The following is a 52,330-nucleotide window of genomic DNA, read 5'->3' on the forward strand; positions in this document are numbered from 1 at the left end:
GACGTAAAGCTGTAAGAGTCAGACAATTTTTTAAATTTCAATTATAAAATGGTTATTCTGTCAGGTTAAGTCTGCATAAAATAACAGAATTTTTTATTTTTTTACCATTTTTACCATTACAAGTTCAAGATGAAACTGGAATCCTTTGGCCTCATGGCGCATGAGCTTCTCGAAGAATCCTGAAATCCCGTTGTTCTTTACCACGTGTTAGGATGTTCAGGTCAAAGATCATGCCCCAGCCAACACTTTGAGCAAAGTTGTACGGAATGTACAGTTCTCATTCTGTATATAGTTATAACAGTAAAGTTATATATCGGGAAATAAATGGACGGCAGTTTACCTCTTCGAGGAATAATTTCGTCATGCAATAGGTTTATGCCGACCTTAGGCTATGCAAATACTATCTTCCAAGCGCAAAGATTTTTGTATTGTAAATGATGTGAAAGCCACCCTATGATTACATAGCCATGCACAAGACCGCTAAGAAAACTTTTCCACCGTGGAAAATACCTTCCCATTAAGAAGAATATACAATGTTTTTTTCAGTTCAAACTCTGTCATATTGTTAATTTTTTCCTAATTCACCTCACATACGTTTTCAATTCAAAGTTTTTCCAGTGGAAAAATTTTCAGAAAATACAAAGAAATACAAAATCAGACGGGAAAGCAAAATATGACGAATTTCACTTATGTATAGGCCTATTAAACGAGTAGTTTATTTAATGCTTGCCACCAAAAAGCTGACCGCCGTCATGTAAGTGAGTACGGCATAAAACACCAATCAAATAAACAAATATTTAACATTTCGTTTGCCCGGTTTCCTCCCACCATGTATGAAGGCCGCCATTGTATTAGTGAAATAGTCTGAGTACTGCGTAAAACACCAGTCAAATAAATAAATTTAACGTTCTGTTTGAAATTTTATAAGGATTCAGGATTTTGTCATAGCTATCATTTATTTATTTCATTGTTATCTATAATATAATTTTCGAATTATTTTTAACCTTTTCAAAACTTTCTGCATGACCAGATGAGATATGGAAAAAAAAAACATTTGGTCGTTTTAATAATGATATCAATTTCATGGAAAAATCTTTGAGGGTCGATCGGATATTAAGAGCAAAGTATATAGGTAACTTGTATAATTTATTCTCCCTAAATGCATTCAGAACGGCCTTAAAACCCTATTATCCTGCACCCCCCCCCCCCCCCCCCCCCCAAGCACACATATGTATATCCTGGCCTACACAGCCAAACTATACTGACATGGAAACATGTAGAGTATACTGGACATTGATGTCGTCTTGACAAATTCTAAAATTCCACTGACTATATGCATGGTGTTTACTGCGGTGTAATGTGAAGCATAGACAGAGAATTTCTAGATTCTCAAGTGTACGCTCTTAGTAAGCGATGACATTTACCTGTGAGGCCCTTGGCCCAGGTGTGCGTTCGTTGAAGAACCCATAGTTGCATTTCAGCATTATGATTTGCAAGTATCTGAGTCACATCAGATATAATGTTTGTTAGTAACTTGCCAAAGGTCGCTAGTTTATACCCCGAGAACACACGATTTCCTCTACCTATAATACAGATTACCATGGTGTAAGTATGTAAGTGATAAATTATAAACTTTACGATTGTCAGAGAGCGGCGACAACCAAACTCGCGGGACATAAAGACCCTCTGACAGAAACGAGCGAAAAGTATCAGATTGAAAGCTGGTCTGTAGCTGCTTAGTTAGACGAAATATAACATTTGTCAGGATGAGCGCAATACGACTCCTGAGTCACCGCACTTGATTTATTTTCTTTACACTATTGATCTGTTATGGCGCGTTTTTGACGATATGTATATTCAACCTTTGACGATAATTTTCTTTCATATGTTGATCACTCAGCTTTGTGTTATGTATAATTGACTGAATCAGCAAATGTCCCAGTAACAAGGACTTTACAACCCGCTCACGGGTTTATCAAGGCCTTCGAAACAGCCATGCGTACCTCGAACCAATTTGAGCATAACTGATTACATCACCCAATCTTGGGGTTGATGCACATTTTAGCCCTTATGTTTTCAATTCTTTAGTGTGCTTTTGCGAATGAAAGCTATTTGTACTCAAACCTGACGTAAGTTTGTTTTTGAGTACGGTATTCTATAACGCTTGACCGTTTTAGTATTACATATATTAGCCCAGACGTCCAAGGATCAAAGGTTTAGGTACTGGACTGATACACATATATTTTGACTCATTGATTTAAAAAATGATTGAAACAAAAATAAATAACAATTTCTTTATTCTATTTATAAATGACTAATTTTTTTATTGGGGGACCCACAAGATGACTCCTACACGCACGTACGGAAATACTCAACCGTCTATGCCTCAGTAATCAGGTCATGACTCAGAGTAAAAGAAGCTGTGACACATGCGCATTCCGGTTTCACCTGAGGGGCGCATGCGCATTTCAATATTTTCACCTGAGCTTTGAATATCCGGTCAAAAAGCTTCGATAGGTACGCTGAACACAGGTATGACATTTTTAGTAAAATTTAATTATTCTGATCTATCAATCGTCCAGGAGTTGGTTCGAGAGCTTCAATCATATGATAAAGTTGTAAATCGAACTACCTGTAGTGTTGAATAAATCGTTGAATATATAATTGAGGTAAACGTACAAGGAGATTATCCTGTTTTTCATTAATGGTCTTCGATGGATGGGTTTGTGTGGTAAATATTTGACTCCGTTATTTTTTTTATGTATTCTTTATTTTAGTCCAAAGCTAAGGGCGAGCTTTGGGTTCTAATTCCTTATCGTATTATGACGTAATATTTGGGACCTTTACATTTACACATATAACAATTGTACGTTGAAGTGTCACCGTCAATACACAAGCCCTTCGTCACATCAGTTGCATGGGAAGTAGGCCAAATAGACATCTTAATTTCATTGTTGATAACTAAATGTTAAAATAAGTAGATGTAGTCTTAGTGTGAGTACACTGACTATTGGTTGAGAAATATTTGGGTACGGCATATTCATGGCTGCTTAACCTACAGGTTATTTGGATGGCCCATATTCATGGCTGCTAAACCTACAGGTTATTTGGATACGGCATATTCATGGCTGCTTAACCTACAGGTTATTTGGATATGGCATATCCATGGCTGCTTAACCTACAGGATATTTGGATACGGCATATCCATGGCTGCTTAACCTACAGGTTATTTGGATACGGCATATTCATGGCTGCTTAACCTACAGGTTATTTGGATACGGCATATTCATGGCTGCTTAACCTACAGGTTATTTGGATACGGCATATTCATGGCTGCTTAACCTACAGGTTATTTGGATGGCCCATATTCATGGCTGCTAAACCTACAGGTTATTTGGATACGGCATATTCATGGCTGCTTAACCTACAGGTTATTTGGATATGGCATATCCATGGCTGCTTAACCTACAGGATATTTGGATACGGCATATCCATGGCTGCTTAACCTACAGGTTATTTGGATACGGCATATTCATGGCTGCTTAACCTACAGGTTATTTGGATACGGCATATTCATGGCTGCTTAACCTACAGGTTATTTGGATACGGCATATTCATGGCTGCTTAACCTACAGGTCATTTGGATGGCCCATATTCATGGCTGCTAAACCTACAGGTTATTTGAATACGACATGTTCATGGCTGCTTAACCTGCAGGTTATTTGGATGGCCCATATTCATGGCTGCTTAACCTACAGGTTATTTGGATACGACATATTCATGGCTGCTTAACCTGCAGGTTATTTGGATGGCCCATATTCATGGCTGCTAAACCTACAGGTTATTTGGATATGACATATCTATGGCTGCTTAACCTACAGGTTATTTGGATACGGCATATTCATGGCTGCTTAACCTACAGGTTATTTGGATGGCCCATATTCAGGGCTGCTAAACCTACAGGATATTTGGATACGGCATATTCATGGCTGCTCAACCTACAGGTCATTTGTTTATTTATTTATTTGATTGGTGTTTTACGCCATGCTCAAGAATATTTCACTTATACTACAACGGCCAGCATTATGGTGAGAGGAAAACAGGCAGAGCCCGGAGGAAATCCACGACCATCTGCAGGTTGCTGAAGACCTTGCCACTTATGGCCGCAGGTCTTTTGGATATGCCATATTCATGGCTGCTTAACCTACAGGTCATTTGGATATGCCATATTCATAGCTGCTTAACCTACAGGTCATTTGGATATGCAATATTCATGGCTGCTTAACCTACAGGTCATTTGGATATGCCATATTCATAGCTGCTTAACCTACAGGTCATTTGGATATGCCATATTCATGGCTGCTTAACCTACAAGTCATTTGGATATGCCATATCCATGGCTGCTTAACCTACAGGTCATTTGGATATGCCATATTCGTGGCTGCTTAACCTACAGGTCATTTGGATATGCCATATCCATGGCTGCTTAACCTACAAGTCATTTGGATATGCCATATTCATGGCTGCTTAACCTACAGGTCATTTGGATATGCCATATTCGTGGCTGCTAAACCCACAGGTTATATATGATATCCAAATATTTCTCAACCAATAGTCAGTGTACTTGGACTAGTGTAGCCTACTCCTCAATGAGTCTGAGGTTTATATTTATTACACCAGTATGTTATGGTGTTGGGAAGGGTATTTGCAGTAATGGTTAAACATTGATAGAGAGAAGTTGTTGACATACCAAAGTCCCACACAGTGAAAGATGCTCATAGCTGTGGAATGTTTTAAGTGACACAAGTACCCCATAGATACACGTATTTGTATATGTACAATGAGTTAGTAGACCGATCACTGGTAGTGTATTACGGTATCTGTGCATTCAATCTACTCCTTGATATCTGGATAATGATATAATCCTAAATCCCTCAAAACTGACAGTGATTCACTGTTCTTAGTTCTGATATAAGAGCACTCAGAAGCTGATATTTCACACATTGCTAGTTGCTAGTTTTGAGATGGGTATAGTGCGCTGATGACTTTAATAATGGGAGTAATTGTGTATGAAATCATGTGAGCACAGAGTAAGCTATGTATCATACATCGTTACATGGTTGCTTGATGTGTAACAGACATTTATGTTTATACGTTTAATTGGTTTTATGTGATAAATTTTAATTTCAGTTCAGAAGTTGACTCCTCAAGTTTGAAGACACGGTAAAAGCCATTCAAAATGACGACACCCAATAAGATTAAGTACGGGATGGACATGCCAAAAGAAGTCCTGGTGACAAGGGACCCCACATACACCCACCCAGCCATCGTCCAAGGGAACTACGTGGGGCCTAAACCACACAATTACTTACCACTGGCGATCATCTGTACCGTCATCAACCCCTTAGTTGGACCCATTGCTATCTTGTTTGCTGGTGAGTTTTCTGGCTATCATGATATGTTCTTTTAAGACACCTTTAGCAAATTGTGTATGCATGCTCACCTCTTTGTTATCAACTTGTATTTTAGTATAACATGGTGATATATAAGTGCTATCTACCTCTGGGCGGGAGAGCATTTCCCTTTAGTCTTGACTCTTGTGGTAGAAGTGTTGATTCCAAACCAAGAGATCATTGGTTCAGTAAGCCACATTACACTACCATATAAAAAGTGTTACTTTGAAATGGTGCCATTTTAGAAGAAGAATTACGTGCTAATTTGACCATGTCTGCTCTGTTGTGACAAAACTAGCAGCATGCAGCCTAAACTATGAGTGTCGCTTGTTTTGTGGGACCTGTTTGAACACATTGTGGCCAGACGAGCAAGCTTTTGTGTCTGGTGCCTTTGGCATGGGTATTTGCATGAGTGAGCACTGCAAATATATCTGGAGACTGACTGCATTAGACTGGCTTGCCATAAGGAGACACACTTGTGATGTCACTGAATTTTTCAACCTAGCAAAATGCATTTAAAACTTTGGACACTACTTCAACCATTTCTGACAATATTGGGACCAGTGATGTCACTTCAGCTTTTTGTCACTTGACACACAGATTGCTGCATTTCATCATTCATAATGCATCTTCGTTCAGAGTTATGAATACATTCCACAAATGGACCTTGAAACGAACTATTTCAAGCCAAATATCTTGCTTTGGCGTCACTGACACAGTCTGGGTCATAACAGACCACCATAGAATCCTATGTTTTAAATGCATTTCAGTCGGTTAGAACAATTCTAAAAAAATAAATCAAACTATTTTCCTGGACAGTGTTTAATGGTCTTTCATCTGATAAATACTTTAGTTTAGTCTTTTCTTTGCCCTTATAGTTATGCACATGTAACCCTAAAGCAAACAAACTGTCAGATGCAGGTGATGCTTTGCTCTAATTGCTATGTCTGTTTCTACTTACAGTGATGTCAGACCGATCCTATGCGAGTGGGGATTTGAGGTACGCCACAAAATGGAGCAGCTATGCCTTCTTCACTTGTATTGTGTCAATCATTGTGTCAACAGTTCTGGGCATTGCCATTGGCTTTTCTCTAAGCCGAATAGGTCAAAGAGGAGGTTACTATTGGTGATGTCAGCAAATAAAAGCTACCATACTAATATGCAACGAATAAGGGACAAGAAGATGGTAGATGTAAATTCAAAAACCATTCCATTGAACTTAATATCAGGAGTTTTATACACTTTCATGCACAAGTTTTAAGCATACTAATGCAGAAGTTGTTTTGTCATACAATTTTACAAACTTGTCTAGAACTGTGCTGTGACAAAGATGGAAGGTAAAATCTGAGCATTGTTTCTTTGGTATGACGAATATGCATACATTCACTTTTTCGCTTCTATGACATTTTATTAGATAATGGTTTACTGACATATCCCCTTTTGTTATATGCATGTACTACCATTTCAAACACTCATGATGGATTTACTTTATTTGATTTTTCCAATCAAAATGATTGTACATGACAATGCATGAAGAACTATTGTTGAAGTGAATTATTTTGAGATAAATTAATAGCTCATAGTTTTTAGTTTACATTGTATCTATCATTGGTTTAAATAGATTTGTTAAGTCAGACGAATGTTTTATCATAACCTGTAAATATATCCTATGTACAGAAGTCGTCAAAATTGTTATGAGATTTTAATACGTGTGAATCTTACATCACAGACCGAAGTTTCAGTATGTAACATAACCAAGTGTTCACATTAGTGTACAAACCTTACTAGAGTGCTTTTGTCCATAATCTGCATATCATGATTTTATAACACAAGATGTACCTAATTTTTTCATATGTACATATATATCTGGAATTATAATTTGACACATACGTTTACTGTGTAATAAACATAATTTTATATATCATCTAATTGTACATGTTTCTTGCATTTTTTTGATGTGAAGATTCCATTTTTGTACTGATTTGGTCCAAGAAATTGGCCTTGTCAAATCAGTGATTTACAGATTGTTTCATGTGCTATGCTGCCCACAATGGGATAGTTTGCTTGAGACGGAGGACACGTCAGGACGTCATCGCCTTTTGAGTACAAAATTACAATCCTTCAGTCCAATTGACGATAGGCCATACTGATGAACTTTCCTGTCTTGAACTAAGCCTGCTACCTTGGCAAGTTAAACCTCAATTCTGATTTGATTGATTGATGTTTTCATGCCATTCATTTTCACTGTATGTAATGGTGTAGTGAATCAGAACACATAGAGTAAACCACCCACCTTTGCCAGGCACTGCCAAAACAGTAAGAGCTGAATTCAAGCGCAGGACCTAATTGGCTAAGAGCATGATGGTCGCAGACAACCAGCACTTCACAATCTGCCTCAGTTCTGAGACTGGTATGAAGTATGTCTTTTATTGATTGTTTATGCCATATTCAAGATTTTTTCCCATATACGATGGTAGTCAGCTTGCTAAAATGCCAGGATTAAAAGCCGATTCCACAAAACCATTTCTGGCTTTGGTCAGAATTTGAAATATGATCTTAAGGCTTATTTTTTGGCGTTGGAAATTGATAATTTGTCCCACTCATCAATGTTATCTAAAAACTTATGTGTCTAAATTTCAACTTCCGGTATTAAAAACTAAGCAATGTAAGAAGTTTTTCAATTTTGACTTCAGTCAATCTTTGTGGAATCTTCGTGAATATCTTTGTATGCCTGACATACCTAACTTAATGTCACAGCCAAACCAGCAAATGCAGGATGCCAGTCTGCAACATCATCATTCAGGGGTTTATAGGAACAGAAGACTGCTTAAATCAAACAAAGCTAGCAAGGGCCTTACTCAAACCATCCCATAAGCCAGCAAGAGCCTTACTTGAGCCATAGTGGTCTAGCATTCTTATTGGAGAAGATCATAAACATGAATACTGTAGGTACTAAAGACAAATCGTAAGTCTTAAATTTATCAGTAAGTTAATTTTAATTATTGGTTTATTTTACAAAATGGTTTAAAGAAAAGGTATGTGGTATGAACAAGCATAAGCTCAAACTAAATATCATACAAATGATACATGTATGTGTTCTGTTTTGTTCCATTAACAAGGTTGTTTTTGTACAAAACTTACATAAAGTTATTTGCACCAAATATACTAGCAATGAAGAGCAAAAACATTTCAAAATCTAGCTAAATATTTGGATCTACCTGCACTGTTAACTATTGCACTGGCCAATGCCATAATAAAACACTTATACAATTAAATCAAGGTTCTTTACATAAAACAATTAAAAAAAAATGCAAATCTATGACAGAATAAAACATGGTAAGAAATTGGTCAAGAAAATGAATAACAAACATCATGACTTAAGACAGTAATTAAGTGAACAAAATGAGGAGCTTAAGAGACTGAAAACACTTACAGAGATATGACGTGACCATATTGTAGGACAAGTGAATAACAAAATGTGCTGGCGCAGCTATGTGGCGGTAGAGGATGTAGGCGTAGTATATATATATATATATAAAAGCTTCCAGCACAAGTGTTTGTTAATTTCCACTTTGCAAATCTTTGAGGTTTCAAATACATCAAGTCTTACTCAGTAATACTTTTCATGTTAGAGTTACAAAATGTTTACTTGGTAATGCAGATCAATGTCACAAATTTCTGGCATGACATGTACAGGCTATATTTACTATAGTTGGGTACACCCAGCTCAGCACAATATGTGAGTACATATATAAAGGCTATGATCTAATCTAGTGGTCAGACTGCTTGAAAACTGCATGGTAGGCATTTCTCAACAGAGCGTAAGGGAAACAAGACTCCAACAGATCCATGGTCAGGAAAGGAGACTCTTGCACAATCTGAAACATGAGATAGTTCACTGTAGACCCTTTTTGTCACAGACATTACCAGCAAAAAAAAAAAAAAAAACATCAATACTGACTACGCCTATAAAATAATCATTCATTGTGCATATTCGATTATTTCTTGCATGATCATACTCAAAATTGTTTAACTTATGGGTGTTGGAAACTGGAGTACCTGGGGTAAACTACAGACCTCTGGCAAGTTACTGACAAACTTTCCCATGTGTGATGTACAAGTATGTACATCATGTTGGTAGAGGACAAGTGGTCTTCCAGTACTCAAACGGCCCTGCAAGCATTAGAGACCTCTCATTGCCACTAAAATCAAAATTTCATTTCAAAGGACAGGTTTGAACCTGCATCTTGTGCTCTAGTGGCTGAAAGGCAAGCACCCTTAACCGCCAGATCATGGCCCTTTCCCTCAGAGGAATGCAGCAAGATTTGAACAGCAGACCAGGTACACTAAAAGGCTACAGTTGCTGAAACATTACCTGGTCCAGCAGTAAGTATATAGACTCTCTGTTCTTGATCATGTCTTTGTCTGTCTCCTGTCCAAGACGCAACAAACTGGAAGATGATAGCTGTAACACAAAAAAGTAGTACACTTAAACCTACCATAACATATACCACTGCTTTCAGTGTGAGAAAAGCTAGACAACAATACTGCATCATAACAAAGCGACATCAAAATCCATAACTTATACTTTACCATTCCTCATGCTAACCGTAATGCATCATATTGTGCACACATGCTCAGAGCCATACTGTATCGCATTACGTAGGAACTCAGAGCAATACTGTATCACATTATTTAAGAACTCAGAGCAATATTGTATCACATTATTTAAGAATTCAGAGCAATGCTGTATCGCATTATTTAAGAACTCAGAGCAATACTGCATCGCATTATTTGAAAACTAAGAGCAATACTGTATCGCATTATTTAAGAACTCAGAGCAATGCTGTATTACATTATTTAAGAACAAAGAGCAATACTGTGTCACCATATTTAAGAACTGATAACAATACTGTATCCCATTATTTAAGAACTGAGAGCAATACTGTATCCCATTATTTAAGAACAAAGAGCAATACTGTGTCACCTTATTTAAGAACTCAGAGCAATACTGTATCACATTATTTAGGAACTGAGAGTAATACTGTATCCCATTATTTAAGTACTCAGACCAATACCTTATCCCATTATTTAAGAACTCAGAGAAATACAATATCACATTATTTAAGTACTGTATTGCATTATTTAAGCACTCAGAGCAATACTGAATCACATTATCTAAGAACTCAGAGCCATACTGTATCACATTACTTAAAAACTCAGAGGAATACTGTGTCACGTTATTTAAGAGCTCAGAGCAATATTGTATCACATTATTTAAGAATTCAGAGCAATGCTGTATCGCATTATTTAAGAACTCAGAGCAATACTGCATCGCATTATTTGAAAACTAAGAGCAATACTGTATCGCATTATCTAAGAACTCAAAGCAATACTGTATTCCATTATTAAAGAACTCAGAGGAATACTGTGTTACATTATTTAAGAACTCAGAGCTATACCGTATCCCATTATTTAAGAACTGTATCCCATTATTCAAGAACTGAGAGCAATACTGTATCCCATTATTTAAGTACTCAGCGCAATACTGTATCCCATTATTTAAGAACTGAGAGCAATACTGTATCCCATTATTTAAGTACTCAGAGCAATACTGTATCACATTATTTAAGAACAATACTATCTCACATTATTTAAGAACTCAGAGAAATACTCTATCAAATTATTCAAGTACTCACAGCCAGGAATTCTTTTAACCTTTCCTCCACATCTCCTTTTCCATGGATACTGAATAGTGCTCCAGCTAGTCCGTTGATTGCTTTAGCCAGACAATGAATGTTGTTCACATGACCTGTTTATGAACAAAAGACATGGATACAGGTTATTTAGATTTACACTGTCTCACAGTATGAGCCTACCAAAAACATGTTCTGCTGATATGTGAAAACAGGTGTCAGAATCTTTTCCGTTTTTATAATTCAGATTATAACCTTGCCTCCATATCATGACTGAAACACTGCCAAGTTGGCGTTAAACTCAAGCATTCATTCAACTTTAAAAGACCAAAAGTTCTCTTTTCATGTAAGATGTGTACATGTACATCTTCTCTTTATAATGTCACAACAATTGGTGATCTCAAAATCCTCATGTCTACAAGAAAACTTTGATCTTCAAAAGTTCTTCAGCTCTCAAGCACTGGTCAGACTTATATCAAAAACTAGTCCTGGTACTGCAGACTATGACTGACTTACCTTCCAGCTGTGCCCTATACACAGAACTCTCACTCCTGGCTAGTTTGGGAATGGACACAGCCACAAACACCATCAGGAGACAGGCAATGATGTACTCATCCTCACCGTGCTCTACAAAAATATAATACCATAATTCTTTGATCTTTTCACATATTCGCAAGGTATTTATTCAACCATATTCTGAAGGTAATATTAGGTGATGACTGAGAAAATTATACTTTATCTGAAGCCCTGAAATTGGCTAATCCAACCAATGTTTGTTTCCAAAATCAAAATTAAAAAGAAGTATAAACTGCACTGAAAGTTGCTCCTTCATATGTGACATGGTAGGCAAATTAAAGTAGAACATTTATCATAGTAAAAATCCATTCATTTTAAGAAGTGAGAAAGTATGTGCAATGAAGGTATGGCATCTACCACTTTTTCATATAGATTACTGACAGCACATAATCATGTCCTAATCATCAATACAACAACACTGACACAATCAACCATTCTAACCCAAACAACATGAATTATTATAAACACTACACATGTACATACTTTAAGGTTATAACTTATTATCCTGGTGAATGCCTACTGTACATTTTCTACCTTTTCAAGCACTAAATCACTTTTTTTCAGTGCAATTTATGCATACAATTATTTTGACAATGATTCTAAAATGATTTGTTTGTGTCATTAATGATGCAAGATTCATAAAACTGTGGAAATTATTTCTCTACACACCATAGTCCTCTCAAAATGTTTCAAAATGTTGGTTGCCAAGGTGATTGAAACAGTTGAAGAATTAGGGTAGTTTAAAATGTTAAAGGATCATTCCACAAAGCCATATTTGGTGTAAGTTAAAATATGATTCTCGAAAGTTTTTTTGGGCTCTATAAATTATAAAATTCACAACATCATAGAGGTTATCTTAAGGTAACTGTGTAAAAATTTCAACTCCTAATGTCAAAAAATCAGCCCTGTGATTATGTGTATAAATTCTGACTTAAGTCAGAAATAACTTTGTGCAATAGGCCCTTGAGCACTTGTCTTCCACATCTCACACAACAGTCACAAGACTTACGTGGTTTCTGAGAACGCAAAGCATTACAGAGGATAGGGTCCACGTTACAGGCCAGTCCAGCTGAGGAGGCCATCTCACTCACTACCTGCAAACACATATTACAGTTAATGCATACAATGTCACTCAAAACTGACAAAATGGAAAAAAATGACACATACACATACTGTTGTGGTTTGCTTCTATTTAAACCCAACTATATGTAGCTTTGTGGTCAGTAACAGGTCAACCACGTAAATAATGAATACCTGGATGCTAAATGCTTAACGTAAAGGGATAAAGGTGTTAGATATTTTGTAAAAAAAAAAACAACTGAATTATTGTTTCTAAAATCTTAATAAGATTTCCCTGACTTTTTTTTTTTTATCTATTATGTACCTTAACTATAGCATGACTTTGACAAGAAAAACAATAAAGCAAAAGATAATTTTTTTTGGTGTCTGAAGGATCCCTTATCGTGGTGCCTGAGTGCATGTGAAGATATTATTAATGCAACTGAATGGCTGAAGTCAAAGAAATCCCACATCTGAAGTATGAAAAAAACATAATGAAAAACAGAAACAGAAATCAGGTACTGCATATCTTTTCATCATACCCAGAAACTGAAATAAGAACATGCTTTTACCCTTAAATAAGGATTATTCAAAGCTACATGTATACCAACATGCTGTGAGAGAATTTCAGAAAAGACAAAAAGTACATGTGCTATATACCATCATAAGGGTGTACAATATTCATGATGGACAAGGTCAATGAAGTTAGTCTTGAACAACAGATAAAAAACAACATTTAAACATAAACACTAAGTCCATCCAGTCAGCTGAGGGATGAGTGATCCTGTCTCACACCAAAGTGCAGTTTCTGTTTGCAAAAACACAAATACTGAGTACATTAACTCTGAGAGTAAAGTCCACTTGTAACTGTTTCTTTTTTTTTTAACAAACAGCTCTGATATACATTATATACGAATAGTTTACCATTACCGAACGTAATAAGGGAGTAGATGCTTTGTCACTGTATCTTAATTACATGTATGTACATTTTAATTGTATCTTTATCCATAACTGGGTAGTTTTAAAACACTAAAATCAATCCTCTTCGCATACATGGCATAATATTACCTTCCTTGAATATTTTATACCATAATTGAGGCATGGTAATACTGTGCCAACTTAAGATGGATGACAAAAATAAACGACATTAAAAGTCACATACATGTAGTTCTTGTATTAGTGAACAATTGACGAATACATAAAATAATCAGAAAAGAACAAAAGTGAAGTGAAATAAAAATGAAAACTAAAGACAGTAATAAAGACATAATGAACATAAACTAACATGTACAATAAACAAGAATAAAGTAAAACTGAAATAATAATGGGGGACAAGGGGAGAATATAACCTATGGACAACATGAATCATGCTGCAGCAGCAGATAAATCTACCTGAGTCCTAATAGAGGTCTGTGGGTAGGGAGAGAGTGGGGACCGATACTACAATGTAAGAACATCATTACACATCAGAGGTACACCTGGTTCAGCACTGCGTACAACTAGGTCATTGGAAGTGATGGCTGGACCCCAATGCATATTCATATTCCTACAAGGTTAGCTGCAAGTCTTTCAATTTTAGCAAAAACTGTTGTTAACTGGCTTCTCTAGTTATTATATAAAATTGTGGAAGTGTGGAATTGTTTTCTTTCTGAAAATCAGTAATTCATCAGATCTTTTTAACATAAATCTCTACAACTGTCCCATGTAGTAGTTTTTGTGACAGCAAGGGAGATCATCAGGTAAGTGCACCCAGGCCACTTTGACCTCACAACCTTCCAAAATCCAACTGGAAAACAACTTCTTTTTTCTTTTAGCAAACTACAAAAGGTCCAGATTTGTGAGGCTTACTTCTGGCCAAACAAAAGATGAAGATTGTACACATGTGTATAAAATTTAGTTTCAGATCACAAATATGAAGCTATTTCCTTGCACGAAACTGGAAACTTTAGCTTCCGAAGACCAGAAACAGAAAACATGACAGATATCTGAAATTCGATCTACATCAATATGAGACACTGCTGAACAAGAAATTTAATGCAGCACAATTTTGCTCCTCGTTGTCCCCTGCACCAATATATACAGATTCAACCATTGATGCAACAGACAACATTTGAAATTGATACAAATCCATCTGTTTTCAAGTTGTTGAACTACCAGGAAAACTTTACAAGGAAACATAACTCTTACTGGCACAACACAGCCAACGCTTTGGCCGACTAAAATGACTTGATTCACAAACAGGACTAGGGTTTCCGTATTTCACCTAAAGTTTACCTTTTTGCTTGATTCTACTCAAGCAACACATTTTGCTGGATTTGTTTTGTTAGTAAAGTGTGATTAATTTCTTGCCAGAAAAACTTAAGTATCATTTTAGGACGATCCTTATGTGCATAGGGCAGTGTATTTTGACATCCCAAACTTTAGATCAAATTCAGTATCTAGGATTTTTTCTACCTGACATACTGTATTTGGTACTTCAACCCGAAGCACTTCATATTATCATCAAACAAAAACTGATGGTCAACAATGCCGGCACATGTCACTACAACTTAATGAGGGGAATCATTTTCATGATATGCTGATGAATTAAGGTCAATTTATCGGTGATTATTTAGGAAAGCTGGCTGGATGACAGCTCTTATCAACACATATACACATACCAGAGAATCTTTGCTGGAGGTAGGAACAGAGTGCTGTAGGTCCTTCACACTTCCCATCAGGAAAGGAATTCGAACTTCTAACACCTACAGTAAAACAACACAGGATTCATATATTCAGGCCATTACAACTAAATTCAACATAATAATTTACATTTTCTATCAATTTAATATCATTATTACTATTTCTGTTTTTTTTTTGTTTTTTTTTTTGGCATTTGCATCTATTTTACTGATATCATAATCCTGAGAGGGTACAATGAATGAATGATTATGGCTTTATGGCATATCGACAATATTTCAGCCATATTGTGGTGATGAGAGGCTACAAATCAAAACTCACAATATCATTCATTCAAATAAGACAGGTAAAGCTCAAAGGTCTGCAATCAATATATTCATTCATATATGCTAAGTGGAGATGAGCAGCAGTCATTCATGATATGGACAAATTATATAGCAAAAACTTTACAACAGCCGTGGCATCTAGCAAAGAGCCAAGGTCATCTTGCATCTCGGCCTCACTAAGTGAATGGCCTAAAATAAAAGACGGGATATTGAAAATTTGATTGACGGAGCAGCTTACAACAAACATCTCCTGGTATTTTAACCCAAGGTGTACATGTTATAAAAGTCTTAAAAGTATGTATAAGATTAACATTTAATATATTAAAATGTAATTCGGGGTCAAGTGTTGATGGGGCGAGTACAGCAATACTTACATCTAACAAGGCCTCCTGGGCCAGATCTCTGAAGGAGAGCAGTACACCAATAATGGTCATCCTCTGTAAGACACTGTCTACACCTGCAGCAAAGATAGAGGATACAGGTGAGTCTAATGGCAAGTTGTGATTTGTGATGAGAGGATGGTCAGTGATGGGAATCAGCGACATGGTTTTATAGTCTGAATATAACAGGGTGTGAATGATGGAAAAACATTAAAGATATTTCATGCCTGCTACACATAAAATGGCACACCTCTACTACATATGGTATTCATTCTACCGCTGAGTAAAGTATGTATGATATTATCACTGCTTAATTTGCATATGCAAGTTTTCAAATACTCAACCCTGAACTTCCTCGGACCGTCAATAATACCCCCAGCAAGGGTAAAGTTGGTTTGGGAGAAAGATGAACGACAGACTTACATACATGTACAAACAGACTTTCCTTCCTTTATAGTTATATAGGGTGGAATGATCACTTACCACAGACATGTCACAAGCTAATGAATCAAATGAAAGGCAAAAGGGTAGGACAGTGTTGGCTTTGAACATAGAGTAGAAAGTCTAGGTTTTACATCAGGAGTGAAAAGTCCACCAGGTGCCCACGCCATGGGTAGAATGCCCAAAGGTTTACACATGGAGCAGAAGGTCCAGGTGTTTACACCTCAAGTAGAAAGTCCAGGTGTTTACATCATGGGTAGAAAGACCAGGTACTTACTGAGAAGAAAGTCTAACTGTTTACACCATGAGTGGAAAGTTCAGGTGTTTATGCCTATAATAAAAGGTCCAGGTGTTTGCACATGGAATGGAAAGTCCAGGTGTTTGCACAAGGAATAGAAAGTCCAGGTATTTACACATGCAGTAGAAGGTAAGTTGAAAGAGTAGGCCTATAAGACAAAAATGCTCCTCCTGTAATACAGGTCAAATTTGTGACAGAATAAAAGATAAACATCTTGAGAATTAGAAACATTTTAGAGATAGTTAGTAAAGAACACAGATCATAAAGGACTGTGTCAAGTATAATACAGTGTATTGAATGGGCGGAGTATAAAACGGGGCAGTTAAGGGGAGATAATCAAAATGACCTCCTCAGGTACAGTGGAAGACACACATGGATGTTTTAAACCTACAAATAAAACGATTACAAGGCAATGAGTGCTGTACGTAAACCTGTAGCACTATTAACCATGATGATGTATGACAATGTGTACGCGTAAGCACAACAAATGTTGAATAAATCTTGTGATTTACTGAGTGTTACTATGCTGCATGATCCAGCTACCACTCAGAACAGAATTTAGTAAATAGAACAGAACTGAGACCTTGACAATAGTTTGCCTTGGGATACATATAGGAATGAATCAAATAACACATTATTGTCAGTATAAGACAGTATAAGTTATTTCAAACAATCAGAAAGACATACTAAGCTTTGCTAACATATAACTTACAAAACAGATCTTTCACTGAGACAATTTTCTGAAAAATGTTGTTTAGTTTACATACCCTACATGTACATAAAGACCCACAACAGCACAGATGTACTTGACAACAACAGTGGAAATTTGACTTTAGCTAAATCATAGTGTATTTACAACATGTACCTAAAACTCTCCCACACAAACATGTATCTTCACAACAGAGACACCAGAAACTAATTTGTGCTTTTATATCACATGAGTAATAACAGTTTACAAACAAATCAGCTTTACAACAAATATTGGCAAAGCACACCCATGTATGATAACTTATGTATTTGTTTGGGCTTCACAATCCAAAACCAATCTCAATACAATCAGATCTAGTAGCCATTCCCTATAATGACTTGTCAATTGTCACGAATAACAAATTACACCGGAAGCAAAAACCTACTCTAAGCCCATCCATTGTTGCTCCAATCAAATTCAAGAAGCAAACTTGGTTCTCACATTCATATGTATTAGTAAAAAATGACTGAAAAAGAAAACACAAAAGATCACTGGTTGTGCTGGGCATATATGTTACTTCTGATCTATTTAATGACTAATCTGTATAGTGAAAGAGGCTACCAGATTGGACTTTATTCAGATTGAACATAAAACAGAATGTAGCACTCAATTCATCCACTTCAAATAACAATTGAGGTCAAAGAATTAGCAGCTGAAACAGTGAAGCTCAGGGGAGGTAATAACATGAGATGAACAGTTAGCAATTAGAGCTCTGGTTCTCGTACCTATATATAACAGTCATAAATAACTGTTACAATTATCTCCTTCCACAAAACAGAGTTCCCATCCCAGAGTTTTCAAGGGCCTAATACCCTATGTTTTTCTGCACTTTCAAGGTTTGTGGCATTCAGTTTAAGTACAAACCTTGGTGTGGAGATAAATGGATATTATTTAGGTAGCTTATTTAACAATTCATTTCATCATAGTGCAGCAAGATATTCAACATTGAAAAAATCAAATCCTTTCAGTATTTATACCGAAATAAATTCTTTTCTGAGGACTTCCAAATTACTGAAAATTTTGCCAACAGATTCAAATACTTTCAAGGATTTCATAAAGCAGTGGGAACCCTGATAAAAACCAACAATTTTGTCACATCACTTGTAGTGTAATGAATGGCTAGTCAGCAGCAGAACGAGGGGAAATATATTCACTACAGAGGACCCTTCATATTTAATAATCATACCAAATGTTAAAAGCCATGGAAAAAAACGCCCATTCAACACAGCAATGAAACAGAATGCTTGCATCTAATAGGCCTAACTGTATCCGAAGTGTTAGATGTATATGTATTTATAAGAGAGCACCATCAGGTTGTTGACAAACTTCAAACTGATTGGAATTTGAAACTGTTTAGTAAATTTAGTCCAGTTGCTGGTTTGCACAGAAAATTATTAGCGTCACAATCACACTCAAAAGATTACAGGCATTTTGTTTTATATTTTTTCAGAATATAACACCACACTATACAAATTGTGAAGATGTGCAGCCTTTTCGCCATAAATATTTGGTGTCTGAGTTGTGGTCCCAGAAGTAATGATATTTACACAGTAGTGTGTTATAACTTACAGTAGATATTACATCAATGGGGAAGCTCTCCAGACTGAAGTAATGATATTTACACAGTAGTGTGTTATAACTTACAGTAGATATTACATTAATGGGGAAGCTCTCCAGACTGAAGTAATTTGGGCCTATTACTTATGTAGTCCATCGTTTACTCATTTGTGATGAAGGTAATTAAATGTTTTACTCATTCATGGCAAGAGATCAATGATCAAGTCAGCTTGTACTTTAATCAGCAATGCATGGGATAAGGTACCCCTCTACACATACATAAAAATATCCATAAAACAGAGGGAAACAGATTTAGTCCATCAGAAATAATAACTAATATAACATACATGTACTGCCATTTATGGTTTAATATACACATTAAATGGTCTGGGACATCTAGTGACTCCGTGCACCAATGCTGTACTAAGAAACAAACAAAGTAAATACATGTATGCCCTTAAACAAAAAATACTGCCGCCAGGAATGGCCAAGTTAATATGTCCTTATTCACACTCAACAATCTGACTTAAATAAATACACAGTAACTTCTAACTACATAACAGAAGCTTGAATCAACGAAATAAATATAACAAATAATTATATACACAAAGGTTTAAACAGGTAAAGTAATCAGCAGTGTTAAAGTGAACCTGTTAAAAGCAAACTGAGAACAATCAACTGAGCATAAGTCATGCATGGAGTACAGAGTTTGGCAGAAGCAGGTCTCTGGGTAGCAGAATACACAGGTGACAAAACAAATATTCATTTGGTCATAGCTTACTTGGAGCAACCTTTGGTTCTGTGTTAGACAGTAGCCAGAGTAGAAAAAAGAATGGTCAGTTGAAATGCGCAAAAAGTTAAAACAAAAAAAAACAATATTTGTTTAAGAAAAATTTACAACTGTTCTCCACATTTCTTTTGTTCATTATGAAATGCTGTACAAGTACATAAAAGTTGGTGTAACTGCACATAATATTACCACATATCTGAATATTTACAAGACATTAAAAATTCCAGACATCCACAACATGGTGAAATAGTAGCCTATTCTTTGATGTATTGCTAGGATATCTCTGAACTCAAGCTTTACATTACCTAATCTGACTCCACAGTGAAGTTGTCAGAATAAACATGTTCCAAAATCATCCATGCAAAGTGAGGTAAAATAGAGTAATAATAAATATTGTGGTAGGTTTTTTTCCTCTATTTCTTGAAGTTTAGTGTTTGTATTTATTCTGCACAATACATGTATGCCATTGTCAGCGGACATCGCAAACATCTGACTTCCCTCAACAGTATTACTCAACCGTTCTCACTAGCTAGCTGCGTCATGCCATTAGATAGACATAGCGGTTACAAACATGACACATATGCACTTTTGTAAGATGCAGAAAAATGTCTCCTTTAACCACGTCTGCTATATCTCTCTTGTTTTTACAATATCCCACATCTTCTCTACTTAGTACAAACTTATACATGTACAGCCACATGTGCACACAATTCTTTGGTTAGTTCTAAACTGACCTGAGCCTAACTATTTATTCGAAATTAAGTAATCATGGATCGGAAAAAGCACCTTCATTTTCACCATCCTCTACTTAGGCTTCTACCACAGTCAAAGATGGAGACTTAATTTATACTGAGTTCCCTGTGTAAGATCTCACTCTGTTGGAGGTCATTTAAACACACAAGTTTATTTGGTAGACCAGACTTGTATTTTCTACTTCATATTCACCATTTAAGAAAAATCTATTCAGCTGAAGGTTTAATGGGCCTGTGGTAATGCAATGGAGGTTATATAATTTTACAACCAGCCTGTCAGACAGTCCCACATACAGACAGAGATACATGTAAGTTAGCAGGAGAACTAAAACAGACCACCTTCTATTAAGGGAACAAAGTTCGCTTTGGTAATCTGTCTTTGTCTGTTAGTTATACGTAAGGTTTTATATATTTATTTATTTGATTGGTGTTTTACGCCGTACTCAAGAATATTTCACTTATACGACGGCGGCCAGCATTATGGTGGGTGGAAACCGGGCATAGCCTGGGGGAAACCCACGACCATCCGCAGGTTGCTGACAGACCTTCTCACTTAAGGCCGGAGAGGAAGCCAGAATGAGCTGGACTTGAGGTTTTATATAGGGTATGAGGACATTTATATATAACATACATACATGTATTTAGAATTGCGAAAATCATACTCACTCTGTAACTTTTTGAAGAGTTCCTTCATGACTTCGGGCTTATCAAAGCTTGACCGCAGCTGAATAAGCAACTCTTTGTTCTGAATCACCAAGCCCTACAGAAACACATGGTTCATTAATGTTGAACGTACGCTACTACATTCAAAGGTATTAAGGGTTAACCATGGTCTTACCTCCAGTCTAAACTGAACTTTATGTCTTATGATGAGACCAGCACAAATATACATAAGTCCAAGATGACAAAGGGCAAAGTCTACAAGCAATTTCCACATTTGAAGTAAAAATTAAGCCCCTTTAATAGGGATGTCCCGTAAAGTGTTGAAAAATTTATCAAACTATGAAAATCAATGTGACACACAAAGTACACAATACTTACCTTCAATTCCTCCACTTGACTAGCCACATGTATCATTAGTCTCTCACCCATATACTTCATACCATAGGGTCCAATGAGCTCTGCTAAGGCCCTTAACTCTGTCCAAAAAAAAGATTACTTATTTCAGTAAATAAATAGAAACTCTCAGGAAATAATTTTAAAATATCCAGCTTAAAATTCCATTCTATTTTGGAATTTTTAGCAAATTCTTTGTCTTTAGTACGGTAAAACACAGAGATACAATGTAGGGTGTACGGCAAAACAATATAAACATTAAAAGCACCAACCCATCAGATCTGCATACTCCTCAGCACTTGGGAACTGTGGGTCTGCCACTAAGCTGACAAATGCCTTTTGGTTTGGAGAGTACACTATGTTACCAGCACTGACTCTTCTCATCAACACTTCCAAATACCTAAGAAGCAGACACACATGGAATCAATGATAATCCACAGAGAAATTGAGAAATAGATCACGTTTAAACAATATATTAAAAACAACTTTAAATTCAACTAAAAATAAATATGATACATGAATTATGACTTCAGGAAAATTTCAAATAGTTAACAGCATTATGTATCTGAAAACTGTTTAAGGTGAACAATGAAGGTTTACGATCTATTAGTAAAAGTTATCAGGGTAAATACATGGTGACCAATGTTATATATTTCTGGTACTTTGTATACACAAGTCAATAACTTGTTCAAAACGCTGTGGCTTGTTCTTAGGACTTCGAAATGTGACATCCAAATGGCCCTGGTTCATTGAACTGACATTTAATGTCACACTGTTACAATTTTTTAAGAACAACATCATAAAACAACAGAAGACTGTTGGCAGCAACTTCTGTGAAATTGGAAACCTATAGCATACTCTCAATGTTTCTCTAGAACAATATTTTTTTATTTCCATTGTTTCTTTCAAAATATTTGTCTGTGTTTAAAGAGCTGGTTGCTGATGTTTATCCTTGTACGGACAAGAGAAAATGTCGTACCAGTTACTATATTTGGCTGTGATGGTTTTCTCCCCTGACAGGCTGTCTGTTGGCTGAGTCTGCTGGGGTAGGATGTTGTTGAACACTCGGGCCACATCAATGTGAACTGAGGACAAGTACAGAAACAAGGTATCATAATGGCCAAAACAGGAGATACGTGAACATCAGCATGGAATGTATGAGCAAATTATTCTACATAGAGGAACAAGCTCTAAGCAACTTGATAAATCATTATAACAAGTTTTTTGAATTTGATGAAATTAAATTCAGAGATTGTTAAGTATTAGTCTAAATTTATAGAGTACATATGTTGTTCACTAGGGCTATATAATAGAGGAGGATTATACCAAAATGTTCATCACATCTAGCAAATGTAATTAACAGCTCATTCCATGATTTAATAGAGATTACATGTATAGGCCTACATAGACTCACCAGCACAGAGATTCTTGTGGTTACATACAGGACTACAAGTATATGTATGTACATGTTGATATGTAGGCCTACATGTAGGCTAAATGGGTTTATTCCTATAACTCACTCAATGACAACTTTACCTTTTCATTTTGTTTTGATAGCAGGGGTTGTAGTATTATTTCATTCTATGGTAACTTGCCTAATGCGTTTTGAGATCAAAACATGATACGCTTGTTATGCTAAATCCAAATGCAGGCCTACATTAGAAGGCAAAAATTTATTATTTGTGCTTTATTTATTGACAGTTTATAGTACAAATCTAAAGTGTTTCTGAACAATAGCTGTTCTTGTGATTGTTGTATTTCATTGCATTAGCTTCTCGCACTGATCACTGATACATGTACATGTTGAAAACTGGACCCTCAATGACACTTTAACATAGCACAAATAACTGAAGATCTGTACAGAATTAAAACCATAAATTGGGAGCGATATTAAGGCTATTTACTGCAGTACAGCAGCAGAACTTGCTGTTTGGTAACCCAAATGACCATTTTTTTCAGCCCTTCCTACATCCTCTTCATGGCAATCACCAGAGAATGCCACAAATATAAATATCACAACCCATGACAGCGGGTAGTGGTGGATGTGCGTTTGCTGTAACCACCAGTTTCTGAAAACTAACATGTCATGGACAGCGTCCCGCACATAAACTACTTTGGAGATCTACTTTTGACTTTGACAGGACTGTTCGCTCAAATCTTGCATGTACGATATAGATTCAGGAATTTAGGCCTACACACAAATCGTCACAAGTATTCAGTACCTTCTGTTTTAATTTTACAAGCGTATTAGTTTTAAGCCCATTACGCCTGAACGCCCCTTATCTGTATACTGGGGTCACGGTCAAATGGCATACCCGCTGTCTGACAACTTCCACATTCTTTATTTTTACCATTTTGGTGACTAACAAAGCGTTTGATTGTTGTCAGTTTGGTCTAAATATTACTAGGGGCTGTTGAATACATGAACACAGGCCCCTTTACAGAGTGTAAATCTTTTTGCGACATATGCTATGACAGGCAATCAAGGTACCGGCTGGTAGGTGACATCTACTGTCATTATTCTCAAAATAGCGCAAGCGCATACAATAACCTTTCGTGACACAAAACTAAACGAATAATAAATGAAATCACGACTCCATGTATAATTAAAAATATTCTTCAATGCATAATCATAACATATAAATCCCAAAACAATCAAGAAAACAAAATGAAAGGAAGTTAATATTTGACCATAACACACAGTCTAGGTCGTTAAGCGCACTGACATGTCGTACTTGGGTGAAAATACTTTCGGCAATTTTTTCAAGCCTCTATACTGGGCCTCTGGCAATTCTCACCAACAGACCCATAAAAACGCATTACAATTAATAAAACTGATTGAGATTTCCTCTAAACCAGAAAATGTAGAGTTGAAGAGATTGTTATAAGCTGTACTATACCATAGTTTTCAATGCCTTGCAGGACCCCCATCACTGCATTGACTGAGGTCAGCATCTCTGAGGGCTTGGCTATCTCATTTGTGTCTGGGTTGTGCATCATCATGCCAACTAGCGCTCTGAATGAAGAACAAACACGCTGTGTTAACTCAGCTTTAAAAGATAACCAAAATGATGTATGAGCAGTGCTGATCTCAGAAAAAAACTATTTTCCAAAAATCTTGTTCACAGTGTGATCACTTCAGAAGTTTGAAAGTAGCTGGCTACATGAGACTGAGTGATTTGCAAATAATTATGGCAGCAGTTCACAGGTATGAAAATCCTGATGAAGCTCTAAATTAACAACAAAAACAAGTGGTCTCAAGAAAGATTTTTTGAATATTTTGGAGACATGAGGCTATCAATGATATTAATTCTATAATGAATGGAGTTATTAAGAGAAATACGATAATGACTTACTTGTTGAACCTAGTTTCGAGGTGCTGCAGGAAGAATTCTCTGGGCACAAACCCATGTTCCCACACTTGTATGACATTGCAGTAGTTAATAGCATAGCAAAGCTCTGTCAGGGCCATGTGCAACTTGTCCATTCTGTAAAGATGCATGCATTAATTTCATGAAATATACACACCATCATTTTGATGCTTTTAAATCTTCAGCCAGGCTCCACGAACAACGAGAGCGAAGAAACCTAGAAATTTCCTATCCCTATGCCAGTGGCTATGATAATTCAAATACGCAAACATGAACATCCACCAGCACATTTGCACACAGTGTACATCTAAAAATGAGGCTGAGTCGTCTAAACTGTGTTAAGTGAAACTGCTAGACTCTAACCAACAAGGATCATGTGTATGTCAGGAAGCCTGTCCAAAACCATGACAGGTGTGGTGGTTCCATCTGGAAGATATTAAAAACCCTGCACATATGTATGCAAGAGAAATACTCTTCAGTACCAAATGAAAACCAATCAAGTAAATAAAGGATCAATTCATTTTTAATATCTACATACCTCTTGAAATCCTCTCTTCGCTTCCTGTAGCTTTCTTCTCCAGGTTTCTCCAGGTCTTGGGCTTGTCGCTTCACTTTTCCCTTCATGTCTTTCTTCTGGTGAGCCTGGGAAAGTAATGCTGCACTGTGTTTTGGTAAGAGCTGAAATGTGAAAGATGAGCGAGAAATTTAGAAACAAAATAGCAGCAACTGATGAGAGTCAAATAAGACATTAATAACAAGAAATCAGTAGGGTACTGAGGCAACTACAACCAATGATGTGAGGCGATACATGATTCAATATTTTGGTCTCCTTTAAGCCATTTTCAACAATTAAACTATGTTTCTGGGGTTTTTTTAACTGAAAAATATCTAATTGCCCAACATGTTACATCGTTTGTTGGAGTACTCTCCTAAAAGAGTAGGTTTGGTCTGGTTTGGATTAAACAACTTCCATGCCTGTTAATGATTCATTCTGAGCTTGTTTGTATGAATTCAGCCACACTTTTCAAATCGGGCCTCCCTGGCTCAGTCGGTTAGCGCGCTAGCGCAGCGTAATGACCCAGAAGCCTCTCACCAATGCGGTCGCTGTGAGTTCAAGTCCAGCTCATGCTGGCTTCCTCTCCGGCCGTAAGTGGGAAGGTCTGCCAGCAACCTGCAGATGGTCGTGGGTTTCCCCCGGGCTGTGCCCGGTTTCCACCCACCATAATGCTGGCCGCCGTCGTATGAGTGAAATATTCTTGAGTACGGCGTAAAACACCAATCAAAAAAAAAAAAAAAAAAAAAAAAAAACTGTATGTAGTTCTACAACCTTTGTGCATGTTTGCAAGATGTTACTCAAGCATATTCTGAAGGCAATATTCTGTGACTAATAAAATTATGCTTTTTGTGGAGCCCTGAAACCGGTCAATCCAACCAATGTAGTTTCCAAAATAAAAATAAAAATAGGCATAAATTGTACAGAAAGTTTCTCTTTCATATGCGAAAAGTTGGAGGAATTAGGGTATGACGATATAAGTACATGTCAAATATAAACTATTTGACACTACAATGACTACTCTAACCAGAAAAATTTCATACTGCTAATGTTTTTTTTTTAAAGTGTTAAAGCAATTACACCTTATTGTTTGCCATGGCATGACTTGCTTAAATTGTAATGGAAAATGGTCTATTTGTCAAATATAACAGGCATGACCAGGCTGTATCCCATGGCCTAATTAGCTTACCTTATAATGAAGAATGGACTGTTCCTCACAAATGGCAGTGATGACCTGGTTGACCTCTTCTGACATCTCCCTCAGAAAATAGTTTGCATACTGGACACTGGTAGTACCTATGGAGTACCGCTGGCAAGTACATGGAACAATGATGAAAATATCTTGTTTCATGGTTAAAGCTTTAACAAGGTACACTTCAAATAAATGTGTCAAAGTATCAGGACCAAGATCATCTTTTCACATATTATACTACACTTTGTCCGTGACAGAGTAACTCATTTTCCCTCATTATGAGCTTTCTGTCGACATACAAAGGAATTCTGAGGTGAAATGTAGTTGTTAAGGCTTGACTAACCTCTTCTGGACACAAGTGATGTGTAGCATTCATGAAGTGGGCACAGATCAAAGGGAAGACAATAGTATATCGATGTTGTGCTGGAAACTCCATACACTGTTTAAACTGGTGCTCAAAATGCTGCGTATAAAAACTGAAACAGACAACAGCCAGAACAAATTACAGAGTTATAATCCCTGTCTTATTAATGTCTTATTTCTGGTATTGAAGCAAAATTACAAACAAAACAAGCAGTATGTATCTGTTAATGACCTTTAACCATGTACATAAGAGTATAAACCTTGTACTGCTGATTGGGAGTTACACACATATACACCACATAATATGCAGTAGAAAAACAACAACTGCCACATAATATGCATTATTCATTCATAATATCTCGCAGGCAGAAATTTAACATTATGTCCATGCAAGAGTGATGGAAGCAGGTAAATGCAGCTTAAACATCAGCTCACCAGTATATGGAGAGGTCTGCGGTTTCGTTGAGCATTTCGTCCAGGTAGTCCACCATTTTGGTGTGAAAGACGATAGTGTTGAGATGTTTAGCCAGATCCACATGGTCTTTTAGTATCAAACCTGACTTACTGACACTAGAGTAAGCCTGCAACAGCAAATGACAAATGTATGTTATAATTAACATACCAATCAACATTAATACATACAAACCTATAATGTCTAAATCATACTCTGAGGTACTGAACCAAAAACTTCAATACTCCATAAAATAATGGCATGGGGAACGCTGCCATAAAGCCTGCTTCTCACCACACCCAGAAAGGGCAAGCAGTTTTCAAAACTTTGAACAGCTTTTATGACTTTTTTTTAGATTGATGCAGCCCAAAAAAGGCAGGAACGATAGACATTTCACTTCAGTAACTGTAATCTGCAATTTAAGATCTGAGAGTCATACCTGCAATCTGAACCAGTCCAACCTCAGCCCCCGGAAATCAAATAATTCATTCTCCTCCACTGAAACAGGCAATAGTCAGCTTAGGAGTAATGTATGCAAAAAAACCCCCCAAAAAACAAGAAAAAAAAAACAACAAACCTGAAATACTACTATACCTGAAAAACAAATGCACTGCATGCTACAATAAGCTGAAGATGACAAACACAAAGTGATTCAATGAGAACAATAATTCAGCTTTTACACAACAGTAAAAATGCAAAAAAACAAAGTATTCTCTTTATTACAGAACGTACCTTGCTTGACAGTCAAAGCTGCAATAGTGTTATAGACTGAGGACAATATCACAGACTCATCTTCTGGGCACATGGCCATTTTCTGAAACAAAAAGACCACCAACTGTTAATTGCAATTTCTTTTCAAACATTGCAAGCAAATGACAGTATCTTGAAAAATACCATACTATTTGAATTAAACAGTTTTCGGGATTTGAAAAAGTTTTCAAGATAACTTTTGTACACAGACCAGCTGCAGTGCTTTCAACAAAGTTTCACATCGTCAATAAAAATATAAGCACATTTAAAGTTAAAATTAAAGGTAAGGATTTCTTCAAATTCTAAGACTATTTACAGATTGCATAATACACCCGTATATACATTTACATATATGTATTCCCCATTAAAATCAAAATAATTTCTTGGTTTTCTGGTCAAGAAAAAATGTCAGGAATATATTTGAGGACAATGAATTTTTCTGTGGATATAACATAATATTCAATTCTTAACGGCAAGAAAAACTTTGCCAGCATCATCATGTGAAGATAGTCTAGAAATGAGTGAGAAAGAGAATTACTAACCTGTATGAGCTGATTGAGAAGTACAGCATCATACCCAGACAGATACTGGACATAGTACCTCTGCATCACCTGGTTATACTTCTTCACTAGGGCTGAGAAAGATACAAATTGTATAACATGGCTTTATTACAAGATTTACAGACCATTCCAAGTAAACATAACAAAAAATTATGCCAAGTAAACACAACAAAAAATATGTGTGGATATTCAGATTTTTATTATTGATTTTAATATTAAGAAACCTTTTAATATTTCATAAAAGCACCCCTTACTTCTACAATGTAGCTATTAAAAACATGCAACATAGACAGGGATACATGCTACTGATGTCCAGCCAAATAGGACTTTTTCAAGAGAGACAAATTATATTACCACAACTTACCCTTTAATTCTTCCATGTAAAATAGAAGTTCTGGCAGCTGCCTACAATACAAAAACACCAATAAGGTATAAACAAAAATTTAGAACATGGACAGTGATACATGTGCCACCTGCATTGCACAAAGGTACACAATACATAAGCAGGTGGATGTAGGTTAAAAACAGGTGTTCTGTTCTCAATATCTTTATAATTGTTTTTTACCATTATTGATCATTGTATAATGCCATCCTAAAAACCTGTTTACCCATACTATGACTGCCAGTACATTATGGGCAGACGAAACAGGTGTGCCCGAAGTAAACAATCAAGTTATAGAAAGTTATGCTAGCAAATGTCATGTAACACTACACGAGCCAGAGTACAGCTTTCTGCCACCACGGACATGGCAACAATTTGGATGTCAAGAAATCTTATTTTTATTAACAGTAACAAAGATTTCAAAACAATAACATTTCCTGGCATACATCCTTCTGAAGTAGTCAGGTCATAGTTGGTCTCATTACCTGTCTACAAAGTCTTCTTGAGCTATTTTGATATTGTGTCGCTTTGATGGGGGGTTGTCAAAGTGACGCAGCAGCCAGTGAATTTCATCTCTACCCATGCACACTGCTTGGAACACAAACAGGGCCTGCAAATTGAAAGTACATAGCCCATTATCGTAAACAGTGATTAACAGAGTAAAGTCTGATGTTAACCTTTTAAACACCTAAGAACACTATAATTCTACACCTGGATATTCTTAAACATCGAAATATAACTTTGTACCATAAATTTATATCACTGTTGTGTAATGATCATGGGTTTTCGTGGGTGAAGAAAACCAAAGTGCCCTGGGTTAACCACTGACCCCTGGTAAGTTCAGCTTCTCCCACGTACACATGCATGACATACAGATATTGGTGAATGACATCTTTAACAAACGTTAAACTACTCAAATGGCCAGACAGGCATTACGACTGTTTACTGTCACCAAAGCTACATAAAGAGTGAGAATGGGGAGATTCACAAATTCCTCTCCTAAGGCCATGATGAAATACACCTCATTTACCATGATGACTGAAAGACAAGCCCCTTTGGCCACGACTTACCATAAACAAGCTAAGGAGTTAACTTACCTTTGGTCCCAACAACCCTGGCTGATCTGTAAAAATGGCTGTCAGCTCTTTCAAAGCTGTGCGGAGAAATTTCCTCCTCTCTCGATGTAGAGTTGGTCTGGAATACAATGAAGAAGTTAGATATGCAAAATAAGAACAAAGTAAAGCATGCTAAGCTGTATGTAAGTATTGGTGTTTACTATTGATGTACAGAACAAAGTAAAGCATGCTAAGCTGTATGTAAGTATTGGTGTTTACTATTGATGTACAGAACAAAGTAAAGCATGCTAAGCTGTATGTAAGTATTGGTGTTTACTATTGATGTGCAGAACAAAGTAAAGCATGCTAAGCTTAGTATTGGTGTTTACTATTGATGTACAGAACAAAGTAAAGCATGCTAAGCTGTATGTAAGCATTGGTGTTTACTATTGATGTACAGAACGAAGTAAAGCACGCTAAGCTGTATGTAAGTATTGGTGTTTACTATTGATGTGCAGAAAAAGTAAAGCATGCTAAGCTTAGTATTGGTGTTTACTATTGATGTACAGAACAAAGTAAAGCATGCTAAGCTGTATGTAAGCATTGGTGTTTACTATTGATGTACAGAACAAAGTAAAGCATGCTAAGCTGTATGTAAGCATTGGTGTTTACTATTGATGTACAGAACGAAGTAAAGCATGCTAAGCTGTATGTAAGCATTGGTGTTTACTATTGATGTACAGAACAAAGTAAAGCATGCTAAGCTGTATGTAAGCATTGGTGTTTACTATTGATGTACAGAACGAAGTAAAGCATGCTAAGCTGTATACAAGCATTGGTGTTTACTATTGATGTACAGAAAAAAGTAAAGCATGCTAAGCTGTATGTAAGTATTGGTGTTTACTATTGATGTACAGAACAAAGTAAAGCATGCTAAGCTGTATGTAAGTATTGGTGTTTACTATTGATGTACAGAACAAAGTAAAGCATGCTAAGCTGTATGTAAGCATTGGTGTTTACTATTGATGTACAGAACGAAGTAAAGCATGCTAAGCTGTATGTAAGTATTGGTGTTTACTATTGATGTGCAGAAAAAAGTAAAGCATGCTAAGCTTAGTATTGGTGTTTACTATTGATGTACAGAACAAAGTAAAGCATGCTAAGCTGTATGTAAGCATTGGTGTTTACTATTGATGTACAGAACAAAGTAAAGCATGCTAAGCTGTATGTAAGTATTGGTGTTTACTATTGATGTACAGAAAAAAGTAAAGCATGCTAAGCTGTATGTAAGTATTGGTGTTTACTCTTGATGTACAGAACAAAGTAAAGCATGCTAAGCTGTATATAAGCATTGGTGTTTACTATTGATGTACATCATGTAAAATGTTGTACTATTGACTGTTAGCACAGTCATAAAATTATTTCCCTCAGATGTTTTGAGGGTAAGCTTTTATTTAAAAGATTGTAAAACTATTCAGAATTTTTATCTGATAATATATCTGGAGAATAGGAACTTACTGGTAAGAAAACAGCACCTCAAACAATTAAAATTTAAAAAAAAATTTTGCCGTGTTTAGAAAATTATTTCAACAGGATGATAACATGTTTTTCACACTGGATTCTGTACTCACCCTGTTTGTAGAGCACTGCTCTGAAACTCCCTCACCTCTGTCATACGTTTGCTCTGTATGTTATGACTAGAAAACAGAAAGCATATAAATATTAATGCATGTAGTATGTACTGGTACAGGTAATTCAGACACATGTAATATATGGGAAGTCAACCACAATATGACGTGATAATTTGTCACTCGGATGCGAAACCCACGACATACAACACAGTTCCGTGTGATCGAGTCTTGCCGTCTTAAAACAGTGTAATGTACAACTCACAGAGAGCAAGATGTGGCTATTATGTTCTATCACACTGATATCTGCTGATATCAACCACCAGTTCACATATAAACTTAACATAATATATACATGGATCACAACTTCTATTTATTCAGTAAGCATCGTTTTGGTATAGATACTAATACTGTTATCAAGCATAATGATGCTTGAACAAATATAGGTTGTGATCCATATATACCTTATATTATCCAACCCAGTTTCTAAATGTCATTGAAAGAAGTCAGCTATGAACTTAGACCCCATCTGAACTACCTTTGTGGGCCCCACCAGAACTACCTACCCCTTCAGGCTGTCAAAGAAGTTGGTGATGTAGCTATGTATATGGAGAACTTCGTCACGACACAGCTGTACGATGTAGCCTGCCTGTAGAGCTGTCTTCCACAGGTCCCAGGCCTGGGGGTCTGACAGGTGCTGATAACACAGCATCATCCCAACTGGAACAGGCAGCAGAACACACAATGGGTATACATGTACTGTAATTCTTCAACCTTTTCGCGTGTTTACAGGATGTTTATTCAAGAATATTCTGAGAGTATTACTCTATGTAAACTGATAAAATCATACTTTTTGTGAAGACCAGAAATTGGCCAACACAACCAATGTAGTTTTGTCTGCAAACTTACATTAAAAAGGTGCATAAAAAGGATTGAAAGTTACTCATCATATGCAAAAAAGTTCAGTGATAAGGGTATTATAGTGTTGACATTGGTTTACGTGTGACAGATTTGGTTGACATATAACATTGAACCATTGATACACCTGTCCATCTTCTTACTGTTTTTCATTTCTATAATACAATTTATGTTCTTTATGGTTCAGCTTGTAAAGTAGTAGTCTCACTGGTGAGCATGGAGGGGATACAGCATAACACTATGAGATTTTACATGGCATTTATGCCATGTAAAGCTTACTTTTCTTTTTGTCACTTTGAAATTTAAAAGCTGTTTGATCAGTCTGTGTCAATATGAAATTTAAAGCTGTTTGATCAGTCTGTGTCACTATGAAATTTAAAGCTCTTTGATCAGCCTGTGTCACTATGAAATTTAAAGCTGTTTGATCAGTCTGTGTCACTGAAATTTAAAGCTGTTTGATCAGTCTGTGTCTACATGCTTACAGAAATGAATGCATTAACTTACAGATGACCCATTTTTCCATGGAATCTTGTGATAAATATTCACACTGAATCTGAAAGTGAAAATAAACAGCTCTTTAATACACGAACCAATATACATCTACATGACCTAAAGTACATATATAAATGTATACAAATCATTTATTCAACATACATGTATACATATAACAGAAAAATTAAAGACATTTAAGACATTTTATTTTTAAAATTCAGTTCACTTACTGATCAAACACGTTGAAGCAGTACTTCAAATATGAACAGTGTTTGACTTAAAGAAGCAATACAGCACAAAACGTGGCACAACCAGTTTTCAACAGAATTCTGTCCTGGTGACAGAGACAAAAAGCAATCGAAGTTCAAAGTGAGGCAGTTCTGACATAGTGGTCACACCAAAAAATTAAAGGATGTAGGCACAACTCCTTACCAGAATAGTATGACCCGTAATGCGGGCATATGAAAAGTGCTTCCTTATCATTTTTATACCTGCTGCCATGTTTACACTACCTCACATACCTGGTGAATGGCATAAACTTTCTCACATACCTGGTCTGTCAGTGGCACATTCATGATCTTGGTTGGTTCCCCCATCAGACTGAGCAACTGCTGAGACCTCATCTGTTCAGCTGACCACGTCCGCTGGGGGTAGATCTTGTGGAGTGAGAGCAGGGCAGGTAACAACAACTACAACAAAGCATCAAAATAAGACAAATCAAACTCTGATGAAGACTAGTACAAAAGAGCGACCTACATTCCATACACTTGAAAACAGCAAAATAAACTGAATAGCATGCCAGAATCAGAAGATATTCACTTTTTGTTTACCTTCTTCCCTTACTAAAATATATCAAGACATATGAAATACTCCTAATGGTAATAATGTTGTATTTAGCCCTAATCATTCATTCATTCTTAAAATATAGAGCACAATGTTCTCTTCCTGCATCTTAGGATAATGTGTAATTTTTGCCTGTTTGCTTTAAGTCCAGATTACAAGGTCCCTTTTGTCAGATCAACTCAAGGAAGTTGACTGGAATTCTACACATTGTATGAAATATCGGTCCTCCTGCTTTCATCTGATTAACCAAATTTGATGTTTTAATACATGTATAATAAATGGTACAAAGTGAACTTGGTTTCATGTTCAAACACAACTGGTATCTTTATTTTGGCCATATATGACAACCATTTAACACAACACCTCTATTTGCAGTGCTACATCACTGAAATATCAGCACACCAGATAAGACATCACAACTTTGTACATGTACAACACTGATTCAAAGAACTCTCCTATACAATGCAGATGTACTAGGCTACTGAAGCTGTTTGATGCACAATGATATTGGATATTTGTCCATACATACATTTCATACATTTGTAACATTTTACAATGACACTGAAATAACTGGTTATCAACTGACACAATGCAGCTAGCCTATTCACCCCACACACCTACCCTTGAATGTGGAATGAACTCTTCTGCAAGTTTTTTCATTGGTGGATCATAATCCAAGATCATCTGTCCAAGTCTTGGGAAAGACGGATCACTGTAAACATAGAAAAACAATTCTGAATGTGAGATCTGTGGGTGAGACATGGATACGTCATGATTTTACACAAGTCGGTCAATTTCATCGGCTGCCTTAATCTGTTCAAGTTCTGATCTTCTTACAGCTGACCAGCCCTTGAACAACAAGGCTGGAGGCTTAACTCCATTTCTTTCTGGCAAAGGCTGTGACGTTATGTCAGACAGTTTTCCAGGTACTTGATTAACGATAGCAGTTTAACCTGGACTGTATGGTGTTTTACACCCATAAACCTGACAGACTGGCAAAGTCATAAATGGAATTATACACAATTCAAATAAGTATATTCTGAAACATTGTTCTGTGTAGACTGATAAAATTATACTTTTTGTGAAGCCCTGAAATTGGCTAATCCATCCAATGTAATTTTGTCACAAATTGGACTGACAGTTTAATCTTTCACAGGCAAAACAGTTCGAGGAACTAGGGTAAATGAATTTCCTCCATGAAATGTACATACTGTATTTCATCTAAAGTTTAGCCTTTTTCAAGTGGCACAATTTGCTTGATTCTGATTATATCATTCGCTTTTTAGGGCCACTAAAGATTTTTGTTTGTCAGAAAAACTTAATACTGGCATGAAAAGTATCATTTTAAGGTCTTTATGTGCTACTGAAAGTACAGGTTTACACATTGATTTTACTTACAGTCCAAATGTAGTAAATCATGCCCTGACAAGACTTAGACCGATCGTACTCTCAGAATGTTCAAATGATACCTGTCTTGATGAGAATTCTATCAAAGATCCCATTACCTTGTGCTGTGAAGGAACTCATGTGCTGCATTATACAGCCCCAGGACAGCCTTACGATCCTCCACTTTGGACACTAAAATCATTATACTGGTGTACGTGGACACCAGATCCAAGTACTGCTTCGTCAGGTCAAAGTTCAAAATCTGCAATGAAAGATTTGAAACTATTTTAAACACAAAACCTGTATAAATGTTGATCTTATTTTCACAAAGTATGGAAAATGGTGAAAGTTCAAATTGTTATATTCCGTAATGCATACAATGGTCATACATCACACAGCCTTTTGCATTAGTAAATTTTATTTTCTGACATTACAGCAATTTACTAAGAGATGAACCCATAAAGTAAAGAAAATTTATACATTTATATTTCATCAAAATATGACATACAATGTTGAGATGAACTTGGCAAGCATCCATTGTAGTCAACAGATCTGTCACATGATCCTGGAAAAAAAAAAACATTAGCATTAATATAAAACAAAACGCACATGTAAATGCGGTGTTGTGCACAACACTACTACAAAAAATGTGCCCAGAAGAACTGTTGTATATTAGCATATCACATTGTTATTATATTCATTTATTTATTTGATTTATGTTTTATGCCGTGCTCAAGAATATTTCACTTATACGACAGTGGCCAGCATTATGGTGGGAGGAAACCGGGTGGAAAACCACAGCCATTCCCAGGTTGCTGACAGACCTTCCCACATACGGCCAGAGAGGAAGCCAGCATGAGCTCACAGCTACCGCATTGGTGAGAGACTCCTGGGTCATTACGCTGCGCTATCGCGCTAACTAACTGAGCCACAGAGGCCCACCATTGTTATTATAACTTTAATCTAAAATAACATTACATACAACACAGTCACTCGCACAAAAAATTTATTTTATTACATGTGAAAGCTTCATTATTTATTATTTATTTAAACCAGCCATTTCTCAGTAATATATTACATGTATGTAATTACATCATGATTTGGACAACTAGATTAAATTTTTGTATTAATACACTACCTTAAAATCCATGATATCCACAAATGTATAGTAATACAGTGATAATGATTTGACCACTTCATTCTTGAAGTTGTTGATAGAAGACATCTGCAAAGCACAGCACAATACAAATGTTTTTTAATAATTACCACTGACATTTGCCAGATTTACATAACTATGCAATGAGAGCACACATCAAAATAAAGCAGAATTTTAATTTTAGTGAAATAATGTACAAATGTTTACGCTATTAAAGTCTTAAGTGTGACCAGTTAGATGCTAGATTACAATAGTCCAAAATCCATTACCCCACTTGTTCCTCTTGCATCTAACACAGGGAACTTCTTCACAATAGTCCTCATTGAGCTTTCAAGAGTTTTCTCGGACAAGAACGGAGGTTTGTTCTCAGGGTTTCCAAGCATCTAAACAACAGAACAAATATCAATTCCAATTAGACAGGTGCATGGCAGCCACTACAATCAGTAGCAATAACAAAGTGAAAACTTATTATGTATGAAGAATTAGATATTTCTAAGAATCCAATCCTACCATGCCTATCTGTAGCGGGATTCACATCCCAATTTATTTACAAATGCTGTACAGTGTAAAATTATAGGGTTTTCTTCTTTGAGACGAAAATCTACTACAAGTATCTGATCGTTGGCTAATGCCATTGAGTAAAAAATAAGTCATACACACACTTTATTATGATTTTGCATATTAATCATGTTCTAAAATGTGTGCTATTGCATGACATGAAAATTTCAAGCATTTTTCCTTCAAGTAAATGTATCTTCGTAGAGTCAGCCTTGAAATGCTGATGAAAATATGCAATACATTGGACAATATGGCTGAATGTGTGCCAGTGTTGTCACTTAACAAGCAAGCTGCATGTATATGTGTGTACTCCCTTATTTCATGCAGATGTCCATCTAAACTACAGCACTCAAATATCAGCTACATGCAATAGGCTTACTATCAAATTTTGATTCTCTTGTATTCAAAAAAGTACAATATGTTTCAATAATATGAGCACAAAATGTCTAATCACAGACCATATAAGTACATTAAAGCATTAGCCTTCAGGCATATAGTACAAGCATTTCATTCAACTAACAAGCACAAATGTAACAGGACAACATGGAGTAAAACATGACTTCATACAAAGGTGTTACAAAAATACCATCAAACAACAAACACTGTTTAAAACTTGGCAGAATGAGTAAAAAATCACATTCACAAATAAAAGATGAGGGGCTAAAATATGAAAACAGTTACAGCCTTCCCTACTATGACTTCTTCCACTGAAATATTATTTTGGATAAGTACATTATACATGTAACTTTTTATTCTTTTTCTTCTATCAGTTTATATTCCCCTAGTTTGGATCAGAGGCCATCTTCATGCCTTAAATACATTACAGTACTTGAAGGATAAGGATAACAACAATGTCACTTCCAGTCAAATATTAAGATGTGGCAAAGGCTCTTACCGTAACCTTATTCCAAGGTGAACAATGGAGGGGAAAAAAAAGCTAAATTAGAGTAATGCAAAAAATTGCGCACACAGAAATGGAAAAAACGATATACTTATTGCACATATGTTCCTCCCAAAATACAAAAAAACATCAATACCAGTAATCTGAATTCTTTTCATTTGCATCCACACATATTCAAGTAGGTACATGTACATTAATGGTACATAGTCTATTGCTATGTGTTCTGCTAAGGTAACATGCTATCCTTTGAAGTAAAAATATGATTGCAATCTTAGCTGTGAAGAAATAGGATAAGTATTCAAACTGCGTGTCATGAACCAAAATATGCTCACATGCTTTTCCTGCTTCAGCCAACTGACATTTCTAGGTATATACTTTAAATAAAGGTATTTAAGTTTTAAAAACTAAACTAGAGCTGGAAAAGGTTCTATTCACAGCAGTTCAGATGAATTGCAACAAAAACTGTACATGTACATGTAAATATACATGATGCACCACAAAACCGAACGTGAACAATTTACATGTTGTTTCAATGCCACTGATGGATGGACCATGCTCTGGAAATTGGACTACTGACCACCATTTTGTTTTACCCAATCAGTTACATTTATATTATTTTTATGATCATTATGACACATGACTTAATGACACTGTACTTGTAGTACTCTCTCAGTTTGTGAGCTGATTTCCTAACTACTCACACTAAGTTTAACACCTGATTTCAGAACATTACGCTGGCAATAAAAATGTGGGAGAGATATTTTATTTTTTAGTTCTTTGATAGAGTTTGCAGTTAACTCATGTTTTACTATTACAACTTGCAAGCATAAAATGTTCTCAGATGTATGTATGTATGTACATGTAGGTATGCTAGGGTTTTATGTCCTGCCTAACAATTTTTCAGTCAAATGATGAGGAAGAGTCATTCAGATTCAGATGTGGTTAGACCAAACCCCAGATTGTGGTCTCAGGTTATAAATTCCACAGCAGTGCCCTAGTCACATTGATTCCACATGGTATCCTAATTTAGCTTAAGTCACAATTTTCCATAGATCTGAAATTATATGTTCCTACAACCTATACCTTTCTAGTCAGGGAGCAACTAGTATGACTCTGGGAGTTGTGCTTTTAAAATCATGAGAAATAATAAATCTATTCACCTCTCTCTTCACATTTCCAGAGGTTAACCAATCCGTAACAATTTGAGAATGCCATTACTCCTATTTGATTCACTGCTAGAAAAATTACCAAATCATTGCATCCTGCTTTGGTTTTAAACTTGATAATCCTAGGTTTGTACCGAACTTGGTTGATAGGCGCATCTATGTTTCCGTTACTAGCAGTCTGACGGTTATTTACTAAACGTCTCCTGCCGAACTTGTGAGCTTGTTGAGCATGTGCACTCATCTAGGCAGCATCTTGGACAACCAGCATGTTGTGTAATCGGGATTTACATGTACGTTTGTTTTTATCAAAGCAAAGGGTTTTATCGCACTTGAAACAGTGGCAGTTTGTCATGACAGAAGAAAAGGCTGAATGGGATCAATGCCTTGGCTTTTTGACCTTACCTCGGCACCAAATTTCTGGGGTTTTGGGCAATATCCAGGGTGCATGCTATATAGGATTACAGGCAACCATGCCAGTCTTGATGAAGAGTTATCCACGCACTGAACTTTTCATTTAATGAACCATTAACAAAATGGCCAGAGTGAAGAAAATAGCAGAAACCATACACCATACATGCACAAACTTTAAACACGGCTGCCTAGCCTACTTGCCAGATTTTAACGTCACCTGTGCCGTGGTGCATTATTAGTCAAAGGAGTGGGAGAAACTGATTAAGAAACCATCAGGTGGGAAAGTCGAACACTACAGAACTTTTGTATTTATGTCTAGAAATATATCTGGGAGAGAATTAGCCTGTGTTCAATTGTGTTTCTGTGGTACATAACAACGAATATTTTATTACGGACTGCTTGAGATAACCAGGGTCTACCAAACAACACACATTCGGGAACAAGGGCTCACTGCATTTTGTGATGAAGATAAATTGACACAGTATTTTCTGATTTGTACGGGCACGCCTGCTTGACACTGTTTCATTAATGACTGTAGCCAAAATGGGGTTTGTGTAGTGAAGTGACTTCTAATGTAGCAAATGTAAACTCAAGTCAGACGACAGCATCATCACGGGGCTGCTGGTTATTACCTTTTTGATGTTGTAGATCCGCGTTAACATCCCTGCACCCCTGTCATTGAGGATGGTTAGCTTTTCGGCCAGCTTTTGCTGACTGGGTATCATTGCTCGAGACATCTTTGCGTTCGGAATAATGCCCAAACAAGATCAAATTATTTGGGTGGGTCAGTCGCTCCTGTCAGTCCTCCATTGTGGCTTCCTCATTTCAGAACGAGGCACCGGAAGAGAAGGGTATTCCAGGAACAGTCCATAGTTTGGTAGGGGTGAACCAGATCCCAGGCGGCAGCTGTAAACACTTGGATGTTTCCCTTCCTGCTGGCGACATATCTTGTAGGGTAACAGTCACGCAAGGCATATACATGTTCAAACGCATACAAATTCGTTATATTTGCCTCGTGTGATGGCCGTTTTATTGCTTACGCAATGTCCTCATACAAATCGTTTGTCTGTTTTTAGTGTTGACCGCATTTTGTGTAGAGTGATCATTTTTACAAACGTCAGAACTTACGCGATATAAAGGGTATATTTAGCTGAGTAATTGGTTTGTTTGTCTACCTATCCGTGCCCCACACCAAGTTTGTAAATTTGATCATTATTTAATAATAATCGGCATATTTATTCAATATTACAGAACAGAATTAACTAGTTGCTGAGCGGGTTAACTGTTATTTTGAGCAGTGGAGTTGCACGAGTAAAGTTGTGAAAATTTCCCAAATAAGTCAGATTATAACGGTAAGGAGCATTTACTACTGTTTACATGCACATTAGAACATCCCTAGTATAAATCGATGTCAACTGATTGTTCTTACAAATTAACTAAGTTTTTCTTAGGTTGGCCTTACCAAAAATACTCCATGGTAATTGCTCAAATTGACAAAAAATAGCCGCCATCACAATATGTTTGTCTTAACTGGAACAAATATTACTTGTAACATGATTAATGTGGCCACGCAAAATGTCATTCAAGGCAGATAATCTCTAAACACGGCCATACAGCTGCCTCCATTTGGGCTGATAAAGGTCATGACCTCAAGGTCAGTCTTGTCAGCATGAAGGAGGCAGGCTCAATAACTGATATGATGTATGCTAAGAAATTGTGATTATTTTTCATGAGATGTAATTACCGTGAACCTTTTTGGTTCAAGTCTCGCCAGTAATTTAATTACAGAGCCCATACCTTTGATGTCAGGTTATGCTAGGGAAGTTAGGTGTGCTTGTGAATAGCGATAAATGTTCTTCATTGTAAATCTGAGACATTTAGGACTGTTTAACACCGCAACTGCATTGCTCGAAATGAGTCAATCCACTGCTCTCTGGTAGTCATGCTTGAGACACATTCCAAAAGAACAAAGTAAGACAAAATATCAAGGCATTTGTCCTTAGAGTGCATGTACTGTGCCTCCTGGTTGCAGGACGGATTTAGGCTGTTCTTTTATCTAGTGCTACTTCACGGAGATGACTTATTGAAGGCAAGTAAGCCATACCACTTGAAACATTATACTGATATGGGACAACCAGTTGCTGCACTATCCCCTTAATGCTGAACACCAGGCAAGGAAGCTACAACTTCCTCTTTTAAGATCTTAGGTGTGACCAACACAGGCTTGACCTTGGATCTACTGGACCTCCTGAAGCAGACGCTCTACCAACTGAGCCTTTGGGGCTGGTAGAGACTATTGAAGCAGTGCGTATTTTAAATATGCAGTTTCCATTATCATTTTGAAAATGAGAGCTCCAGACCAAAAGCTGCAGCTGAACTAGCGAAAGCTGTATTCAAAGCACACAACCTCAGTGGTCACAGGTGTTCCCCTGGCTCGCATAATCAAAACTAATATGAACTCTAGTACAAGTACAATGCTCTAGATCAACCACTATTACTGTAAGTAGTGGAAAGCTGAGAATATTTCCTCTGGAGGAAAATGTACCTTCTCAAACACACTACTTGTACATGCACCTCTGAAGACTCCTCTACTGATTGAACTTAAATATGATCACCTCAATGAAGAGAATAGAAAAATGGAACCAATCCACTGCTTTGTCATCAGTATTATTAAATCATTGCAGCTTTATATTCATTTCTACAGCACTGTGAAGGTCATTCACACAAAGAGAACAATTAATTCAACAACTTAAAATATGAACAACAGAAAGAACAAATACAGCATATTTAATGAAAATACACTTATACTAATTCCTCAATCTTTTCACATCTGAAGGAGCAACTTTCAATGCAATTAATGTCACTTTTTCATTTAAATCTGGAGACAAAGCTACATTGGTTGGGTTAGGTCAACTTCAGTTATTCACAAGGAGTATAATTTTATCCCTTCACTCAAAATACTGCCTTCAGATTACAAGTGAATAAATCTCATGTGATATGTGAAAAGGTTGAAGAATTACAGTAAATACAAAAAGAGCATACAAGTTCGAGATATTTCAGGATCCACTACCAAAGGCTTGATTGATACCAGGAATAAATCCATTGTATCCACAAACAGTGCAAGATACAAAATTACACATGAGGTAATATTCTATAACATTGAGCATGAAGGTATGAAATCACTTGTCACAATCTTTAGATCACTGCCTACCAATGAACACATCAAAAGAATAAAATCTGCGACAGTACAAAACGGTGGTCTAAAGTATATTTTGCTTCCAAAAAAGAAGTCTTGACAAATGACTCACAAAACTGTGTGTGATATATAAATAAATTACTATGTTACCATAATAAACCCCGGGTAACTGATGACAATTCAAATCCATGGCTTATTTCTGACGTTTGTATATCTTCAAAGCAAATGTCAAAAAGACCTCCTTGGGTAGGTTTCCACTGAATTTGTTGATAAGTTTAATCAAGTCTTCATAACTTTCCTCTTCATACTTGGCGTAGACAGACTCCAGGTCTAATTCCTTGTATAGTGATTTGATTTCAGCCACTTTTGCTGCATCATTCTGGCCATAATTATCCTGCAACGAAAATAACAACGAAGAAATGAATACAAAACATGTTTTCAGAATCAGGAGAGATAAGGTTGCCTAAGAGCTCAATACATAAAGTGCTTAAAATATTTACCATAACATGAACATACACAATAGGTATGTGATGGTAATGAACTGGGTTATTTATGGTCAGTACCACACATTCAGGACATCAACAAACATCCCACGGATATTACTGTGCTTTATATGTAAACATAACCTGATACTACCCTAGACATTAATTCCAATATATGAGAGACAAGTTGTGAATTTTGTAATATATGAATAATCCCCCTCATATTATTGTGCTTTAGCACTGTGTAAACTCAATACATGCAGCATAGTTATGGGGTGAGTGAGTGAGTGCTTGGGGTTTAACGTAGTGCTTAACAATTTTTCAGTCATATGGCGACAAAGGAGTCATTAGAGTACATGTAATGTGCCTATTTGTTGCAGGACAGATTTCCACTGCTCTTTTATCTAGTGCTGCTTCTCTGAGACACCTCACCGAAGGCAAGTAAGCCGCCCCGCCCGAGCCATTATAATGATACAGGTCAACCATTCGTTGTACTATCCTCTTTATGCTGTATTCCAAGCAAAGAAGTTACAACTTCCTCTCTTAAAGTCGTGACTGTACCCAGGATCTACCGTTCCCGAAGCGGACGCTCCACTAACTGTGCTATTGAGGCCAGTTCATAATTTTTGAGATACTACACTGCTTTAAGTGTAATATAGTGATTACACACCGGCAGTGATGGCCTGGGCATGGCAATAAGCTATGCCTATGCTCTATAGAGTCGAGCTAAAAATGGCAGTGACAAGCTGAAAACTTGTCACTCGTGAAACAAATGGTCTTAATCCAGTTGCGCACACTTAACAAGCTGAGAAATGTAACATACCTTTAACACTTGTAACTGCTGTTTGTTAGCTTTCTTCAAAGCTTGAACTATCAGCCAGCCACATTTGTTGTCCTCAATATCTGTGCCGATTTTACCAATAACTTCTGGGTCTCCGTAACAGTCCAAGTAATCATCCTGGAAATCAAGAGACACTGATATATTACCTCACTAATGGATGATCACAACGCTGTCTGCCTTTTATGATTTTCTCTTGCAAAAAATCTTAGCTTCAATTTTGTGATAAAATAAATAATGTCTATGATTTCAAAGATACATTTTCTTGGTAATCCAAGTCATTATTTATTTATTTGATTGGTGTTTTATGCTGTACACAAGAGCATTTCACTGAACAGCACTACTGTTGGAGGAAAACGGTCAAAGCATGGTGGGGGGAAACCCACAGTCATCTGTAGGTAGCTGACAGGCCTTCCCACGTATAACTGGAAGGGAAGTCAGCATGAGCTGGACTTGAACTCACATCAACCACATGGTTGACAGACTTGTAAGTCATTGTTCTGCACTCGTATGCTAACCAAAGTAAGCGGGAATCCAAGCACAATACAGATAAACATATTTAACATTATGTTAAGAAGCTTACCTGAACCTGGAAGTAACATCCCATGTGGAGGAGGATTGTCTTGGCATTCTCGTGAGCCTGTTCATCAGTGATTCCAGCCTGAAGGCGAAAAGAGAACTGTTAACACAGGGATTAATTTCCCTGAGGTTAGCTGTGCTACTCCAGCCTACACCGTATTTATTTCTATATTTGATTGTTGCTGAATGCCGTAATAAAGAAGTTTTCACATATATCGTGGATGTCAGTTTTCAAAGTTGTGGAAACCAGAGTGCCAAGCATAAACCTCCAACTTTTGGCAAGTTAATGATGAACTTTCTCACATGACATACAGATACGCCCACAATAGTGGTGGATGACAATTGGTCTTCAATGAACGTTAGACTGTACAAACAACAACACAAGTGTCTTTAACAGCTCATTATCACCAGGGCCCCACAATCACAAAAAGGGAGAAACTACAAATTCACTTTGACTTAGTAGGACAGTAACATTTTGATGACAAGATTCATGTATCATGCATGGCTGCGAAACTATTGTTTTCAGGGCCTAGACCGCTGTTCCCTCGAAGTGCCCTTTGCGTCCCAAAAAAAAAAAAGGGGGGGGGGGGGGAACAGCCTAAATTCATTATAAGGCTCTGATTATCTATATAGTCGCTAGGCTTCTGCTAGCCGTTCACCACATTAGGTTTGGCGCATATGATTTCTGTGTGGCGAAAGCAAATTGGCTTCCCTTCGCAGAGTGGCGTCCCTTCCCACAGTGGGGAAAGCAACAGATACCTTTCAACTTCAGTTGTTTAGGTTTAAAGTTCGTAAAATTACTCTAATTTAATTTTGGATCCACAATCAAGAAGGAAAATTTGACTTTAGTGTGAAAAAACTTGGTTATGAAAACAACAAAGTTTTTAAAGAGCATTTAAAATTAGAAATGTACGCCCTGAAGTAAGTGACAAAATTCGACCTGCGATAATTCAATTAGCGTTCAGATTATGCGGGCCGGAAATTACTTTCAAAAAAAAAAATCCCGATCGACCGACCCAACTTTGCGGGGTTTGTTACCTGCAACAAACAACTTTTTAATAATGGCCTGGGGTAGCTATGATACAATGTGATGATCAGATATACATATCATCCGGGATGGCAGAATTCTCCGCATATCAGTAAATACAAGCCATCCTTGGACTGAATTTTCAGGCTAGGTACGTGTTGTGGTGTGCACGTGGGGTGGAGGTCAACCGTAGGAACGGAGGCCCTTAAAAATGTACGAGAATCGAAATATTCAACAATGAGGTGCCCTTCACTGGTAGTTCCACCCCCTGCCCTTCTGAGGCCAGATTAGGCCCTAGTTTTTCCTTTCACCCCACCCCCCCCCAACCCACAAGACTGATTGAAAGATTTTAGCTATGACAAGCAGATCTATGAAGATAAAGCTGTCTGTTGATTAGTTGATATATTTCTACATCTTACATTTTAACATGGACCATTCCTTTGTCTATGGGCATTGGAATTTGCTGTTATTTTTACTATTTGCTGTTCATACTCTAAAAACACATCTGCACTGGTAACAGGCGTGAGCCCTTTTCCACAACCGGATGCTTTGAAAAATAACCTGTCTGATGTACTGCCCAGTGACACATACCATGTACATAGCTAAGGCAACGGGGAGGTAGAAGGAATAGAACGCGGTCTTCCATTTGACGATGGCCATGTAGCGATCCTCTGTATATTTGATGAAATCTATGGAACCATCCAAGGCCGCTGTTGTCAAATCCAGGTTCTGTCCAATGATTGTGTTCAGTGTAATCTACAAAGAGACGTATATATTGAGTTAAATCAGACAGCCAGTGGTAGGAAAAGGTAACTTGGAGAGTAGATGGTTTCTGTTTGCACCACCAGCATTTCAAGGATACAGACCTCAATGTTTACAACCCTATTAATTATTATTAATAATAAGATTTCACCAACGATGGTTTTCTTCTTCTAAGGAATGATGGGACACGAGTTTTGGTATTTAATCCCCGTGTACATCACAGATTTACTGTAATTCAGCAACAACATGCCTCCAATCAGACAACGAATTAATATACATTTGAACATCTCTGAAATAATAAATGATTTGGTTCATTAAATCTGACCAAAAACTACAGAAGATATTCTAAGCTCTGAGCAAAAATTAATACCACAGACACTCCAAAAGAATTCAAATGGTTGCCACTGCCAAATAACAACCGCTAAAATTTTATCCCTGACTGTTGAGGTAAAATGCTTTGCTAACTTTAGACGGACCATGTTCTTTACTATGGATAAACCAATCAAAAAAACTAACCTCGTGGAATAATTCCATAATATTCACGTAGCAGGGTTCATTCTTGAAATGTTTCTTGAGCACCACATATACGGCTGCCTCCAAGAAGAAGGAGTCATTGATGGCAGTGAGACCTACATTCTCCTGGAAAAGAACAGAATTTATAAATCATAATATTACCTAAAACAGGTTGATAATTTTGTGCCATCTTATTATATGTTAATGGTTACAATGATATGCTGCTCCTGGGTGCGCTGTTTATTGTCATACCATGCTTTGATGCGAAGTCTAGCCTGCCTTTCAAGACAGCTTGACATTTTGATCCATCAATGATTTAGAAGGAAAAATGGGACAACAGTTTAAAACCTCAAAGTATAAACCTGTTTTATGCCTGTTTTTTTTTTTCAAATTGCACAAAATTATATGCACAATTTATCATTACCTTTTTGTACCAACATGGCTGCCCTCTTCTTGTAACTGACGCATCCATGATATCATCAGCCACTAAGAAATACGCTTGGAGCTGAAATAACACATGATCTTGATACAAATCACAGTGACAGTAGACCAAAGAAATTTTTTATTCAGGTTGACAAATCCATTCAAGCTTTAAACTACAACTCCTTCATTAGCCAAGGATCTCGGCTGTGATCTTTTAATATGGGGTTAGGCATAAGGGTGGCTAGCGGTCCATGGGTATCAGTCTATATAAGCCACTGAGGTCTCGGCCTACTCCTTCAACTACAACTGAGCCAGTGCAAGTACTTACAACTGTAACATAATCTAAAATTTCATCCAAAAAGTGCAAGGCACATAAATGCCTTGAAATATTACTTTATATTGCTTTGGAGCTGAAACTTACATCTTTCCAGTAGAATATCAGCCTACCTTGTGTCGTATATCATGATCATTATCTAATTCTGGCAAATACGATGAATAGAGCTGATCTGATGGCATCTTACCCATTCCACACACCAGCCCAAAATACGAGCCTTTCGAAGATTAGACTCTGTATGTTTGCATTTATCTGTCAACAACTTGAATGATGTGACCACTGACACGCCTCGGTTTTTCTTCCCATGAGGTACATTATATTCATTCACCTGTAATATTGAAAAATTTATAAGCATTAAGTTTTGAGTATGTGAATGCACATACACTTGAATGTAAATTTAATCCTGCCAAAATAAAAAGGTACAAACATGTCTAACATCACGTTGGTATTAATTTACTTCAAATATAAATATAGCAATGCTGAATACAGTTTTAGTAAGGCTTAAGAGATTGGCTTATAGCATTATGGCTAGTACCGCCACAGCTCCCAATCACCAACTTCCTGCCACCTCATAGGTTAATCATAGCGAGCTGAAGTGTGGGGTTTGCTTCACAAAGCATCACTGCATGTACATAGCTACCATGAGGATGAATTGCCTCCAGTGGTTGCCAGGGGGGTAATGTGGATTTCATGTGCAGCAAATCCTTTGTGAAACTGGACTCATGGTTCGAATTCCCAGGTGTTTACATCTACAGATTCATCCCTGACTATATGGTCAGCAACCCTGTGAACCTGTATTTTGCAAAAAGAGGATGTATGAGGATACAAACCTGTCTGAACCATTTAATAGCATCCTTAATCTCTGGATTGCTGATCAAATTTTCCTCTAGATCATTCAGCAGGTCTGGAAAAACTTCATCAAACTGCTGTAATTCAGCATTAGACTTGGCCTTTTTGACATCTGGCTCACCCATCCTTACAACTCTGGAACAATGTTGAGACTGCCAAACATAAAGAAATAATAGCAACAAGATATCAAACTGCTTTGAAAAAGTCTCCTTTCAGTAAAAAACAAACCTAACAATGTTCCTCCTAGTTAGTGTTTAACAAAACCTGGTATAGCAGGAATATTTGTCCCAGAGACAGATATGGCCTATATGACAGTTGATTCCTTGTTTCACTGTTTGTGTGTCATTTCACCTTCTGCATCGGAACTCAATAAATCATTTTTTGGCCAGAAACTGACAAAAAACGCGCCATTATCATACTCTAATGATGATGAAAAACGAAAACTGTTCCATCGCAGAAGGGGGCCCACAGCAGTTCTCCAAAATACTGAGCCAAGCGAATACACAAGAAATCAACTGTCATTTACCTAAAAGGCAATCATCCTAAAAGTTTTCTGATACATTTTGTTAGTGCTCACATGAACGATGTTACTGGAATGGTAACAAGAAACCTAATGGGTCGCAAAACAGAACACATCTGAATAATGGTTTATATATACATGTATGTCACTATTGGTAAGACAAAATAAGTCTGTTACACTACAAAAACACCACAGAATACAAATCAGACCGACAGCTATTTACAGGTACTTTATATACATAGGGTGTGAGAACACCTGTTACATAAAGGATAACATGTGTGTGTTTAACTGGTTCAGTAACTGTATGGTCCCCCTCCCACGCACGCATCAATATTCTCTGTTCTTCCTTCTGCACGTATAATAGTTCTGAGGTTTCAAACGTCAATGCTTTATTTTGATATCTGACTGACCTGCTAGAGTTTGGAATCAGTATATAATAAAGCAAGCCTTTTGCCCTGTTGAATTAGCTTGGTACTAACCACAAAAATTAAAGACTGCCATATAGACAAGTTAACTAGAGCCATGTTCAGCACATGTACGTATGTATGTTTCATGTAAATTACATGGCTCATGTTCTTTTCACTGCCTAAAAAATCTTCTCAATTTTGAAGAATATCAGTGATGTCAATTTGTGCAACAAAACTTACAGGGTAGGGCGTATCTTCCACGGAATAGCACCGTCCTTGTCGATTTCTTTAAAGCATATGCATTGAAGGAGATGACAGACTGGTTACTTAGTTGATTAACATCACGCCATACTCACACCACTACAGCTGCCGAGGCGTCCGATGACACCATTTACAGTACAGGCTCGTTGATTAGCCAACTTAGTTTCTTCTTTTGAAATTCAACCAATGTATGTGATCCTTACATTTGCAGGTCTACCCGATTTAATATCCCGAGGGGTGACAAGGGTTAGTATTCCCGCGCTTTTCAAATTTGGACAAAATGCACTCTACACGCTGATCACAAAAATTTCTATTTTGGCCAAACTTAATCATAGGTCTCAGCTAAAATACTTTAGGTCTAATGAGCGTTATTTTCGGGAAATGCCACTGAACGAGTTCGTGACGAAAGTTAATGTATCTTCTTGAACAGTTTAATATGAAATATCAAGATTTAAAACTAAGTTTTAGTCGTTATCAAGTACCTCATGGTTGCACGTTATCGCTCAAATTCTGCTAATAGAATTTCAGAGCTGCCACAGAACATATTTAATTTAGTGAGAAAACGAACGAGTAAAAATAAAACACGTAATTGAATTTTCAGGGGAGATAAATCGTGGCTAAAAACTGATTCAGACGAAATTGGAAGGGAGGTAAGTCGTAAGTATCTGAATTTGTAGCTGTGCACATTGATCATTTACTCACGTTAGTGATATTTAAGGTTCAAATAACCTTTGCCGCAAATCAGAATATGACTTTGCTAGCATTTGACCATGTAATGAGATTGCAGAACTGAAGCGACAGTCAGACTGAGATTGATTTGTATAATGCTTTGAAGGCCTAATTAACATTACGGGCGTCAAGAGATGCTCAGTTTTCGTATGATAGTAAGTGATACGTACACATCTGTATTGTATTGTAGACCCGACAAGGCATGGCCGTCAAACCCAGTGCATCGTTACAAAATTTCAGACTGTAACCAAAAAATGATGTTCCCTGCCAATATGCGAGTGCGTGGATTTGATGAAAACTGTCAATTATAGGATCGGTTATGGTATTGTAATTTGTAGGATAGCAATCGCTATGCAAGTTTATACGGTAGTTAAGTATTCCAATTAAAGCAGTTATTGTTCATTAATCCTTTAACTTTTTCATTAGTTTGATGTCCGTACTGCATATAGGTTATGTTGTATGTCATTGCTCTGTCAGGATGTCATTCACAGTGACAAAGCCATTGAGTGGCTCAGTAGGTTAGCACGCTATCGCTGCGTAATGACCCAGAAGTCTCTCACCAATGCGGTTGCTGTGAGTTCAAGTCCAGTTCATGCTGGCTTCCTCTCCGGCTGTTAGTGGGAAGGCCTGCCTGCGGATGGTCGTGGGATTCCCCCAGGCACTGCCCGGTTTCCTCCCACCATAATGCTGGCTGCCGTTTTATAAGTGAAATATTCTTGAGTACAGCATAAAACATCAATCAAATAAATAAATAAATAAATAAATGAAAGCCATTGATACAGAATTAATAACTGAATGACAATTCCATGAACACAACTGTTTTAAGTTTTTTTCTGCATGCATATATTTTACTTGCATAGTTGCAGCATTAACATTTACTGCCTTGCTGAAATGTCATTTTTATGACTTGCATAGGAACCCATTTCATTTTTTAGTCAAAAGTTGTCACTGAACATGACGTTATCATTATAAGTACATTGAAAAATGAAAAATTTTCCTCCCCAGTGTTCCTAAAAATTTGGACGGGAAATTAGGTGTCAGTAGCCATACATTGTTTTGTGGTAGTTGCTAGATAGTATATGTATCTTGCACTGTTGCATAAGCTCATCAGTGCCTTGGCTATCACAGTAAAATGACATCTTTAGCCGTGTTATAAACTTGATGAGAGCTCTCACCATGTCTTGCAAAAACCCGAGTGAACTCACAAGATTCTACTTATTCAAGCATGGCCCAAGATGTCTACATGAGAAAATCTTCCTGTTACTATTTATTGATTTATTTGATTGATAATTAGCGCCATACTCAAGAATATTTCACTTATACGACGGCGGCCAGCATTATTGTGGGAGAAAACCGGGCAGAGCTCGGGGGAAACCCACGACCATCCGCAGGTTGCTGCCAGACTTTCCCACATACAGCTGGACTTGAACTCACATCGACCACATTAGTGAGAAGCTCCTGGG

At 36.9% G+C, this 52,330-nt stretch overlaps 3 protein-coding genes across 5 annotated transcripts; 1 reads left to right on the plus strand and 2 right to left on the minus strand.

The window, feature by feature from the left end:
* The first annotated feature begins 2,499 nt into the window (after positions 1–2,499).
* Positions 2,500–7,382, plus strand: LOC135468914 (uncharacterized). 2 transcript variants are annotated; one of them, XM_064747402.1, is made up of 3 exons: positions 2,500–2,532; positions 5,191–5,435; positions 6,417–7,382. In XM_064747402.1, the coding sequence occupies exons 2-3, from the start codon at positions 5,240–5,242 to the stop codon at positions 6,581–6,583; spliced, it is 363 nt and encodes a 120-aa protein (XP_064603472.1). In that variant the 5' UTR covers positions 2,500–2,532; positions 5,191–5,239; the 3' UTR covers positions 6,584–7,382. The 2 variants fall into 2 exon arrangements, with proteins under 2 accessions (XP_064603472.1, XP_064603473.1); XM_064747403.1 differs by lacking the exon at positions 2,500–2,532 and adding an exon at positions 2,710–2,731.
* A 1,048-nt stretch (positions 7,383–8,430) lies between these two features.
* On the minus strand, positions 8,431–40,757 carry LOC135469151 (membrane-associated protein Hem-like). 2 transcript variants are annotated; one of them, XM_064747691.1, is made up of 34 exons: positions 40,580–40,757; positions 37,181–37,294; positions 36,894–36,980; positions 36,264–36,320; positions 35,875–36,017; positions 34,991–35,081; positions 34,078–34,215; positions 33,539–33,587; positions 32,683–32,836; positions 32,120–32,185; positions 30,531–30,627; positions 29,919–30,043; positions 29,416–29,456; positions 29,034–29,125; positions 28,474–28,555; positions 28,181–28,239; positions 27,726–27,871; positions 27,271–27,403; positions 26,925–27,044; positions 25,721–25,860; positions 25,168–25,299; positions 24,712–24,827; positions 22,791–22,896; positions 22,084–22,211; positions 21,797–21,894; positions 21,422–21,515; positions 16,164–16,246; positions 15,445–15,528; positions 14,177–14,224; positions 12,735–12,819; positions 11,666–11,776; positions 11,153–11,265; positions 9,829–9,918; positions 8,431–9,331 (listed from the first exon to the last, which is right to left on the minus strand). In XM_064747691.1, exons 1-34 carry the CDS (start codon positions 40,682–40,684, stop codon positions 9,224–9,226), a joined length of 3,435 nt encoding a protein of 1,144 aa, XP_064603761.1. In that variant the 5' UTR covers positions 40,685–40,757; the 3' UTR covers positions 8,431–9,223. The 2 variants fall into 2 exon arrangements, with proteins under 2 accessions (XP_064603761.1, XP_064603762.1); XM_064747692.1 differs by lacking the exon at positions 14,177–14,224.
* A 1,853-nt stretch (positions 40,758–42,610) lies between these two features.
* On the minus strand, positions 42,611–50,247 carry LOC135469152 (farnesyl pyrophosphate synthase-like). Its single transcript, XM_064747693.1, has 9 exons — positions 50,118–50,247; positions 48,932–49,102; positions 48,289–48,429; positions 47,769–47,849; positions 47,348–47,470; positions 46,661–46,825; positions 45,047–45,124; positions 44,449–44,583; positions 42,611–43,537 (listed from the first exon to the last, which is right to left on the minus strand). Exons 2-9 carry the CDS (start codon positions 49,073–49,075, stop codon positions 43,337–43,339), a joined length of 1,068 nt encoding a protein of 355 aa, XP_064603763.1. The 5' UTR covers positions 49,076–49,102; positions 50,118–50,247; the 3' UTR covers positions 42,611–43,336.
* Between the last annotated feature and the right edge of the window lie 2,083 nt (positions 50,248–52,330).

Source organism: Liolophura sinensis, chromosome 6 (assembly GCF_032854445.1).
Source record: "Liolophura sinensis isolate JHLJ2023 chromosome 6, CUHK_Ljap_v2, whole genome shotgun sequence".
NCBI classification, from domain to species: Eukaryota; Metazoa; Mollusca; class Polyplacophora; order Chitonida; family Chitonidae; genus Liolophura; species Liolophura sinensis.

Coding starts and splice junctions, on each gene's coding strand:
- LOC135468914 (XM_064747402.1), top strand. CDS start 5,240: ATGACGACACCCAATAAGATTAAGTACGGGATGGACATGCCAAAAGAA. Junction 5,436..6,416: donor CATTGCTATCTTGTTTGCTG/GTGAGTTTTCTG, acceptor TTCTACTTACAG/TGATGTCAGACCGATCCTAT.
- LOC135469151 (XM_064747691.1), bottom strand. CDS start 40,684: ATGTCTCGAGCAATGATACCCAGTCAGCAAAAGCTGGCCGAAAAGCTA. Junction 21,895..22,083: donor GGAGTATGCAGATCTGATGG/GTTGGTGCTTTT, acceptor TTTTTTGGACAG/AGTTAAGGGCCTTAGCAGAG. Junction 11,266..11,665: donor GTATAGGGCACAGCTGGAAG/GTAAGTCAGTCA, acceptor GTTCATAAACAG/GTCATGTGAACAACATTCAT.
- LOC135469152 (XM_064747693.1), bottom strand. CDS start 49,075: ATGGGTGAGCCAGATGTCAAAAAGGCCAAGTCTAATGCTGAATTACAG. Junction 48,430..48,931: donor CTATTAAATGGTTCAGACAG/GTTTGTATCCTC, acceptor TCAATATTACAG/GTGAATGAATATAATGTACC. Junction 46,826..47,347: donor TTATGGAATTATTCCACGAG/GTTAGTTTTTTT, acceptor GTCTCTTTGTAG/ATTACACTGAACACAATCAT.